This window comes from Ziziphus jujuba, chromosome 10, assembly GCF_031755915.1.
Source record: "Ziziphus jujuba cultivar Dongzao chromosome 10, ASM3175591v1".
NCBI lineage: Eukaryota > Viridiplantae > Streptophyta > Magnoliopsida > Rosales > Rhamnaceae > Ziziphus > Ziziphus jujuba.
The window spans coordinates 27512494-27567641 of NC_083388.1; the positions used below are offsets into that span (position 1 = coordinate 27512494).

Here is a 55148-nt window from a genome sequence, read left to right on the forward strand (position 1 = left end):
TATGGCCTTATAACACAGAAACATCAGGCTTTCCTTGAACTAATCAATGAAGTGAATATTTCTTCAAAAAGTAGACATCAAAATGAGTGAGGATTGGTGGCCCTGAGCAAGATAAAAAATGGTGCTATCCCCTATTGCCATATATGCTCCTACACATTGTTCATTCTAAATATCCTTTTGTATCATTATCCTTTTTTTTCATTGTCATTTCTTCACTATATCCCTCTCTAGAATCCATAAAAGTTAAAAAGTTTGTCTAAAAGTTTCAAGGAAGTATTTGAAAGTAAAAGAGCAATCAATGTGATAAAATATTTTGGTCCCCATAGGAACAAAATAAATAAATAAATCAATAAATAAAATAACCGAAACACTTTCAAAGAGCGGGGAAAAAAGCAAGAGAGAACCAAAGAGATCAAATTTCAATCATCAAATTAAGTACTTAATGGAACCCTTATGTCCGAAATATGTATTGTTTAGGTGTAGGTCCAGAAAACAACCCAAAAGAAAAATAACTTCAAACCAAAATCATACTGCTATATATATATATATATTCAATTCAGAATTATGCCGTTATCAACACGTCATATTATATTAAATTAAAAGTCAAAGCTTATAATTAATTACATATAGTAATTTTACCTCAGCCTGACCTGCCAAATTCATTGAAGAATGAGAAGAATGACCGATGTAGGCAGTTAAACAGATATTGATTTTGGAACAGAAATTTCTATAATTATTTCTATATTGTAGCTATTCAGAAACATTAATTACTCATTAATGTTAATTGCTTCTAGTTACATCCTCATGCAAACAGAAATTTGCTCTCTTTTTTTGTTTTTGGTTTTTTGTTTTTTGTTTTTTTGTTGGGTAAAAGAACATAAATTTTCCCAAAATCTAAGACATGTGAAGAATTTTTATATATATATATATATCTATATATATATATATATATATATATAAAGAACATGAGAAGGGGAAAAAGGTAATGGGGGGAAACATTGGAGGTACTCCAAAGACTCCAACTTTTCTATGCTTTTACTTTACTGTTTTTCTTGCGAAAGCTTTGGCCATGCCAACATTGATTACCACAACAGTAAGCAAAAATGGCTTTGGTTGATGAGAAAATGGCCCCAACTGTGGATATTTTAGAATCTAATAAAAATCTTGTTACTTTAAATCTATAACCACCACTAAATCAGCATCTGTGTCTTTCAAAATGAAAACCCACGTCATGAAAAAATAAAAACAAAAACTGTACTAGACTAAGTCATCCAGAATCACCTAGCCACAGAAAATCATGGAAGAATGGAAAATAATAATAATAATAATAATAATAATAATAAATAAGCATTTTGTCAAATCCTTTTAATATGGAAAAGATAAGTAAAGAAAACGGTGGTTAAGTAACTTTCTGAGAAATGGCCAGCATACCAGTGGAAGAAGTAACCTGCAGACAAAGATGGCACCCGTGGATTTGTTGATTATTCAGCTTCTTTTGGAGTTCTCATCTTTCAGGTACCCCGTTTGACCTCTCCATATCCACAATGCCCAAAGACGGCTTTTGTTTTTTTGTTTTTGTTTTTGTTTTTGTTTTTGTATTTTTTGTATTTTTTGTATTTTTTTTTTTTCCCCTTCATCTTTGGATTGTACTTCTTAACATATGAATATTATTCCTAACAAAGGAATATTGATATACAGAAAAATCATGGACTGCCCCCGAATTTGCTAATTTGGATGTATAAATAAAATTCACTTTATTAATATGCTCCCTAAAGTATCATGGTCTTACTCAGGAAATTTAGTAATATTTGAAAATTCCAATTTTTATGTCATTTCACATTTTTCAAAATTTTCACATTTTTCCAAACCAACTAAAAATATTATTTCCAGATTCTGCAAATTGTATGATATGGACAAGTCAATAGTGAAGACCATCGATTTATCTAAGAAGTCACCTGAAGCTAATATTAGGAAGATGATAAAAGCAGGACAGTGAACATGGTGCTTTTATAGAACGTGACTTCAATATGTAAGATATGAAGAATTACAGGAAAAAAGGCCCATTATTTCTGAAATTGGGCACTGAATTTTGAAGGAGGTTGCTGGGGATGTTGACCATCCAACTTGTAATAACTTTTTGTTCTCTACCATTTGAGTATGAGTTTATTACATATGTGTATATAAAAATATAGACATAAATATTAGAAGCTAATTTCAATAGTAATATATAAATTAAATTCAAATATTGCTGCTAAAGGTCCATAACCTCCACCTTTAATTAAGACTAAGCATATTTTGTAAAAAACTTTCATATATACTCTACAAGGACAAGTCTTTGAGGACAGCTAAAGCTGCTCTAGATTCAATCACTTTTGGGGCAAAGTCTCCAGAGAAATCTTTAATTTCTAATTCCAGGAATGACGTATATCAAAAGCACTGAAACAACTTGTTTTATGATGGACTAAATAAAACAATAAATAATTTGCAAATTCGTTAGCATAATATGTAACAAATTTCCCCCAAAAAAAATAAAAAAAAAAAGAAGAAGGAAAAAGGTGATAATGACAATTGTAATAATATGCAACAAAGTCGTGACACAAATGAAACACATGAACTAATCGAAAAATTTGAGCTTGACAGGCAATATTGATTACCAATTTTTGAAATTTTGCTACTGGTTCAGCTTATAGCAGTTCCTTAAAACGCAAGTTAATTTTATTTGATAAAGTCATTTTGCGTCATATCATCATAAATTGATATTACGTTTCATATTCAATCATAGAAAAGAACTTTTGCAACTTAAAAAAGAAAAGCGCTTCTGTTCCTCTGTTTCATACATACATACATACATACATACATACATGTATGTATATGTGTGTGTATATAGAGCATCGACTTGAAAAACCACTACCAAATTGCTAGACCCAGATTTGTTTTTGTCCCTATCAAACCATATTCAATTGTACTCACCAAATATTTGGTTGGTTTTTTTATTCTAAACACCAAAAATAGCATGCATGGCAGAGAAGCTCCATGCTGTATTCAACCTCACCTATAGGAAACTAAACCAAATCCATGCACAACTCATCAAGAATCCAAAACCCCACATCTTAAACCCCTTGCTCGGATCACTTTCAAACTCTCCAACTCCACAAAATGCGCTTCTTCTCTACAACCAAATGCTTCTCCACCCAACATCCCATAACCATTACACTTTCACTCATGCTCTCAAGGCATGTTTCTCACTGCCTGCACACCAAAAAGGCCTAGAAATCCATGCCCATGTACTGAAGTGTGGTCATTATTCTGACATCTTTATCCAAAACTCCTTGCTTCATTTTTATGTGATTGTAAACGATGTTGTCTCTGCTTGTCAAGTCTTCGATTCGATATCATACCCGGATGTCGTTTCCTGGACTTCAATCATTTCTGGGCTTTCTAAGTGTGGGTTTGAGGAGGAAGCCATTGTTAAGTTCTCGTCCATGGATGTAGAACCTAATTCCACCACCCTTGTTAGTGTTATCTCTGCTTGTTCCAGTCTAGGAGCTTTCAAGCTGGGTAAAGCTATTCATGGTTTTAGTATGAGAAAATTGTGTCAAACTAACATTGTATTAGACAATGCAATGCTGGATTTTTATGTGAGATGTGGGTCTTTGGTGAATGCAAGGTACATATTCGAGAATATGCCTAAGAGAGATGTGGTTTCTTGGACTACCATTGTGGGGGGTTATGCACATAGAGGGTTTTGTGAAGAGGCAGTGAGGCTTTTCAATGAAATGATCCGTGGAGGGGAAGCTGAACCTAATGAAGCAACCATTGTCAATGTATTGTCTGCATGTTCTTCCACTGGTGCTTTGAGTTTAGGCCAATGGGTGCACTCCTACATTGCTACACGCAATGATCTTACAACAAATGATAATGTGGGCAATGCTTTGATCAACATGTACGTCAAAGGTGGCAATATACGTATGGCCATCCAGGTTTTCAGCACCTTGGAGAGCAAGGATATTATTTCATGGAGTACCATTATAAGTGGCATGGCAATGAATGGGCATGGCATGCATGCATTGCAGCTCTTTTCACTCATGCTGGTTCATGGTGTTCCTCCTGATGATGTAACCTTCATTGGCTTGTTATCGGCATGCAGCCATGCCGGGATGGTTGAAAGAGGGTTGATGATCTTTAACGCCATGAAAGATGTTTACCAGATTGTGCCTGAAATGCAGCACTATGCATGTGTCGTTGACATGCATGGTAGAGCAGGGCTCTTGGACGAGGCAGAGGCTTTCATTAGAGAAATGCCAATGGAAGCAGAAGGGCCAATTTGGGGAGCTCTGCTCAATGCTTGCAAAATTCATGGGAACGAGAAGATGTTTGAGAGAATCAAGCATTGTCTTCTTAAGAGTAAAGGAGTAGGGACTGGAACTTTGGCTCTGTTGTCCAACACTTATGCTAGTTCTGATAGATGGGATGATGCTAATAAGGTTCGTGATGAAATGAGATGGATGGGACTGAAGAAAATGGCTGGATGTAGTTGGATTGAGACCGATCCACCTAGCAATATGACATAGCATTCTTTTAAACGTTTAGCATATCCTGGACGGTAACATACATTCTTTTAAACGTTTAGCATATCCTGGACGGTAACATACTGCTTTGCTTGTTAGTTTTCGCAACTGGAAACAGGATTATTTAAAGACATTTACATGTAGTTCCCAAGTAAAAAGATTTGGAAAGAATTTGCTTCCCTGATTGAGTTATCAATACATAAAGTTCAGTTGCAACTGCAAGATGGTTTTGGCATTTTGTAAAAAACCACAGTTTTATATCTCTTAACAAGAAAGGGATAAAGGATTGATCTGAGCTAAAAGACAAGAAATGGTATGTGATGGCAAATGAAGATGCATAGTGCTATTACTAAATGGAAAAGAATTTGCATCTGACAGCAAATGATACATGTACTCTCAGTGCTATTTGATAGAAATTGGTACTGCTGTATTTAGTAATTATCTCCTGGAAAACCCAGTTTGATGCTGTTCTTATTGGTTAGGTTATGATCTCTATGGTTATATAGATGGTACCACACCTTGTCCTTCATCAATCATAGCTATTGCATGTGATGATTCTCTCAATCCTAATTACCATTTATTGGGTTCGGTGAAATAAGCTGATTCTAAGTGCTATTCTAGCTTCTCTTTCCAAAGATGTTGGACATCTTGTAGCCGCTGCTAAAACTTCCAGTGCAGCATGGACCAACTTCAGGTTCCAGACTTCATCTACTGGAATGTCTCGTACAGTCTCAAGGGAATCGTAGTCACTGAATATCTATCTCATGTTAAGAGTGCTGTAGACAAGTATCCTCTCTTCGGTAAACCTACTGATGAGGATAAGATCACACTATATCATCAATGGTTTATTCTCTGAATTCAAGGATATTTCCGCTGCTGCGAGAACTCATGAAACCTCCATCTTCCTTCGCAACCTGTATGAAAAACTCACCAAACGTGCAGCCAACCTAGCAAATTGTTCTTCCTCATCTCAGTCGGGATCTCAGACAGGGACTTCTTCTCAGAAAAGGGTTCTCTAATAATTACATTGGTAAGTGTCGGTTGTGTGCCCGACAAGGACACTCTGCAAGTTTTTGTCCACCTTAACAACAGTTGATGCAGACACCTCCACCACATCAACATCAACAGAAAAATTTTCCATTGACGTAAAACCTGCAGAGCCTGAATTTTTCATAATTCAATGTCCAAGCCAAATTTTCCAGTTCTAATATAAACCTCAAAGTTTTATATATTTATTTACATATCTATTTCTATGTTTTGTTTGTTTTGATTTCGCTGGAATATGAATGTGAATGACCATATTAGAAGATATATGAGAATATTGACCATATTAGAAGATAAATGAGAATATATTTAGAATAATCATCACATGTACCACCGACATGAACAAATTCTCCCAAGTAACATTCTTTACTCTTGGGAAAAATATTCTTCATGAAGCATATTTCGACTTCCAAGAACCACTTAAATTTATAAGATCAAAACTACTTATGAATGGAATAATTTAAAAGAACTGAAAACTACTTATGAATGGAGTAAATAAAGAAACAAATAATTTGAAGATTAAATCAAACTCGCTTCCCATCATCTCAATATGCTAGCAAAATACAAAAATATAACGTAAAGTGGGTTCCAAAACATTAAAAGCGGTACACAGATCCAAAATTGCCTCAACAAATATGCTATAAAAAAGAAAAAAAAAAAACTGTGAATCTCTGTTGCCAAGGTCGCACATGCTTGCAATCTCCAGTCAATCCATGAAGGAAAAAACAAAGTACCATCTCCACAGCAAGCACAGTCCAAAGGTTTAGAATAACTGTCTCTAGAAAATATAAATGTACCTGCTGAAAGAGGGAAATGCATGTTAATATCTAGTTGAAATACCACAACCACAAATACCCAGAAAGATGGCAACAGATGATGCAACACAAAAACAAAGAAAAATTGAACACATGCATATGTATATACTGTTTATTTCAAATTTCACTTCTTAAAAATATTAAATTAACACCTCTTCCAAAAGACAAACAAAGCATTCAAAATAACAAAGGAAAGCTCAGTTAAAGCTTAATTAAAAGTAATGCCAGTAAAATACCTCAAAACATTTCAGCGCCTATCAGTTTTTCCAGTTGAGCGTTTTCCAGAGAACAAGTGCTTTGGTTTCAAAGTTGGAATTACCCTATCTGCCTCTCCACGACGAGCATCTTTGTTCCTCTTCTTGACGGATTTCTTTGCAAGTTTCAGTGCCTTGCCCTTTTGTGCAACATCCTTGAAGCCCTCACCAGGAACAACTTCAGTTGGTGGCCTTGACCTTGACCTTGACCTTGATCTGGACAAAGACCTCAGGCGCTGCTTCTTGTTGGGTGTGTCCACATCCATATCCATAACATCACCATCAGTATCTCCCCTGTCAAGCGACCTCTCCCTCTTCCGGCCTCTGGACTTGCTCCGGGCTCGGTTAATCGCCAAACTTGGATCGAGCCCCAAAGCTGATAGCTGTCTCCCCATTCTCTTTGTTGTGAATTCCTTGTCCTTGTCAAATTTCCTTGGTACAGTTGGCCTACTTTCTGCTGTGCTTTTCTTGATCCTATGCTGTTGAATGAGCAAGGTTTTCTTTTTCCTGATCTCAGCCAATGCCCTTAGCTCTTCTGGAGTCAGTTCCTTCCCATCCATCTCAAAATCATCATCATCTTCCTCTGCCTGTCGTAGTCCTTCTTCTTGTTCCAGCTCTTCAAGCCTTTGTAATATATCAACATCAACAAAATCATATACGTTGTGTCCATCAAGAATTTCCGGCATTATATCTTCCTTCCATTCATCATTGGCTAAGATGTAGTTCTTCTTCAAACTGGCAGAATACACACCTGCGCCTCCATTTTCCTCTTCCAAATCCTTTTCCGTTTTCCTATTTACCTTCTCTGCTGCTTGCTTTGCCTTGGCTTCCAAAACAGCCTGAGGTATACAAGGTGGCCTTTCCTTCTGGTCACGTGTCTTTGGTATTGCTACATGAAACCTGTTCAGGCAGTCATTAATTTTTTTGGATTTCATCTTCAATTCCACCCTCTGATTCAATAACCTCTCACAAGCTGCATTTTTTACGGCAATCACCCCATCCTCAGTCAAAGTGCTCATACTCAACAGAACATCTTCGTCATTTGTAGGCTCACCTCCTTGACCAATCACAGTCTTCATGGCTTCAGCTTTCATCTCCATGACCAACTTCATGTCTTCCTCAGGAATGCTCTCCAGAGGCTGCAAATCAATTTTATTGCAGACTATAGTCAAGGGTTTGTTCATGAACAATGACTTGATACTGTGAAAAAGTGCTGCCTGTTGGGCAATGCTATAGCCACAAGACCCCGAGACGTCCAAGAAGAACAATACAGCAGCTCTCAAATGTGCCAGAGCTGTGATACTGCACATCTCAATTATGTTGCGGTCTTCAAAAGGACGATCCAAAATACCTGGTGTATCAATAACTTGATACCTCAGGTATTTATAGTCTGTATGACCCACAAAGAGTGACTTTGTGGTAAAAGCATAAGGTTGGACATCCACATCTGCTCTAGTAATCTTGTTAATGAATGAGCTCTTGCCAACATTAGGATACCCACAAATCAAAATGGTTCGGGTGTTGGGGTCAATTGAAGGTAGCCTTGCCATATGTTGTCTAATTTGCTCTAAGTAAGCCAAACTAGGGCCAATCCTTTTTATCACAGTACACATGCGGCCAAGAGCGGCAACCTTCAGGCATTTGCATCTGTAAAGCGAATCCCCATACTTCAACAATTTGACATAATCTTTAGAAATCTTACTAATAAGGTTCCTTGCGGTGTTGATTTGCCCAAGTGCAAGCTTGTAATGGTCTTTGTTGTAGAGAACATGAAGAAGATCACTATAAAATGGATGGATATCATCCAGTCTAGGGAACTCATCAATGATTGTGGAAAGCTTTTCATGAAAGTTCTGTTGGGTATACTTCACTTTCCGCATATAAAACTGACGAAGACGGGAAATGGCATACCCCTTATGAACAACAGTCGGAGTCTGCCTTTGAGTGCGAGAAAGGATGATGTCAATGAAGTCCTTCCCATTTGGAACCACAGTAATCTTCTTAAAATTATACTGCACCATATTTCCTTCCTATTCTGTGACAATTAAAGCAGAAAAAAAATAAATAAACAAATAAATGACAATATTTAACATATCTTCAACATAGCAAACACAAATTCTTATACCGGTTCCTGCTAATCCAAACTCATATACATAACATACTTTCATAATACCAAAACAGATCTCTTTGGGAAATTTCTCAAATCAAAATCAATCGATAGTTAGTGGCAACAGCATATACCATTCCAATAAAATTTACAAATTAAAGCTTAAAATCTTTTTTTTCTTTTTTTTTTTCATCTTTCCAACCAAACAAAACAAATTGGTATTAAAAACCCAACAACGATTTCAAACTGTTTAACTTCAAAACTTAATTTTGACCAAAAAAAAAAAAAAAAAGAGAAAGAAAAGAAAACAACAAGTCTTAGGATCCAAAAAAGCTTTTTTAAGAAAAAATAATAGAAAAGAAAAACAGACAATCAAGGGGTTGAAGCCATTACAGCATTAAGAAGGAGAAAACAAAGAAATAAAAAAGAAAATGGAGAATTTGCGAGGCTTACCTTGCGACGGCGATGTTGGAACAGAGAGGAGCGGCTTAAACCCTCGTCTAAAGAGAGTGAGGGTCGGCGGCTGTATATTATCAATAGGGTGAATAACACTTTGTTTTTTTAAAAAAATTATATAAATGCTTTTGAGAAAAAATAAATTAATAACACCGTGGCATTTTTTATTATATATTATTATTATATAATGAGGGGGGGAAAAAAAAAAAAAAAGGCTAGTTATATAGCATACAAAAAAAATAATTTAGTTATATAGTGTTATGTTTCTATTTTTTTCTTTAAACTTTTTGCATAGTCAATCAGGAAGAAGAAATAGATTTTTTTTTAAAAATAACAAATATTGAGATGTTGTTTTATCATTTTTGTGATAACTGGTAAATACTAATAATCAGTTTCGCTTAGCATGATGTTTCATAATTTTTCCTTTTATTTTTTTTTTCTTTTAGGTCAGCATGTAAAATGTAAAAATTCAATCCAAAAGTTTCATTGAAAAACAAAAAAAAAATAAAAAATTCTTCCTTTATCCAGAGTTTGGAGCTTTGAAGAGGCCAACAATGGCGAGAGCAGTGGGAGTGCTGAGAGTTGTGGGAGTGATGGCGATGCCTTCTTCTATCCCTCTTAAACCCCATATTTCTTTCTTCCACAACCGAACTTCTTTGTTCCTCAGACCCCTCTCTGCTGTCTCTGCCTCTGTCGCCTCTTCCACTGAGCTTCTAACGCCGAATTCAATAGAGAGCTTCAATATCAGCCTTCAACCTTACTTGTCCTGTTGCATGCCCCATAAACGCTTCAGGGTCGCTGTGTTGGTCAGTGGTGGAGTCGATAGTAGCGTTGCTCTTCGCCTTCTTCGCGCAGCTGGACACTCCTGCACCGCTTTCTATCTCAAAATTTGGTTCCAAGTAAGTTCCTTTTCATTTTTTCCGGGGATAAGAGTATTGGGTTTTGCTTCGTTTTGATGTTTTTGGCTCAGGGAGAATTGGAAGTAATAATGTGGGACAGATTGAGTTTTTGAATATTATGGCTGAAAAAGTAGAAAACTTTGAAAACTTTTCAATGGTTTTAAACATGGACTGGTGATGCTAAGCATTGCATATTCATTTCTTCTAGTGATTTTGACTTTTTGCGAGTATGTTGGGTTTTTCCAGAAGAGAAACCTGGCTCTAATATGTGTTCCTTTGTAGGAAGATTTTGAGAATTTTTGGTCAGAATGCCCCTGGGAAGAAGATTTGAAGTATGCCAAAGCTGTTTGTAGTCAGGTAAGTGTGTGGCATTTGTAAATTGTATTGAAGTTGTTACAATGCATTTTGGAGTGAAAAGAATTTGTTAGGAAATAGGACATTTTTCAATCCTTTGGTGCTCCATATAAAGTTTGCATCTTAGCATTTACATGTTCCAGAAATTCATTAGTTCCAGCTATGCACACATGTATTCACCTGCCTTTTGATGTTTACTATATGTCTTGCATTCATTGGTTCTAAAGCTGCTAATCTATCTGTGCACATTTTCAATGAAAGCCAATTTCTTATGTTTGTAACAGAGCTTTGTATTGATTTCCTTGGTACGGGTTTATGTAAGAGAGAGACTTAATTATTAAAACTGACATTTGTTTTCAGGTTGATGTTCCATTAGAAGTTGTGCATTTGACGGATGAATACTGGGAGAATGTGGTATGAAGTGCCGCTTTGATTGCTTCTTTTTCTTTGTCCAGAACATGTATTATAGATAGTTATTTTCCTTATGTATGGTCCATTTGTGTTTTGCTTCACAATCATATTTTGCATCTTCAACTGTTACTTTTTCTATGTAAGCCTAATCCTGCATCCTTCTTCACTATTCCCAGCTACTTATCAGGCAAAGATTCTGTATTGAAGTAGATGCACCAGATTCAAATAATTTATAAACTTTAGGCTAGGCATGATATGTAGAACTTACATTCTCTATTCTTCTGTCCGAAAGTACTTTCATAGTTTTCAACCTGAGGTGAAAGCTTAAAATTTCCAATGTGGATTACAAGGAAATTGGACGTTTCATTGTTTTTCTGAATTCAATATTATAGTGTTGATGTTGTCTGTTTTCTTCTTTAGTCATCTTCTTGTTGGGTAAGTAGATGAAGACATTGAAGTTTTATTCCCTGCAAGTAAGTATTGAAAATTATTGGTCCATGTTTCAGGTGTCTTACATTATTGATGAATATCGATGTGGCCGTACTCCTAACCCTGATGTTCTTTGCAATACAAGAATAAAATTTGGTATATGGTCAACATAATTTAAGTTGCAACTCTGTCGTTAGATCCATTTCTGGTTTATTATCTTTTTAAGCTTGTCAATTGTTGTTCAGGTGCATTCATGGATGCAATCAGCAAGATGGACTTCGACTATGTGGCTTCTGGACATTATGCAAATGTTATCCATTCAAGTAGAAGTCAGACAGACAATATTACTGTTTTAGAACTATCAAATGATATGGTACTTAATATCTTTCTGTTTATTGTTTGACACAATAACTTTATGAGTTTCTAATGCTAGTCTTTCCATGTGCAAAATATTTCATACGAATCAAGAGGCTTGGTTTTTATTTGGTCAGTATCATTCATTTAGGTAAATTGTTCTGTGCTAGATGCAGCGAAGGACTTACCTTAATCTAAAAGTGCGATAATATACATAGTATGTGGTGTTATGTGTCTGTGGAGTTTTTACATCGTGTTTTTGCTTGTCAATTTCATTCTGATAATATTCTGACAAAGCTTTAGTTACTTTGGACAATTTGTATCTGAATACTGCTGGTTTTTTATATCTTTTACTTGGCTTTTTAGGTGAAGGATCAGACATACTTCCTTTCACATCTTTCTCAGGCCCAGCTTAAGCGACTAATCTTCCCACTTGGCTGTGTCTCAAAGGTTAGTGAGGGCTAGTTCTATTGCATTGCATAAAGTTTCATGGTTTTTGACTTGGTTGTATCTCAAAGGTTTTTGACTTAAAGTTTCATGGTTTTACTTCTTATCACAGAAGCTCTTTCAGGCATGTTTCAGTTCTAATTCCTATGTTTTTTCTTATGTGAGTTTTACAGGAAGAAGTTCGCAAACTTGCCACCAAGTTCGATTTGCCTAACAAAGATAGAAAGGATTCGCAAGGAATATGTTTTCTTGGGAAGGTATGTCATTTGCTGGTGATCCTGGTTCAATTTCTACACATTTTTTCCCATATATGTTATAAGTTCTTCCAATCCAGTTTTCTGTTTCCCATTGCAAATTATGTGTTTTTACTTGTTAGAATGGATCATAATATTTGTCGTTTCTCTAAATGACTTTGCAATGTCTGTTTCGAACATTCTTCTATCCAATTCATTTAAGTGGCCATGATTCTCAACAAGTGACTTTATTCAAGTTTAATCTGTTCTGTCTCTTTTTTTTCGCATGTAGATAAAGTTCAGTGAATTTGTTGCAAGACAGATAGGGGAGAAGGAAGGTATCATTTTAGAAGCTGAAACGGGAGATTTACTTGGAAAGCATAGGGGGTTTTGGTTCTATACAATAGGTCAACGTCAAGGTCTACGCCTCCCAGGAGGACCCTGGTATGCTTTCTCAATTTTCAGTTGCCATATCACTTTTAAATTTTGCTTGCGACTTTTGTCTATCCATTTCTTTTATATCACTTTTAAATTTTTCTTGCGACTTTTGTCTATCCATTTCTTTTATGTTATATATAAGTTCTCCAAAGCAAAAGTGGCACTAGCATGTTGTTGTAACTCTTAACAAATATATAATTAGTATAAAAGATATTAGTGTATAAAATTTGATTTAGTACTTAAAACTGTACTATTGGTTGAGTACTGGATACCCAGGAACATTAGGATATGCCAAGACTTCCAAATAGCTGTGTATTGACTCAGTCTTATCGTTGCTTTGTATCTTAGATCTTTCAAACTATTCACTTTCAGTCTTCATAAAAAGTTCAACTGCTTATTTTATTCTTATCTGTCTTGTCCAGGTATGTTGTTGAGAAAGATGTTAGAAACAATGTAGTTTTTGTCTCAAGAAATTACTTTTCATTTGACAAAAGAAGGCGGCTTTTTCGTGTTGGTTCCTTGAAATGGCTTAGTGGGTTGCCCCCAAATCACATCTCTCAGCTACGGTGCAAGGTAAAGTAGTGCGCTACTGATACCCATTATCGATTTTAGAGCGCCATAGAGTCTAGTATTTTAAGTAAAATATGGTTTCAAGCAAAATTATGCTTCATTCCTCATGGAACATTATCTGTCTAGCACTGGAACAGTTAAATCTCTGAAAACTTGTATTCTTCTAAGCATTTCTTACCTGACGATTTCAGGTGAGACATGGCCCTGGTTTTTATAATTGTAGCTTAACAATGGAATCTGGTAAAGATAGCCATGAAGATGTTGCAGTTGTCCACTTATCTGAAGATGACCAGGGCCTGGCAGCTGGTCAGTTTGCTGCCTTCTACCAGGGAAAAACTTGCTTGGGCTCAGGCATTATTTTGGAATCTTGGGATGATCAAGGGTTTCCTGTATGTGCAAAAGCTCTTGAAATTGCAAGAATGGAAGATAAATCACTACTTGGAAAACCAGTTAAGATAAAAGTGAAACCAGAGAAGACTCATTTTATGGAAGCCAATCAGAAAGGTGTTATTGAACTTAATAGAGGACAGAGTTCCCGAAGCGCCTCTGCTGCCATCAAACAACGCAGCCAAGCATCTCAAGGAGAAGTAATTTCCAGATTTCCCATGAAGTTGCTGCAAAAGTTTCGACAGAAGTGGTTATGGTTTTTCTAATTTTTTTTATGCAAGCAATTAGGAGTTATACAGTCATGGAAAATTCTTAAACGGCAATACAGCAGAGATTTTGATACTTGGAAGTGTTGGCTTTGGTGATGTATAGAAGAAATTGGACAATTCATAATGTATAATGCAGTTTGTAATTGTAATGGGGTACATTATTTTCAAGCATTCTAATAATAAACTGCTTAGTCTGTGCCAATTTTGTGCATTTTATTCTTTATAATTAGCTTCAAAATCTTTTCTCGTTTTTTAAAACGTCTTCAATGAGACAAGTGTGAGACCTCAACTGCGAAAAATTAGAGAAGAAATTGGCATTCGAGGCCTAGTTTATTATTATTTCTTTTGGATTTCAAAACGACTAAAAAAATGAAATATAATATATATATATATATATATTTGAATCATTCATAAATAATTTCTTAAGAAATAAGTTTTGAATTCCAATTTTTTATTATTATACATCATATATACTTGTACACACACAAATAACAAAGAAATAACGTTATTTTCAACCAAAAAGGAAAAAGAAAAATAATTCATAAATTGAAAAAGAAAATAGAAAATGGAAAATCTAAAACCCCAAAATGTTCGAACGGATAAGCCTCTCTTCCCACTGTGTTCCATTTCAGTCTCCACATAACCGCCATACCTTCCCAAAAAGTGTTGAGAAGCAGAGAGCTCTCTCTCTCACTGACAATGGCTGCTGCTCTACAGTTGTTGTGCTACGGCTCAACAAAAATTGCAACTCCACCACCCACTACTTCTTCATCTCCTTCTTCCACTCTCTTTCCTCCATTTCTTACAACTTCTTCCTTCTCTTTCTCCAGACCCTCCCTTCTTCTACCGCTTCGTACATCTCTCCCGGTTCTTCTTCCCCGCGTTTCTCGTTCAATGGCCAATGAATTCAGCGACGATGGATGCCAAGAAGAAGAAGAAGAGGATGAGGAATTGGAAGAGGGAGAAGATGTTGATGTTTCTAATGATGAGAGTTACTCGATGTTCGATGTGGATGCTCTGGAAGAAGAAGCTCAGGACGCTGTTCGAGAATTCTCTTCCTCCTTGTCACACCAACTCAGACTCGGTGAGTTTGTAAAGCTTTATTTATTTATTTATTTTTTAAATTATTTATGTTTGCCGAATATTTGGAAATCAATGTGGTTTTGAATGAGATGGAAATGGACATTCAATTTTCTATTTGGGGAAGAATTGGCAATTTTGATGGTCTGGTATCGACCCACTTCGTTATTATTCTAAAATTTGTTGAAAGTTTGCAACTTTTTTTCTTTTCTTTTTTTAAATTAAAACAAAAATAAAATGTTCATTTTTTATTTTTTTTATTTATTTTTTATTTTTTATTTTTTTTGAGGTGGATGTAGAAACTTTTTTGGAATGATGGTTTTTGATGATCATATCGCAGAATTTATTTTTGAGCTTTACAAGGGGAGCCTTAATGTTAATCATAAATTGAGTGGTATTTAAGTGATCTAGGCATCTTGTATCTGTAAGAATTGTTTATCTATTATTACTGTCTGATTTCAGAAGATGAGAAAATTAACCAAAAGGAAATTGGTCGAAAGCAGAAGAGGCAGAAAAATACAACTAAAAATGTAAGCAAGAATCCAATTTTTGGGTTTTGTTTTAATAATAAGAATTAAAGGTTGAGAATCAGAAAAAAACTATAAAAAAATTTGAACTTTCTAGGATACAATGAAACTATTCTTTCTTCGTTTTAAGTTGGTAATTCTGTTTTAAGTTGGTAATTCTTTCTCTTACAGAAAGAAAAAGAGTAGGAAAAAAAAAAAGAAGAACGAGGAGAAGAAGCAATCAGTGAAGAATTTATAGTTTCTAAACCTTTTAAATTTCAACTGCAGGTCCCTGACTATCTTCTTCCGAAAGTTGCCATAGTTGGAAGGCCTAATGTTGGAAAATCAGCACTATTTAATCGTCTTGTGGGGGTATTTTATCATGAAGTCTAGCCTTGCATTTAGCATTTACTTTGGAGAACTTGACTCCTAATTTGAGTTTTTAACAGTCTGTAACTTGAATTCATTTCTGTTTACATACATCATAGGGAAACAAGGCAATTGTTGTTGATGAACCTGGGGTAACAAGGGATCGCTTGTATGGTAGATCCTTTTGGGGCGACTATGAATTCATGGTTGTAGACACTGGTGGAGTTCTTACACTTTCAAAATCACAAGCTAATGTTATGGAAGAATTGGCTATTACAACAACCATTGGTATGGATGGAATTCCACTCGCCTCCAGGGAGGCAGCTATTGCCAGGATGCCCTCGATGATTGAAAGACAAGCTGCTGCTGCTATAGAAGAATCATCTGTCATTGTATTGGTAGTTGATGGCCAGGTGAGGATTTTTTAATCAAAAAAGGAAAAATATTTTGAGACAAAGAAAATAAAAAATAAAAAAGGACAAAAGTTCTATGTTGAGAATCATTGGTCCTGCTTGAAGTCCACATTTTCACATGTTAAGAGAAGCTTCTAGGGCATCATCTATCAGCTATCATTTAACTTTGCTTGTGCTTCATTGTAGCTTCTAGGGTATGTTGGGGACATGGGAGATATAGTGGCAAATACTGGAATATATTTGCGTATATGATAATGAAGCTTCATATCTTAGTTCTCATTTAAGTGACTTATTAAAAGCCACCATGAACAGAGAAGCTTTTGGGTATTGGTCTAGTTAGAGGATTCTATTGAGTTCCTTGGTTGACATAAGGAGTGGTTTGAAATTAATTAATCCAGAATCTTTAGATTCTTAGTATGTTGGAAATTTTATTTCTGCTTAGTTTTTACAATAAATATAAAGATACTAATATTGACAATGTTATCAGGCAGGACTAACAGCAGCTGATGAGGAGATTGCAGACTGGCTACGTAAGAACTACTCCAACAAGTGTATCGTCCTTGCAGTTAATAAATGTGAATCTCCACGTAAAGGAATACTACAAGCGACAGAATTTTGGGCCTTAGGGTGATCTGAACTCTTTAACACTTTATGCTTATAAATACTTTGTGACCTTGATGAAGGATTTTGGTCTTCATTCGGATAGCAAACATTTTTCGGTTGATCTTTGAGTTTTTTTATTAATATTACACATTCATTATTTCATTATATCTAGATCTTATTTGATAGGTATTGCTTTGCTTTTGCTTGGCATTTTGTCCTCTAGACACATTAATGCACAATTGATTGTTATAAGATTTTAAGCTTGCAATATGGTGGACATAATGTTAATGCAAAACAAAATATATATAATTTTTTTTTTTGCTGATTAAATAGGTTTTCACCACTTCCTATATCTGCTTTATCTGGGACTGGTACTGGAGAACTCCTTGATCTTGTTTGTTCAGGACTGAAAAAGATTGAGGTTTGTCATTCCTAATTTTTTTTTTTACTGGGTATTTCTATATTAAGATATGGCTTATTTTTGTTCAGTTCTATTATTAAGTAGAAATCAAGTTAAATTATACCATCCATTAATAATTGTTAAATAAGTTCTGAAAAATTTAAATATAAAGCTCCTCTATAATCTTTTCATCAATCACTGAATCTCTCTATCTAGAATATTTTATGCTTGTCATTGATGGGGATACAAAAAAAAAATCCTTATGTACTATTACTATTATTGTTTTCTTGACTATATATATATATATATATTTTTATGTAGAGCCATGAGAATTTTGATGAAGAAGATTATGTTCCTGCAATATCAATTGTTGGGCGACCAAATGTTGGTAAAAGTAGCATTTTGAATGCATTGGTTGGAGAAGACAGGACAATTGTTAGCCCGGTCAGTGGTACTACCCGTGATGCTATCGATACTGACTTTACTGGACCAGATGGCCAGGTTTGTTTGAATTATAGTTTGTTCTATTGTTCTCATATTTTTAGCTATTACTAAAGCTGCCTTTCTACTATTGCTAAAATTTAATAGATAGACATAGTTTGGGGTTATCTGAACTAAATACTTCACATAGAAGACTTTAGGGATCTTTGAGTATCCTAGACAATTTTAATTTTATAATCTACTTTTTTCCTGGAGGTTTTAGATATATTTTCTGTATGTGGAATCAGAAATTAAAAAAAATAAAAAATAAAAAATAAAAAGAAGAAGAAATTATCAGGTGAAAGGATAATGTAGAGTCTGCTAATCAACTTTTGTTTTGTGGTTGTAACCCCCCAGTCTTGCTGGGGCATCCTGTCTATTCAAGTTTCTCTTGTTTAATTATTTGGGTTCTTTAGGTTGTAAAACAAGATTTCAAGAACAAATGTTGCTATTTGATTGATGGAATTCTACATCCTTTATTAGTTCAACAAATGTTGCTATTTGATTGATGGAATTCTACATCCTTTATTAGTTCATGCACTTTGAGTGATGGATCACTGCCATATCAGCACTCTGTTTTTATTTTATATCTTTTAATTAATTTTTTGAAAGGAAGTTAATTTCCTCAGATCTTACGTCAATAAACCTTGTCTATAAAATGCATTGGATTTTTTTTTTTTTCTCAAACATATTAATCATTTGTTTTGTAGAAGTTCCGGCTTATTGATACTGCTGGAATTAGGAGAAGAGCAGCTGTTGCTTCTTCAGGTAGTATGACAGAGGCTTTGTCAGTAAATCGAGCATTTCGTGCTATACGTCGTTCTGATGTTGTAGCTCTTGTTATTGAGGCCATGGCTTGTATCACAGAACAGGTACTTTGCCCTTCTTGTTCTCTCGTCAATGGTTTCAAAAATGTATGAAGAACATATGTATGCCATATCTTGCAGTGTGCAGAAAGAAAGGTAATCAAATATCATTATGCATGCCTTAAGAAATAATAAGCAAGTTCTTCTTTGCTTTAATATATTGGTACTGCAAGTCATGATTATTGCTATACTGCAGCATCTCATACCTTTCTTTTGGCCTGAATTTATTGTCCCGGCTAAATTTTCTAGGATTTCAAGATTGCTGAAAGGATAGAAAGAGAAGGGAAAGGTTGCCTGATAGTTGTAAATAAATGGGATACAATACCAAACAAAAACCAGCAGACTGCAACATACTACGAGCAAGATGTTAGAGAGAAGCTTCGTATACTTGATTGGGCCCCTATTGTATATTCAACTGCAATAGCTGGTCATAGCGTTGAGAAGTATGTTCTGACCTAAAGCTATCTTTCATTTTATAGGTCAACATGCAGTTCAGTTACATTAAAAACCTGCTTCATATGTACGAAAATGCTCTATTATCATTGGTCTTGATAAATGGACACACTTCCAACTGGAAAATCTGCTCTTTTACCGACAAGGTGGATGTAAATTGGAATGTGACTATTGGTTTAATTTTACTACATCTTCTAGGTTTTTGTTTGGCATCAGCTTTTAAGTGGTCGCTCTGAATGAACTTGTTTATTCTTGAAGAGATATACTGTTAACATTTCTCAATCAAGACATCTGTTCATCACTGTCATCAATTTCGTTACGTAACTTTTTGATGAAAAAATTCAGATGGTATTTTGTCATATTGTGGAAACTTTCAGCCATTAGGTGTCCAGGGTTCCTGTTTATTAATAATCATACTGGTGACTGGTGAGATTAACAAATGAGAAAAGGAATTATGGGTTTTTCTTTTATAGATAAATTACTACTGATAAAATTAACACTCTGATAAGTTTGTTGCCTACATTGGCCGATAGGAAATCTGTGAGGCTATCCTACTAAAATTTTAAAGTGCTGAAATATTGCATTTACATGCATGAGAGTGAAGCAATAGTTGCCATCTCTAAGAATATTGAGCATGGCAACTGCTGGTGTACTTTTGTATCTCTAAATGTTTTTGTTCAGCATTGCAGAGTGGCCCTGGGCTATGCATTATTTCTTTTGTTTCTTTCCTTAGAATAATTGTTGCTGCTAGTGAGGTTGAAAAGGAGAGATCAAGAAGGCTAGGTACGTCCATATTAAATCAAGTGGTGCGAGAAGCAGTGGCTTTTAAATCACCTCCAAGGACCCGTGGTGGAAAACGGGGCCGTGTTTATTACTGCACTCAGGTACTAAAAATCTTGCAATAGCAGAATTGTTCTTCTTCAACAATTCATGTCATATATTCCGGTTGTGATATCATATTCTTCTTAAGGGATCAGGTTCATTCCAATATTTTTTTTGCTAAAAATTATTTATTTTAGGAAAAGGCATGGTCAATAAAGTTTTGCACAATACTGCTTATATTAGAGCAGTGGTTGGTTGCTAGAAACCCGCTTTAATTGCTCTTTTGTTGAACATTGGTCGTTAAACTCAAATGAAACAAATTTGTTATCCAGTATTGTATCACGTAATTGGGCAATCCATTTAGTTTTACTGAATGTTTATTTCGCAGGCTGCTATAAGGCCACCTACATTTGTGTTCTTTGTTAATGATGCAAAACTCTTTCCTGAGACTTATCGGCGTTATATGGAGAAGCAACTGCGAAAAGATGCAGGGTTTTCAGGTACTCCAATCCGGCTTCTGTGGCGCAGCAGGAGAAAAATGGAAAAAGAAGAAGGTTAAGTCTTCCCATCTTTGCTGTAAATATTAGTACATCCATATACACATTAAACAAACATGCACATACATACATCTAATACCATATACACTGTAAATTTGTGTTTCAGTTGACAAGTATGATTAAAAGTGAACATTTCATTTTCTTTAAAATTTTTCAATTCCTAAAACAAAGAAATAGACATTTTATGTGGCTTTTATTCATCTGTTTACAGGTAAATCTGTACCAAGGACACAAGCAAATCTCGTGCTACGTAGCAAGGAACTGGCATCAAGTAAATGAGAATATGAAATATACAAAACCTGTTCATGATATGAAACCAACCTGGGTCTAATTCCTTTCGTCAACTGAAGAGCGTTGTTTAATGTTGGATCATCTTTCTTAATACTGACTTTTTGTGTCCCTGATGTAACAGTCTGAGCATATTTTTATCATAATGCTAGGTGATCATCTTATTGTTAATACAAATTTCCAGTTGTTACCAGCCTCATCATTTTCTTTTTCTTGGTAAACTTTCTTACCTATATATATATATATATATGACAATCATTTTCTCTTCGAATGTTGATATCGTGTCTTTTATGATCTGAGCCACTGGTGCGTGTCATATAATGGTAATGAAATAAGCAACCATGATGTTTCAAAAACCGTACGGATACAGACTGGGTGACAAAGCCAAGACAAAGACAGCTGAAAACAGTGAAGGTAGGTCTAGGTCCCCATCTTGGAGAAGGTAAAATCATAGATCTAATACGATATATCCTCACATCAAATGCAGTTGGTCTTGTTCTTATCACAAATTAATTGCACACTGAATGCTTCGCGCTTAATTACACACAACCAACTCTCATCTTTCTGTCAATGATATAAATTTCCTGACAGTTATTTGTTCTTTCTCAATGCTTCTTCCTTTTGGTGGTTATAGAATATGCTGGAAAGGTGTTTGTTTTTATCTGAATAGGATTGGAAAGTTTTCCTTTTCGGTTTGTTTTGTTAAGACTGTTGTGTAATATTCTCTATTTGTGACTAATTTTACTTCTAAATGCATGGAGTTCACATATAAAATATTTACATACACGTATTTTTATTTGTGGATGATAATCTTCTAGCTTCCTGAATCTCACAACCACTGTATCGTCGCTTTAAAAACCACTTATTTTCTATTCTTTCAAACTATCAAATCCAAATGGTGAATTGCGTTGATGTTAATAAATAAGCCGCTAGTTATATTGATTTATGCTCTTGGAGCGAGTCCATTGATTAGAAGTCTAGATTAATAATAGATGGAATGGTAGAATTTTCAAACTAGTTTATTAAAGGATATAATTTATTTAACTAGTTATTAAGATACAGTTAGTTCATTAATTGAGTTCAAAGTATTATAAAAATATTAGATTTAGATGTTAATAAAAATACTGCCGTGAATTTTCTATCATATAATATTTTACATATTATTTTTTTTAGTGATTGAGAAAGAAAAATTTTGAAAAAAAATACATAAACGTGTCAGTGTGTTCTAGATTAATCTTCTTATGATTTATCATATTAATGATCTACCTTGTGATCTGTTATGTAAAGAATTGTTTGAAAGATGATGTGGATTCAAAAAAATAATTTTTGCACTACTAAATGTTAATAATGGATAATAAATATATTACATATAGATGATGTTGAGAGTGATTGCCTACCTACGCACCGTTGTCTGAATAATACTATAGAGTCAATAAAACACAGAGAAAAATAAAATTTCTAAACACAAAGAACAATAAAATGCCTAAACACAAAGAACCAGTAAAACACGGTCAACAATAAAATGCCTAAACGAAGATAAAATGAAAATATATTAAAATTCACTGGGTCTCCAAGGTAAAAAGAATCAATCATAACTCAACAATAATAAACTATTTAATTATCAAATTTTTTTACTGCATTTTATATACAAAATGTGATGTGATATTATTTTTGTTGAATTCATTTATTCATGTAATTAGATTAAATTAATTTATCACCCATTATATCCTTGCTATTTAAAATTTTATAGTGATAGTAATACTCTTCGATTAAATTCAAAACCGATACACGTACGTAAGGGTGTCTAGCAAGCGACAATAAAGTAAATTCTGAGCCTTTTCAACCTATTTCGAATTTTACCATTTATTGTATTCTTGTTTTGTTTGTCCCATTGCAGAAACATGGCAATCTAGGCATTTTGGAGACTGTGACAGCCTTTTACCATACTAAGGGTAAGAAGAAGAAGGGAAAAAAAAAAAAAAAAAAAAGGCATGCATATATAGTTTCTGCTTTTTCATAAGTGATTTCTAAAACAAAGTTGTTTTTTTCATTGGCTTTAGTTAGAAATATTTTTAAAGATCAGAAATAATTTTTAAAAATAAATTTTTAAATTCAAAAATTGTTTCTAGCTTCCCAAAAACCTTATCAAATAAGGTTGTAGTATCAGATGTAAAATAATAATAATAATAAATAAATTTAAAAGATGAAGCTAAGTAATTTTAATAATAAAAATTTTATTTGTTGCTGTTGATGAATGATCATCAATAAAATTTTTAAAATGATCACTTTTATAGTTTTAAAATAAATTTATATAATTAAATGCTCTAATTAAAATTTATCATATAAAATAATGGTTCTTATTAGAAATAACAAATTTTTTTCAAATGTTGGAATACAAAATAAGTACATATAGGAAAATATATACCTTATTATATAAAAACCAGGGGAAAGGGAATTATTTTGTCATTCTAGTACACATTTACTTCTAAATTTTAATCCTCCCAAAAAAACAAAAAACACCAAAATAATTTCAGTTTCATCTGCTCCAGAAAAACAAGAAAGGAAAAAAAGAAAAAAAAATTCTAAAGAAAGGATTTTTCTATGTCAAAAGTACTTACTTTTTTGTTTTTCAGAAATAAGTACATGTTATATTTGGACAGTCTAGTTAATAATGTGATAACCTGAGATCAATAGCTCGTGATGAGATTCCTCCTGGCATTAATATAAAATATATATATATATATATATATATATATATATATATATATATATATATATTTACATATATGTTATTTATGGACTTTTGATGGTAGATTAAATCATTAATGAAAATACAAAACGGTTGTATTTTTTTTTATTTTACTTGAAAAAAAAAATATTTTTCGGTAGTATTATAGATATCAGGCTGTAGCATTGCGCCATGCGGCATTGTAATATGGAATTATCCGAAACAATAACGAAGCTTATCAAAATTCGAATCTTAACTTCCAAATTCACAAATATGAAGGCCAAATAATTTTTTTTGGCTAAGCTACCATCCTCGATAATACAAAACGGTTGTACTTGTGTATTCCCTATTAATTGGATTAAATATTTCTCCTTATTGCAACTTATGGAAGTTCCAAAATACCATCATTTGGTTTCAAAATGCCGCTTGTAGGAGAAGTGGAGATGTAAATTAGTCTTCCATATATATATATATATATTTTCTCTCACCAGGGATAATAAATTCAAAATTTATCATATCTTTAAAAGTGAAGGTGAGAGAGAGCAAGCAGGAGTTTTGTACAGGTGAAGAAAGGAGCTTTTTATTTTCAATTTTTATTTTTATTTATTATTTTGTTTTAGCAAGGCTGAGTCATCAATTTTTTTAAATGACCAGGTTGATTTTCTTTCTTTCTTTTTTTAATAAAATGACCTTTATCTCTCTGCAAGTCTAGTTTTTTATGGACCCTTAACCATGTCAAAGCACGAAATTATATAATATATGCTAAATTGAAAAGGAGGGCGATTTCACTTATAGGGTGTTTGAGTAATGGTAAAGTTAATGGAAATCTAAAATTTTCTAGGAAAATAAAATTTTCTTATGTTTAGATAATTTTTAAAAGGGAGAATTTGTAGGTTCCAGCAGAAAATAAATTTCACAATTTAGGAAACTAAGATGGAAAGTGAATCGTCTAAAAAATATGTCATTTTAAAATTCTCTAAGAAATTAGTTTTATGTATTTTTTAAATACAATTTTATTATTTTGTTTCAATACACAAACTTGTTTAATTACTTGTAAATCTTATTTTCTTTTATAATCAATCAAACACTATAAAAAAAATTTTAAGAAAAATAATTTTCAGAAGACTGAATCTTAGAAAACTATTTCTTGCAAATCAGTTCCCTTTAATACTTCTTCTTTTATCAAACAGGCCATTAGATTTGGTGGAATTTAGTGTAAATTTTATTTTGTTCTACTATTAGATCGAGTTTACTAATAATTATAAATTTCGTTAATATAGACAATGTTGCCCACCATTTGATAAGGGATGACCATTCAATCATGCCGTGATTCTATATAATCCCGGTCTGATCACATGTAATAATCTAGATCAAAGAGTGATAAATGCTTGTCATCCAAAATAGCATTTATGTTTATATGTATATATATATATATCTATATACACATAATAATTTTCGAATCTAAGATCTTAAATTTTAATTTAAATATTCATTTTATCTTATCATTAAGCATTTATCTCATAATTAAATTAGATATTTGTTGATAAGAAACTTATTATATATATATATATATATATATAATTTCTAGTTGCACTACCAAACAAGTTTAAAGCAGTCTCTATTTTTCAAATTTGCAAAATTACCTTTCTATTTTTTTTCCCCCTCTAAAATCTAAATATCTTTTACAAAATATATTGTGTACAACCTAGGGGCTTGCAAGCCATAAGGTATGATTTGAAAAGCTTGCATTGCGTGAGGTACGAACTAAGGGGCCCGTACAATCTATTATTCTAGACCATTTGTGACGTTTTGGCCTTGATTCTCATTTGGCCCTCCAATAAGATTGGAACTATCGTTATGGCACGACCATCCTTCTTTCATTTTCATTTGTCTTAGTTGAAAAAGTAGTTGCATCAGTCTTCAATGTGTTTGTAAAGTCCCACATCAGCTGGAAAAGGGAACGAAACACTCCATATAAGTGGGTATGAATACATTTTCCTTGCAAGGCATTTTAAAACCTTGAGGATTGGGTTGTAAGAGAATTTTCCAGGCCCAAAGAGGACAATATCACATGCGGGTGATCTGGGCTGTCACAGATGGTATCAGAGCTAGATCCAGATCGGTGTACCAGCGAGGATGCTTCCCAGGGGGGGAGGATTGTGAAGTCCCACATCAATTGGAAAGGGGAACAAAACACTCCATATAAGTGGGTGTGGATACATTTCCCTTGCGAGGCCTTTTAAAATCTTGAGGGCTGAGTTGTAAGAGGATTCCACAGGTCCAAAGAAGGTCCAAAGAGGATAATATCGCATGTGGGTGGTCTGAGCTGTCACATGTTGCCCTCAAGTATGGTCGAAAGTGTCTACACCACTTCTTCCTGGATAGTGATTGGTTTTGCACCACTCAAGAAGGCTTGGGTAACCTGCAATTATTGTCACAAAAAATCCATAATGCCTTCCATTATTTATTGCTGGGTTTCTTAGAATGCTTTTGTCTTCCTTTAACCATGATTCAAGTCCTAAAATAGCTTACGAATTGATTATTGGGTGGTCATCTCCATTGAGTACTCAATTTTGCTGGCTCTTTCCTCATTGTTGTTATAGGTTTTAGATTCCTAAGATATTAGTTAAATTTTGTACCATTGTCCTCTATTGAAATCTTTCTATTGCATTGGGTATCCCAAAAATCTATATTGGAATATGTTAAAAAATTTCTAACAATATGTTGTCTCCAAAAATATATAGACATGTCATTTCAAAGCTGTAACAATTTAAAAAAAAAAAATGCCAAAACAAATAAAAAATATTTAAGCAACTGTTATTAATTATGGAGAACATAATAATTAATAAATAGCTCTTGCCTTTAATATCAAAGGACTTTAAGATAAATTTCTATCTAAGAACAACTAAAAATACTTGACTAATACTATAGATTTTAAAATAAGAATTAACTAAGTAATCTATCTTATTGTAGTTGTGTAGAGTTGTGTGTCTCTCAAAACTAATAAAGCTTTAATTTATACAGAAAGAGATGGCATAGATACTTTATGGGCTTCTTATGTGTGATTGTTGCAAATTCTAATTTCAAAGTTTCAATTTATACATGTGTCAATCACGTGCCTTTGTCATCTTCCATCAATGTAGAATTAAATAATCTCCAAAAAATAATATTTCAATAATAAAATATTAATTTAGAAAGTTAATATTATGGGCCAAACTTCTACATTTTGTTAAAATATGTATAGGGTGTAATTTTGTAGAATTACGCGAAGTGAGAATTTTTTACACATGTTATTTGATGACAAAGATACGAAATTCACATTTTAACAAAATGTGAACATGGCGTGATAGAATTTTCCCAATATGTATTTCATGATGTATGGATACATACATTTAATAATATATATGGACCATTAAAGTTTAGCACATGAATAAAAGAGAAACAACAAATTAAAGGATATATAGTAATATAAGTGATAGTAGAAAAAGTGAGAGCCTATGTATCATTATTCGTATGTGTACGTATGCGTGCATTATTAATGAAGCCAACTAGGAAGCCGAGAGGGTTCGTTGAAGAACTAAACCATTGAAACCATAAATACTGGATGTTGACCAAGGCTGTTTCCACTGTATCTTTCACCGGTACTTCAGAACCAAATTAATCCCACATGGACTTCCAATTTCCTAAAGATCATGAGTCCTCGTCGTCGTCGACGGCGTCTTCGTTGATACAGAGAGATGTTGAGTGTATGAGAGACTATTACAGGTCTGGAATTACCAAAGAAGCTTCCTGGAGGAAGTCTCAGCTTAAAGCTTTGCTTTCTCTCCTCCATGACAACCAGGAACATATTTTCAACGCTCTTAAACAAGATCTAGGAAAACACCATGTCGAGGCTTTCAGAGATGAGGTAAACATATATATAGCATTATTTTATGTATATTCTACTCTATATCTAAATATATATATATATATATAAGTTGAATTGCCATATATAGCTTTTATATATATATATATATATAATATATTCTATTGTATATAACCTTTCTAAAAATTTAAATTGATGATAGATGAATTTTTATTTTTTTATGTTTTTCTCTAACACTCTCGTTCATGTATAGGTTTGTTTTCTTTAAGGATTTTTTAGGGTCCTTAGGTGGATCTTCATTTTTTTTTTTTTGTATTTTTTTTGCTAATACTCCCACTTATATATAAGTATATTTTTGGTTTTTATATGTATTTTTAATTCTGAGTTTTGAATCTTAAATCTTTTAGATTTTTGGCTCTAATACTAATTTAAATTATCATTTTTTTTAAAGTTTAAATTGAAAGAAAGTGAATTTTTATTTTTATTTTTTATATTTTTTTCTACCACAACATATATAGAATATATATATATATATGAAATGTATAAATATATCCATGGATTATTATTTAAACTCTTGTTTTCTTTCAGATAGGAACGCTTATAAAATCTTTGAATTACGCATTGAAGAATCTGAAACAGTGGATGTCAACAAAAGAGGTGTTATATATAACCATCAACTCATTTAATTAGGTTTTATTAGCTTACTAAAGAGACCATATTATAAATGATTGCCTATATAATTTTTCTATGCTACGTGTCGATGCCGACATTATGGTGGGGTGTGATATCCCATCAGAGCGTTGTTATTTATATGTTTGGGTTTAATTAGTGGTGCTTAACTTATAAAAAAAAAACTGCTTTTTGGGTTATTTGGGTTATAGGTAAAGCTGCCAAAAATTGCCTTGCTAAGCACTGCACAAGTGGTTCATGAGCCACTGGGCCTTGTTCTCATTTTCTCCTCGTGGAATTTTCCAATTGGTGAGTCAAAAAAGTGTATGCATAGATACTTGTGCAATTTATTATATTATTCCATATATAGAAAAAAATTTTACAAAAAAAGAAACCGAAAATTATTAATTAATTCCCATTAAAAATAGTAGCTGCGCATGGACTATATAAACTATATAATATTCTATATATTTTGGTATGTACGTGCGGTGTACGAAGGGTTGTCATTGGAGCCACTGATAGGAGCAGTGGCAGCTGGAAACGCAGTGGTCTTAAAACCGTCAGAGTTGGCTCCCATGTCTTCGTCACTGCTAGCAAGCACCATTCCCACTTACTTAGACGACAAAGCTGTTAAGGTTGTCCAAGGAGGCTCTGATATTGGCCAGCTACTTCTGCAGCACAGATGGGATAAGATTTTCTTTACGGGTATTGTTTTTTGGTATAATTACTGTTATAATTAAATATGCAATTTTTAATTCTCTACATACTAATATATTGTGGATTTGATTAGTCTTATATTATAATGTGGGTTTTTATTTTGGTTAACAAAATTAATGATATATAAATAGGGAGTGCAAGAGTGGGGAAGATTGTGATGTCTGAAGCAGCGAAGTATTTAACACCAGTTACATTGGAGTTGGGAGGAAAATGCCCTGCTATTGTTGATTCCCTTTCAAGTTCTTGGGATAGACAAGTAAGTCAATATTATAACTTAAAAACCATATTAAGTTAAATGAATTTCCTTAACTTCACCTTATATAATCAATGTTAATATATGTTAATATTCATATCTACCATGGTTGATTTTTAATTTCTTGTCATTTTTTTATTCATATAGGAGGCTGTAAAAAGAATTGTTGTTGGGAAATTTGGGACATGTGCTGGTCAGGCATGCATATCGGTGGATTACATCCTAGTAGAGAGAAAGTTTTTATCCACATTGGTAACAAAACTTTGCTTAGTTATTAATTATTGATTGTTTAGAGTATAAAATATGTATATTATTGAAATAAAATGCTGCTTAATTAATTAGTAGTGTTTGATGTGGATTAGGTAGAGTTAATGAAGGTGACAATCAGCAAAATGTTTGGGGAAAATCCAAGAAAGTCAAACAGTATTGCAAAGATAGTTAACGAACAACATTTGATGAGGTTGAAAGGTCTTATAGATGATCCTCTGGTTAAACCTTCTATTGTTTATGGCGGATCAATCGACGAAGACCACTTGTAAATCGATTTCCACTCTATCTTTCACCCTCTTCTCTCCATCATCACATTTTGTTGAGCAATATTATTGATTCATATGAAATAATATTAATACCAAAATCTAATATATATATATATGAAACTCAATACAATGAAGGTTTATGGAGCCAACGATCTTGGTAGATCCCCCTCTTGAAGCACAAGTTATGGCAGACGAAATCTTTGGCCCAGTACTTCCAATCATTGCTGTAAGACATATATAAACACATATTTAATTAATACTTGTGTATGTGTATACATTAATTATACGTATATATTTTTGGTGAATGCTATATATAGTTGCATTTGCCCATGTTGGGTGTTTAATTTTTATTCCTATGTTTTTATTAATTTCAATCTGCGACAGTTAGAGAAGATTGAAGACAGCATAGAGTTTATAAATTCAAGACCTAAAGCACTTGCTCTTTATGTCTTCACAAAAAGTAAAACACTTCAGAGAAGATTGATATCGGAAACCTCATCTGGAAGTGTAAACATTAATGATGCAATTGTTCAGGTGTATAAATTAATTTCTCTCTCACTAACTCTATGGTCTATATATTACGGTATATAAATATTTTTATTTTAATTATCCTGATTATATAATTATATATTGTAGTATGCTGCTGACACTCTGCCGTTTGGAGGAGTTGGAGAAAGTGGGTTTGGAAAATACCATGGAAAGTTTTCGTTTGAAACTTTCAGTCATGAGAAAGCAATAACAAAAAGAAGCTTCCTAACAGATTTTTGGTTTAGATATCCTCCATGGAGCTACCATAAACTTCAGCTCTTTCAAAATGCATATAACTTTGATTATCCCGGAATGCTTCTTGTCATCCTTGGATTGAAGAGCCATCAACAAGCCTCGTTGTTTAATAATTAACTTCAATTTTATTTTTAATTCTTTTCTATTTTTAAATTTCTAATTGCTTAGTACCATATTATATATAGAAATGTTATGATGGGAAAGTGCTATATATATATATATAATAATTTTATGGTGCAGACAGTCCGTATATAGACTGTATCAAAAATTAATATTTAAAAAAAAAAACGTCGATTTTGCTATGTACGTTGTGTACATATATACAACAAAGCTGACGTGTTTTTTTCAAAAAATATCCGTTTTTTGTTCGGTCCGCATACGGATTGTCCGTACTATAAAATATTCCTATATAATATATGTATATGTGTATATATTTATTGATCTCCTGTACAATGTGGGTGAGTGGGGGTGTGTACTTGGCTTTTTCTTTCTTATATCCAATATTAGAAGAGAAAGAGAATGAACCATGGATGGTACGTGCATCCCGGTGGATGATATGTATCGTATGTGCGGCTTGATTTTCATGTAAAACCTGTACTTCTGCAATAGTCATGCAATGGATTACTTTAATTTCGATGACATTAATATTAAGAATATGGAGATTAAATATATTTTTATCTCTCATTCTCTTTTATATATCTTTCATCAATAAGCTTTAATATCCGGTATCAATAATGCTTTGTATATTAATCTCTCTTTCAAATATTTTTATTCTCGTAATTTCTTTCACATATATATATATAAATATATACAACGAATCTGTCACATGCTATGCAGTATGTGTTTGTTATTTTTATACATCCATATATTATATAACTAAAAGTCTTAGCAATATATATATATATATTATTAATATGGATGTTACTGTTTATGACATTGTGTAATTCCACTTTATTATCATTAAGCAAGAAATTGTAACCTATATAAGGAATCAATAGTATTAATTTTTATGTATATGGGTCATTATATTTTTGTAGCCTATGACCATATATTAGCCTACATACAGTGGCTTTATCATGGATAAATGGATATATATAATAAGATAAAAATATCTCCTCGTTTTCTCTATTTATTTATTTATTTTTATTTTTTTACGTTCCATCTTTATTGTGTTCTTTATATTTTTATTACTTTATATCACGTTATACTACGATTCTTCTACCATTGTATCTTTTCGGTTGCAAGGTTTTGATGATGTCCTGATGGCAGTGATTGTACTTATCAATATTTTGTTCTCTTGGACTTTCTCTATAAGATTTTGATATAATTTAGCATTCACATACATTGAAAGTACTACAATTAGGAAAAAAAATTTAATGACTGTTTTTCTCTTTTTTCTAATTTTTATTCCATAGGATTTTTCTTATAAGGTTTTTAATGTGACAGAATAGTATATATACTATCATACACATAAATATTGTACTCTTCTTCCTTTGTTATGATTTTGTTCCATTAGATTTTCCTAACAAGATTTTAACGAGGAATATTTAATATAATAGTGAACATCCAAAGGCGAATATTATGAAAATTAATGTCACCATTTATGATGTTATGTAACTTAATTTTATTATCATAAATTGAATAACCTATATAACATTTCTATATTATTAACTTTTATGGTTATGGGTCATTATATTTTTGTAACCTATGGCCATATATTAACATATATATAAAGATTTTGCCATGAAGAAATGGATATATATAATAAGATAAGAATATCTCTTTATTTTTTCTAATTTCTTTATGTTCTATCTTTACTGTGTTCTTTATATTTGTGTTAAGTTAATTAGTATATAACAAATATACACACACGTACACCCCCCTAAACGGAAACTCAACAAAAATAAAAATAAAGAAAACCATTTAATTCATTCGGAAAAACCCAATGAAGTTTGGGTCAGATTTGAGAAAAATGTCTTCATAACCCATCTTGAAACTCAGTCTATGCAGCGCTCAAACCTAAGCCTTGTTAATTTCATTAGCCCCAAAAAAATTATGAAATTTTTTTTTTCCTATGAAATGAAGAAACTATGAATTTAACTTAAATAAAATACCAAATTGTCACCTAAATAAATAAAATAGAAGTTTTTCTTTTATTATATTTTATTTCCTTCCCCGATTTTTATCCCTCAAAAGTAAATTATTTATTGGATAAAATTAACAATTGTATAACACAAGAAATTGTTTTTATATATATATTTCGTTAATATATCATCCATTATTTTTATTATAAATGTAACACTTTATTTCCAAGATTACGAGAAAGAAAAGAACATAATGAGGCAGACTAATAAATTAAGGAAAGATCAAATAAATAAATAATGGAATATAATAGTTTTCAAAAGGACTTTTTTTTTTTTTTAACTCAAACAATAGTTTTCAAAAGGACTAATCAAATTATAAAGAAGAGTTTTAATTTTTAAAAAAAATATTGGTTGCTTTTTTTGGGAAAAAAAACTAAAAGGGCACCTTTTTCTTTTAAAGGAAAAAAAAAAGTACTTAAAATATTATACAAGTTGAGTTTTATTTCTAGTACTGTTAAATATTTCTCTTTGTTCCAACTATAGAAGTTCTAAATTAAAGATTTGTCAGTGTCAAAATTTGAAAATGTTATTTGGCAAAATAATATTTGTTATTGGAAACGCTTTAAATATGGATGTATCTACTCCTATCATTAATTAAGCCAAGAGGGTTGGTTGAGACTGAACCGAGCCATGGAAACAATAAATACTAGATGATGTTAACCAAGGGTGTTTCCATTGTATCGTTCACTCGAAACCACTGAACCAAATTAATTCCAAATGGATTTCCAAATTCCTAAAGATCACGAGTCATCGTCTTTGTCGACGATGTTTTCGTTGTTGCAGAGAGATGTTGAGTGTATGAGAGACTATTACAGGTCCGGAATTACCAAAGAAGCTTCCTGGAGGAAGTCTCAGCTTAAAGCTTTGCTTTCTCTCCTCCATGACAACCAGGAACATATTTTCAACGCTCTTAAACAAGATCTAGGAAAACACCATGTCGAGGCTTTCAGAGATGAGGTAAACATATATATAGCATCATTTATATATATATATATATATATATATTTTACTAAACGAATTATATACGAAATGTATGAATATATTTATGGATTATTATTGACACTCTTGTTTTCTTGCAGATAGGAACGTTGAAAAAGTCTTTGAATTACGCATTGAAGAATCTGAAACAGTGGATGTCAATAAAAGAGGTGTTATATGTCACCATCAACTTAATTAATGACGTTTTCTTAGAGTACTAAAGAGACCATATTATAAATATGTTTGCGTATGTCTATAATTTTTCTACGCTACTTGTCGACGCCGACATTATGGTGGGGTGTGATCTACCCATCAGAGCGTTGTTACTTATATGTTTGGGTTTAATTAATAGTGCTCAACTGCTTTTTGGATTATAGGCAAAGCTGCCAAAAATTGCTTTGCTAAGCACTGCACAAGTGGTTCATGAGCCACTGGGCCTTGTTCTTGTTTTCTCCTCGTGGAATTTTCCATTTGGTGAGTCAGAAAAGTGTTTGTACATATATATTTGTGCAATTTATCATATTATTCCATATATAGAAAAACATTTAACAAAAAAAAAAAAAAAAAAGAAGAAGAAGAAATCTCAAAGTTATTAATTAAATCCAATTAAAAAAATAGTAGTTGTGCATGGATTATATAAACTATATAATATTCTATATATTTTGGTATGTACGTGCGGTGTACGAAGGGTTGTCATTGGAGCCACTGATAGGAGCAGTGGCAGCTGGAAACGCAGTGGTCTTAAAACCTTCAGAGTTGGCTCCCATGTCTTCTTCACTGCTAGCAAACACCATTCCCACTTACTTAGACAACAAAGCTGTTAAGGTTGTTCAAGGAGGCTCTGATATTGGCCAGCTACTTCTGCAGCATAGATGGGACAAGATTTTCTTTACGGGTATTGTTTTTTGGTATAATTACTGTTATAATTAAATATACAATTCTTTAATTCTTTACAAACTAATGTATTATGGATTTGATTAGTCTTATATTATAATGTGGGTTTTTATTTTGGTTAACAAAATTAATGATATGTAAATAGGGAGTGCAAGAGTGGGCAAGATTGTGATGTCTGAAGCAGCGAAGTATTTAACACCAGTTACATTGGAGTTGGGAGGAAAATGCTGTGCTATTGTTGATTCCCTTTCAAGTTCTTGGGACAGACAAGTAAGTAAATATTATAACTTAAAAACGCGCGATATTATGCTTAATTGAATTTCCTTAGCTTCGTCTTATATAATCAATGTTAATATTCGTATCTACATTAGTTGATTTTTAATTTCTTGTTATTTTTCTTTAAATTCATATAGGAGGCTGTAAAAAGAATTGTTGTTGGGAAATTTGGGACATGTGCTGGTCAGGCATGCATATCGGTGGATTACATCCTAGTAGAGAGAAAGTTTTTACCCACGGTGGTAACAAAACTTTGCTCAAATCTTGATTATTAATTGTTTAGTGTATAAATTATCCATATTATATATGTTAGAATTTTTATTTTTATGTGTGAATTGTTTATAATTGTGTAACTCACTTAATTAATTTTTATATTTCAATAATATTAAATTGAATACTTTGTTTAACTGATATTTTTATAGTACGGTTTGTTTTTTTATAATGCTTTAATTGATCTATTAAACTAAATAATCCAGCTGCGTTGAAACATGGTTTTGCCAATTGGTTTTAGATGGAAGGAGATTTGCAATTGCAATAAGTCAAGTGATAGACACATTTTGAGCGCAAGCCGCTCAACCTTAAACTAACTAATCACCGTTTGTCAACTTTTCCTAATACCATCCAACGTGTTGTTGCTGTACCATGACTGGCAACCCATTGCATAGTTAATGATGCTTAATTATTAATTGTTTAGTGTAATAATTATGCATTATTGAAATTGAATGATGCTTAATTAATTAGTAGTGTTTGATATGGATTAGGTGGAGTTAATGAAGGTGACAATCAGCAAAATGTTTGGGGAAAATCCAAAAAAGTCAAACAGTATTGCAAGGATAGTCAACAAACAACATTTGATGAGGTTGAAAGGTCTTATAGATGATCCTCTGGTTAAACCTTCTATTGTTTATGGCGGATCAATCGACGAAGACAACTTGTAAGTCGATTTCCACTCTCTCTCTCTCTCTCTCTCTCTTCCCTCCATCATCACATTTGGTTGAGCAATATTATTTATTTATATGAAATAATATTAATACCAAAATTTAACATATATATATATATATATATTTATAAATGTATGAAACTCAATGCAATGTAGGTTTATGGAGCCAACAATCCTGGTAGATCCCCCTCTTGAAGCACCAGTTATGGCAGAAGAAATTTTTGGCCCAGTACTTCCAATCATTACTGTGAGACATATATATACACAAATTTAATTAATACTTGTGTAGATGTATACATTAATGATATTTATATTCTTGGTGAAGGCTATATATAGTTGCATTTTCCAATTTTGGGTTTGATTTTTTTTTTTTTTTTTTTTTGGTCCCTTTGTCTTTATTAATTTCAATCTGGGACAGTTGGAGAAGATTGAAGACAGCATAGAGTTTATAACTTCAAGACCCAAAGCACTAGCTCTTTATGTCTTCACAAAAAGTAAAAGACTTCAGAAAAGATTGATATCAGAAACCTCATCTGGAAGTGTAAATATTAATGATGCAATTATTCAGGTGTTAATTAATTTCACTAACTCTTTAGTTTATATAATCTAGTATATAAATAATTTTATTTTAATTTTCCTGATTATATAATTTTATATTGTAGTATCTTGTTGATACGCTGCCGTTTGGAGGAGTTGGAGAAAGTGGATTTGGAAGGTACCATGGAAAGTTTTCGTTTGAGACATTCAGTCATGAGAAAGCAATAACAAAAAGAAGCTTCCTAGTTGATTTCTGGTTTAGATATCCTCCATGGAACTACAACAAGCTTCAGCTCTTTCAAACTGCATATAACCTTGATTATCTCGGTATGCTTCTTGTCATCCTTGGATTGAAGAGCCATCAACAAGCCTAGCACAGTGGGCATTTTCTTTCTTAATTTCTAATATTCAGAAAGGAAAGAAAATTGGCCATGTATGATATGTGTATCGTGTTGGATGATATGTATGTGTGTGTGTGGCTTGAATTTATGTAAAACCTGTACTTCAGCAATGATCATGCAAGAGACTACTTTAATTCAATGACATTAATAAAAATAATATGGAGATTAAATATATTCTTATCTCTTATTCTCTTTTATCTTTCATGATTAAGCTTTAATCCTGTATCAATAATTCAGTGACATTAATAAAAACAATATAAAGGTTAAATATATTCTTCTCTCATATTCTCTTTTATCTTTCATAATTAAGCTTTAATCCTGTATCAATAATGCTTTGTATATTAATCTCCCTCTCAAATATTTTTATAATCGTAATTTCAGTTATATATATATATATATATATAACGAATCTGTGACATGCTATGTAGTAAGTGTTTTTTATTTTTATATATACATATATTATCTACCTAAAAGAAAACTCAATAATAATAATAATAATAAGAAGAAGAAGAAGAAGAAGAAGAAGAAGAAAAGTATTTAATTCATTCGGAAAACCCCAATCAAGTTTGGGTCAGGTTAGAGAAAAATGTCTTCATGACCCATCTTGAAACTCAGTCCAGTGGGCTTTGTGCAGCACTCAAAACTAAGCCCAGTTTCATAAACACACAATAGTTATGAATTTTGTTTTGTGCATTTGCCTTTTTAACTTAAAAATTAAATACCGAATTGTCACCTATATAAATAAAATAGATGTTTTTCTTTTATTATATTTTATTTCCTTAACAGATTTTTGTCCCTCAAAAGTAAATTATATATAGGAGAAAATGAACCATTACATAACACAAAAATTTTATTTTTATGTATATAATTCTTTAATATATCATCCGTTATTGTTATTATAAATGTAACATTTTTATTTACAAGATTATGAGAAAGAAAATGACATAATGAGATGGAGTGTTAAATGAAGGAAAGATCAAATAAATAATGGAATATAATAGTTTTGGAAAGGACGGATCAAATTAAAGAGAATAATGGAATATTTGTTGCCCTTTTGGGGGAAAAAAATAATAAATAAATAAAACGGTACGTTTTTCTTTTAAAGAAAAAAGGTACTTAAGATATTGTAGAAATTAAATTTTGTTCTGACTACGAATATTTTTCTGCCAATTTGGACCGTCAAATAAAAAATAATAATAATATAAGAATAATAGTAAAGAAAACAACGCTAACGGCTAGCACACTTAAAATGAGAGGGAATGTTTCCCGCCAGTTCTCTCTATCTCTCTCTCTCGCACTCTTAAACCCTCTCACTCTCTCTCTAACACACTTTCTCTCTCTTGAAACTCTAACCCTAGGATAGGATAGCAGCAACTCCGCTGCACCGATCCGGTACATCAATGGCGGAGACCCCACAGAGAGCCGTACATCCCACAAGAAGATCCAATCAACCACCTCTCCATTTCAATCCCAAGCTTTCTCCCTCTCTCACCCCATCAACCCCTCCAACCACATCTCCTCGCCGATCGACCCGCCGAGTCTCTCTAGCATTCAACGCCGGCACTCCCCGGAAGCCCACTGATCCAATCGAGAAGCCCGTTGACGATTCAGTGAGGGAAACTCCGGGAAGGACTCGAAAAGCATCGAATAGGAAATCGCCTCGGAGATCCATCAATTACGCTGAAGAAACCCGAAATGATTCGGCGGAGAAGACACCGAAAGTTGGAAAAATTTGTGAACTTCCAAAAACCCCTAGATCTACTAGAAAGGGCTCGAATTCGACTAGAAAAGATGAGGAGAGCGGTTGGACTGAAGTTGAAGTTTCGTTCTCTCCGGTGTCGCCGGACCAACCGGAGATAAAGAAGAGGAAAATGGCCAAAGAAAGAACCGTAATTACGAGATCTAGGACTTCAAAAGATGAGGATTTTGAGAAGAAGAAGAAGAAGAAGAAGAATGGGGGGGCGGTACCGAAGAAGCGAATCTATTACAAGAAGGTTGTGTATGATGGGGGCGAGTTTGGGACTGGGGACGATGTGTACGTGAAGAGAAGAGAGGATGCAAGCTCGGAAGATGAAGACCCAGAAGTGGAGGACTGCATGCTTTGCTTCAAGTCTGGGAGGGCTGTGATGATCGAGTGTGATGATTGTTTGGGTGGGTTTCATTTGAAATGTTTGAAACCGCCATTGAAGGAGGTCCCAGAAGGAGATTGGATATGTGGGTTTTGTGAGGCTCGGAAAATGGGTAAAAGCGTCCAGCTTCCGAAGCCACCAGAAGGGACAAAACGGGTCAGAACAATGAGGGAGAAACTTCTATCTAGTGATTTATGGGCTGCTCGTATTGAGAGGTTTTTCTTCTTCTTCTTCTTTATTAATATATTTCTTTTATCTGTTTGATATTAACAATGATTGAATGTTGATATAAATTTAGATACTTTGTTTCTTGGAGGTATGCAGTTTATGGAAAGAAGTAGATGGTAGCTACTGGTCTCGTGTGCGTTGGTATATAATACCTGAAGAGACTGTTTCGGGAAGACAACCTCATAATCTCCGGAGGGAGCTTTATAGGACGAATGATTTTGCTGACATTGAGGTGATAGCTTTTACTGGACTAAATACCAATGAAATTCAGATATTATAGGTGAATTTTACGTGATTTGGATGCAAATTGTGTAGATGGAATCCATCCTTCGTCATTGTTCCGTAATGAACCCCAAAGAATATGCTAAGGCCAGCAATGAAGGGGATGATGTATTTTTATGTGAATATGAATATGACATTCATTGGCACAGTTTCAAGCGTCTTGCTGACATTGATGCTGGTGAAGAGGTATGCACTTGAGAAAATTTGAAGCATTTTGGGATCCAACATCTGGTTAAATAGAACTTTCATTTGATTTAACCTACCTGTTTATTCTCATTTGATAGGATGGTGAAGATAGTGATGAAGATTACAAAGTCTGCAAGGATTTGGACTCTGACACAGATGAAGACATGGACTATGAAAAGGAAAGCATCGAAAAAATGTTAGCTAAACAACATCCAGCTCATGAGATGGCTGCGGTATGGCTGCTATTTTGTATCACATATGGCTTTAGCTTGTAGGTTGCCAAATTAAACCAGTCGGGTTGTGTATTATGAACAGAATTCACGGAAGGGGCGGTTCTTTGGGCTTCAAAAGGTAGGGATGAAGAAAATTCCAGAGCACATAAGATGCCACAAGCAGACTGAACTTGAAAGAGCAAAAGCAACACTGTTGTTGGCATCATTGCCAAAGAGTCTTCCTTGTAGGAATAAGTATGTGATTTAGAGCATTTAGGTATGTTTAATATGTATAAATTTTTGTTTTCTATTGATTAAATTTCCTTTTATATAGAGAAACAGAGGAGATAACAACCTTTATCAAAGGTGCCATCTGTGATGATCAATGTTTGGGTCGTTGCCTTTACATTCATGGTGTTCCTGGAACTGGGAAGGTAGAATTTGTTGGCTTTTGTTAGTGAATATGACTTTGTTATATTTTTTGGTTACTTTGATGCATGGTACTGGCTATAGTTATTAAATCTTTTCTCTGTGTGGAACTGCAGACAATGACTGTACTTTCAGTAATGAGGAATCTAAGGTCTGAAGTTGATGCAGGAAGTATAAGACCCTACTGTTTCGTGGAGATTAATGGTCTAAAACTGGCATCACCTGAGACTATTTATAGGGTAAGATGAGAACATATTTGGTCTTCTATAGTTATGACTGCACCATTTCATTCTAATACAAACGATCTAACATGTATTAGTCTTTCGACAGGTAATATATGAAGCATTAACTGGGCACAGGGTTAGTTGGAAAAAGGCTTTGCAATTGCTGAATGAACGTTTTTCTGAAGGGAACAAATTTCGAGAAGAAGACAATCGGCCTTGCATTCTTCTCATTGATGAACTTGATCTTCTTGTGACTAGAAATCAGTCGGTAGTAATTTTGTCTTTTCCTTCTTCATATTTGTTTGTCTTTTGATGAGATCAGTTGGAAACAGATTCTTCATTCTGTCAAGTTCTTTCGGCAATTATATGTTGTTTGTTTTAAGATCCACACAAAAGGACAAACTTATCTAACCCTAACCTTTTTCCCCCCACAGGTTCTGTACAACATTCTTGACTGGCCTACTAAACCACACTCAAAGTTAGTCATTATAGGTATGCATTTACCTATGATAGCTTCCTCTTGGCTACTTGTTGTGGGATTGATGCAATTTCAATGAGAAAAGAAAGAGTAAGTAATGGCGAGATGATTAGACTGTTGATGACTAATATGCTTTCTTTTCTGATGAATGTAAATTCAGGCATAGCAAACACGATGGATCTTCCAGAGAAGTTGCTTCCTCGTATTTCAAGTCGTATGGGAATCCAAAGACTTTGTTTTGGCCCCTATAATTATCAGCAACTTGAAGAAATCATTTCAAGTCGCCTTAAAGGAATTGATGCATTTGAAAAACAAGCTATAGAATTTGCTTCAAGAAAGGTAAGTTATATGCGATTTGTTTCAGCATGAAATTCAATTTGACCTTCTTACTCTTGTATCTACTAAAGTGGGTGACAAATTATAAGATTCCTTGATTTTGTCCAACATTTTTCTCTTACATGCATTCAGGTAGCAGCTATTTCAGGAGATGCTCGTCGTGCCCTAGAGATTTGCAGACGTGCAGCAGAAATTACAGATTATCGTCTAAAGAAACTAACTTCAACTTCCAATGACATTTCTGAAGGTGCCAAATTAAATTATAATTCACTATACTTTCTGCTTCAAAAATTGAATTTAAAAAAAAAAAAAAGAAAAAAAAAAAAGATGTAATGGATGCTTTGTTAAGAGCGTTGCGACTCAGCTAATTTACTGGATGTATCAATCTGTCTTCCAGGGAAAACACTTGTTGGTATGGCAGAAGTTGATGCAGCAATTCAAGAGATGTTCCAGGCACCTCATATGCAAGTGAGTCTAATAGTAACTTTACCTTACTTTTGATAATGGAATATAATTCATAACCTGTTATGACTTTCTCTCTCCTTCATTTGCAGGTGATGAAAAATTGTTCTAGACTGAGTAAAATTTTCTTGACTGCTATGGTTCATGAACTCTATAGAACAGGAATGGGTGAAACCAGTTTTGAAAAGGTGAATTTTTCAATCTCTTGTCAAAATATTTGGTATTCTTAATCCGCTGACATTTATTAGTCTTTGAAATTAAAATTTTGTTATCCAAATTAGGGAACTTCCTGATTAATTGACATGCAGTGGAATATTTGGAAAGGCTCTCTCTCTCTCTCTCTCTCTCTCTCTCTCTCTCTCTCCAATCTCCACACAATCATGAATTGGAAATTTTGAATACTGAAGCATCCCAAGTTGTAGCCAAAGTTCCCAGTTTTCTGATTACTACTTTCCCCTCATTGGTGCCTGATCTCTTATGGATAGTTACAGCTTCTCCCAGCACTGCCAATTTATTAGTGTTTTCATTGAAGTCCTTTGTTATATTGCAGTTGGCAACAACGGTCTCATGTCTCTGTACAAACAACGGAGAAACATTTCCCGGATATGACACACTCTTGAAAGTTGGGTAAGTTCTTTTACTCATCTGTGGAAATGCCTCTCATAAACAGATGCTGAGAACAAACTGATCTTGTTTAGTTGAAGATGATAACAATGCATTTTGTTTTAAGGTGAAATACAAGTTTGATTCCATCTTTTTTGCAGTTGTAAGCTTGGTGAGTGCAGAATTATTCTATGTGAACCTGGATCTAGGCACAGGCTGCAAAAATTGCAGCTCAACTTTCCAAGGTTAGTCCTGTCTTGTCAAGCCTTTGCCAACTTATGGGATATTGTTATTAGAAGGATTTACTGAAGATCTCTAATATTATTGGATTAGTTAATACTTGATGCATGAAAAATATTACAAAACAGTAAGCATGAGTCAGTTGTTAGCAGTATAAAATAACTGATGTATGAATTCCTAACTGTTAATCACAATCGTGTAATTTAAAGTTTACAAAAGAAAGAAACTTGTAAAGCTTTATAGCTTTAGCTATAATAAACAACACTGGAGCTGCCAACTTAATTTTCTGGACTTATAATTTCCTGGACCGAATTATGCAACATCCACAACCACCTGAGAAGAATTTTGTTTTCAGCATTGCCAGCTGACACAGAATTTTCTATTTTGCAGTGATGATGTAGCATTTGCACTCAAGGACAGCAAGGAGCTTCCATGGTTGGCCAAATATCTTTGATTCAGGACACCAACAGACTCTTTCTAAACATCCAATTTCAGTAACATTTTTGTTGTTGTACTCATTATTTTAATTGTATATAATTATTGTTTTCCCTATTTTCGCCATTAAATTGTTGATTATGGGCAAAATTGTTAAACAATATAATCCAATTGTACTGTTGTTGAGTTGATAATAGAAACCCAAAAATATTTTTTAGTTGATTCAGAAATTCCTTTCCTTTTGTGGGTCATCGCCTTAATTGCCTCGACAATCTCCAATTCTTTTTCTTTTTTTGGAAAGCATTAAATCTCCATATTTTAAAAGTTTACGGTTAGGATATAAATATTATTTTATTAATAATATAGAAACAATTATATATATATATATATATATATATAAAGCTCTCTGTTATTAATAGCAAAGCTGTAGCTGAACAGATGTGTTTGGAATATCAGCCTAGCGTGAAGATTAATTTATATGCATTTTTCTGATTTACTCGAGCATTCCCAAATTTCATTCTTTTAATTAACCGGATTTTAATTTATAATTTATTTATTTATTTATTTTTAATATCTATTCACCAATTATGGATATATGCTGGCTAAAACAAAATCTATGCATTTTGTGTCATTATGTGTGTTTCGTCTATTCACCATTTTTCTTCTATTACCCTAGGTAGGATGTCATTTTCGATCACCCAAAAAAAAAATTAAAAAAAAAAAAAAAAGCCACAGGCTGACCATTCAAATCTCTTCCTGATTACGATTACTTTTAGATAATCAAATTCATGACAAAAAGAAAGTCACTTCTTTTGTTGCCATCAAATTAGTTGTAAATATTAGTTTCAGCGTGGAGTTTGCAAGATGCGCATCCCTCCATTTTATTGTCCATCTGATGGAAATTCATTTTTCCTTTTTATCTGTTTATTTTAATTTTATGGTTTTGATCCTTACAGAGGATATTTCTATGGTGCTACGACTATAAACCATTTTACATCATACTAATCCTTCTCTTCCTTCTTGCTCTCTGCAAAGATGACAACACCTCTCATTGTATTAATCAGGAAAATACGTGATTTTTTTTAATATAATATTTAACTTGGTAACACTATTCCCTTTATCAAGTTTATAATGTCATTCTCAATTTTTATTTATTTATTTATTTTTCGAAGAAAAAAAAAAATGCAAACTTCAGCTTTCCAGTTTTACTATCATAAACAAACACCATGAAAAATTAAAAGAGAACAATTATAACTAAATCACACAAACAAAAGTACGAATATGTAAAGCTCTATTGAGTGAATTTACGAACAAGCCAAAATAATGTTCACAACATTATCTTCGTCATACAAGGATGATTAAAAAATAAAAATAAAAACAATTAATCTCAAAATCAGACGCATGAATAAAGTGGAAGGAATTAAAAAATTAAAAAGTAATAATTAACGCATTCAGTGGCCACACTTTTCAATTTTAATTTTTATTATTTTCTTACTTAACTTGCTTTTTTCTTTTTACCAATTTTATTGCCCCTCTTTTTTCCTTCGCCATTTTCTTCTTCCAGCTACAAAACCATTTCTCTCATATATATATATATATATATGTATATATATATATAATTTTTTTTTCTCATTTTTTATTTCTTCTGCAGCTTTTTTATTTTATTTTATTTTTTATTTTAATTCCTTTTATAAAATTGATTTTTACGATTCTCTTACAATTGGATTTTGAGGGAACCCGCGTGAAAAAAAGATGTATTTTCTTCTTGGCCTAATGTCTTTTTAATTATTATTTAAGAAAAGGCAGTAAGTAAAAATAATTAAGAATCCATAATTAAGCAAACTTCATTTTTTTTTTCTTTGGATAAAATATATTTAAATGTTTCCTGAAATTTGAAAGTTGCGGGTCGAAGGAAAAAGACAAGTCAATCTTAGTGCATAAAAGAAGTGTTGCCAATATTTATGTTGCTTCTGGGGAATAAAGCAATTTTTTTTTATTTTTTTTTTCCTTTGAAAGAGAGAATACAGCAACTTGAAGCAATAAAATAATTCACCTTTTTTTTCTTTTCTTTTTTTTTTTTTCCTCTGCACTTTTCCGTTTTGCTTTTTTCTTTTTCTGGCTTTTTCTCCTGTAATTTTTAGCCTTTTACCACTATTTCCCAACTTTTGTTTTTTCATTTTGGCTTCTTCCTCTCTTTACTGAGGTTGAGACTCCAAATAAAACATGACCGTTTTGAATTTCAATTTGTTTCTTTTTTAATTCAATTTTTAAATATAAATTTCATATATATCTTATCTTTCCATACAAAAGATTTAATTTGATTAGATAAAAAAATTTAATTTAGATAGGATAATTATATTTCCATAAATTTCTTTCATTATCAATCATTTTTTTCTTTAAATTTTCTTTTCTTTTTTTTTTTCTTTTTATTTTTTATTTTTTCACCATTCAACATATATAGAATTTATATTGTTGTTAATTATCTTTGTTATCTTTGAGTAGTTATTAGTTGGGTGATTATAGATACCAAAAAGCATTTGACTTGATTAAGAATAATTAATTATTATCTTTAGTCAAACTGCCTCGGTTTTGATCCTCCATAGTTCTCTAACAACTTTATTATGGCAGCATCCTCAAAAATATTTTATATATATATATATATATATATATATCGCACGAAAAAGAACAAAGCACATTAATTTAAGATGGGAGACTGTACTTTTATAATATATATAAAATATATGTTTATACTTTTATACATATCATATACATACACCTTATATATACACCAACAAAAAAAAAAAAAAGGAAAAAAAATCGTGGAAGGACAAATTTTATAGTATAGAGTAAATATGTAAATTTAAATTTGTCCACGTGGCGTACATTAAAACAGAGTTTTATTCGGGAAGTATCTGAAACTTTCTCACAAGATGGAATATATTGATTAAATGACGAAAGCTAAAGAGGTCTACCCAAAAGTGAGAGAGAAGTGGAACAACAACAGCACCCAAAATATACACTAACATGCATGTATATGCATGCAATATTGCACCTTATTACGAGAATGCCATTCATGCCGTGGAGCTACCAAATCCAAAACTCACATCCAACAATCACTCTACATACGCCATTACTTGTTCTTTAGCTAGCTAGCTAGCTTTTGACTAATCCAATAGGCCTTTGTGATTGCAAATTCATGTTGTTGGCAAAAGAGTTGGTGATCCAGATCTTGATTAGTCTAGTGGTGAGAGATATTCTTCGATGCAAGTGCATGTGAAAATATTCATGGTATTATCTCATTACGAGTCCTTCCTTCATTGATGAACACCCCAAATTATGCAACAACAAGGATCCTTATCTTCTCGTCGATTACAGGAGTACTCATCAACAATCAAGAAAGGGTCGTTATATGGACAATTTTTTCCTCCTAGCATCGTTTTAGTTTCTCATGAAAACCTAGAAGAAGTTGTTAGGAAGATCATGTTATCCTATACAAGTCTAGCCAATATGGATTTGGCCATAGCAAATTCCATCTTAGTTTGCTGTAATGGCATTTTGTGTATTTTTTATTTTTTATTTTTTATTTTTTTTAATGTGGAATTAAAATAAGAGAGTGGTTCTATGATTTGTGTAACCATATATGTGATGGATTAGACAGGAAATTTTAGGGTCAAGCATGAAGCAATGACAGAAGTACCACTTAAAAGACATCTCAGATAGACAAATATTGTCACCATCAAATAATGCTGTCTCTTCAAACTCCATGTAAGAACGATGGAGCATCACATGGGCAATGACACGTAGGCCGTAAGCGTCTAGCTGGTTACAATTGACAGAAAATGCCTAATTTAGAGTTAGTCCATTGAACAAAATTGATAGCAGTTGAAACTGTGAGTGTAATGCTATTAAACTCTAAAACTGGACTCAAATTTCCATGGCTTATTCTGTTGCGTTTCAGTACAACGTAAGCAAGAAGTCTGGCAATCTCCCTTGAATTCTGCTTTGTAAGGAAAGAGATGCAAATTTATCCCCCATCCCCAGTCAACAAGTTAAAAACACATAGCAAAGTTAGAACTTTGATTAATCATAAAAGCATGAACAAAAAATTAGTTGTTGTCTTATATGCAACCAAGTAGACTTGATCATGCCAAGGTCCACTTCGATCACAAAATCCATCTTCTACCACGTCATCCCTGCCAAAAGATCAGGTAATTGACGTCATTAAATGATCTGTATACCTTTGACTTCTTCAACATAAATAGGAATAGGTTAGGCCTGCAAACAAATGCAGATTTATAGTTCAAGACACAGCAGAAGCCGAAGTTGCACTTTAATCATTAATGACATCTTTCTTACAGTGCAAGGCATATTTATGCAATCAAATTTCTTCCAAGTTTCTGAAAATCTTAACCAGCGCATTAAAACCTATAATGAGCAACAGAACATGAATATTATTAAGGGTTGACCACAATTAGTACTTGAAATTATCATCACACATAACACATAGTGCCATATTATAAAATGGCTTATCATATTATACTAAGGAAAAAAAAAAAAAAGAAAAACAGAAAAAAGAAAAAAAAAAGGAGACTATAAAACAACTAGCTTGATCAATCCTTGTCTCCAAAATGGACCCTGTAACTAGTCTAAATTGAGTGAAGTTTAGCCAGGCAATATGTTTAATTAAACTGCAAACTATTAGACAACATTCAAAATATGGCGATGTAATTTAAAAACACAACTAAAAACAAATCGCAGTTCCAAAACAAATTACGCATTTTTCAAAACAAATGGAAAATCATGCCGGAGACTGACTAGGCTTTAGGAGACAACTAGAATCATAGTTATCAAGTAGACAAAAGAGTACTCGATTAACCTATTGCATAATTCAAAGGTTTAAAATAACTAATTATAAGTCAAATGAACCAAAAACTCCAAAAGAACAATAAAATTAGAGAAGCAGACGAAATACTATGCATACCTCAGACACTCTGTTTGATTTCCAGTAAAAGCAAGAACACTAAACAAAGTAAATATACTTTATAATAACGCTACATATATGTATATAAAGAAACACATTGACGAATAAAAGATGAAGAAATATTTTTTGCTCTGATCAGAATAATTATCTTTATATGTTAGATTAACTGCCATGGGGTTTTGGTCCTGTGTCATATCTAGGCACTAGGACAACTTTATTGTTGTGCCAAACAAATTATTCGACTGCTTGGCGGCATGCCTCATACATCTATATCACACTTAAGAAAACAAAACACATTAATTTAAGATGAGAGACTGTATTTTTATAAAATGTATAATGTATGTTTATCATTTTTTTTTTTGGGTAATCATATGTCTATACATATATATCATATACATGCAGTAACTCATATGTATCTAATTCGAGGAAGGACAAATTTTATAATATAGAGTAAATATATATTTAAATTCAAATTTGTCCAGGTGGCTTTAAAACAAAGGTGGAGTGCTGAGTTTTATTCGGCGAATATCTGAAATTTTCTCACGAGATGATATATGTTTGACTAAGTAGAGGCCAAACCGAAAGAGAGAGAAGCGGAACAGCCACAACAACCAAAAATATATACACTCTCTTGTTTACGCATGTATGCCATATGGCACCATATATATGACGAGAGAAGAGAATGCCATTCATTTGGTGGAGCTACAAATTCTGAAACCCCCACATCCAACCATCTCTCTACATACGCCAATATATACTTCTTCTCTCTAGCTAGCCTTTGATCGATCCAATATGCCTTGTGATTGCAAATTCATGTTGTTGGCAGAAGAATTGGTGATCCAAATCCTGTTAAATCTAGTGGTGAAAGATATTCTTCGATGCAAGTGCGTTTGCAAATCATGGTATTATCTCATTACAAGTCCTTCCTTCATTGATGAACACCTCAAATTAAGCAACCGCAAGGATCCTTATCTCCTTGTCGATTACAGGAGTACTAGTCAAGGAGCAATGAAGGATCGTGTGGACGTTTTATACCCTCCTACAATCATCTTAGTTTCTCATGAAACCCTAGAAGAAGTTGATAGGCAGGTAATGTTATCCAGTACAAGTCTAGTCAATATGGATTTGGCAATGGAAAGTTATACCTTAGGCTGCTGTTATGGCATTTTATGTATTTTATTGGGTTATTTTGTGATGAGAGTGGTTCTATGGAACCCTGCAACTAGAGAAGCAAAAGTTGTACCACCTACCTTGTATAGCTGCCATCCGGAGAATAGTATTTTGTATTATACTGTTATGTTTGGCTTTGGATTTGATGCGAAAAACAATGATTATAAGGTGGTTGCAATCCAGGAATTGAGATGGAAGAGACATTGGAAAAATGGTTTGCCACTGTACGCGGTTGAAGTTTACAGTGTTCGAACAAATTCCTGGAGATTGCTACCTGCTGGTGTTCTAGTTAGAAGCTTTACGCCTACGGGTAGAATTGGTCGCGATGTATGCATTGGTGGAATGTACTCGTGGTTGCTTGAGGGTGAAGAAGTTATTCTTTCGTTCGATATGGAAAACAATGTTTTTATATCAACACCTCTTCCTTCTGGTATAAATAGTATCCCTGTTATCATGGTTTATAATGAATCCGTTGCAGTTGCTTATATTGATAATTATGAATGTCAACCTTGTAATTATGAATTATGGATGTTGGGGGAATATGGAGTGCAGGAGTCATGGACGAAGCAATTTAATTTTAGATCCATGTGTAAAGTAAATAGGTCAACACTAATATTTGGAATATGGAACAACTCAGATATCTATCTCCATGCAACCGGACCACGAGAGCTGAAATTGTTCGAGTCTACTACTCTATGGCCTGCTACCAGAAGATGTAAGATTTTCGAACCTTATGGTTATTTGGGTGGTTTCATAAGAAATGTCATTAGCTTCAAAGAAAGTTTAGTTCCAATCAATAAATTAGACTACGAACAAAGCTTTCAGGCCACCCAAAAAAGTTCATTTGGTTTTGGACGTTTTATTACTTAACAGCATCTTAATTTATGTAAATTTTTGAATGGCAATCTATGTTATTTTTCTTTATACGTGTATATATATATATATATATATATTAGCATTTAAATGATTTTCTACTGTAAGATAGATGTGTATCGACCAAAAATAAAAACCACATCGGGAATGGGATATATATGATGTGTTGAAGATATAAAGACCAGAAAAAGCGAAAGCAAGATGAAGTTGTTGGACAGCAGAATGGGGCCACGGCTCTACCTTTAGAGAGCCATGGCCCTCTTAGATGGAGTCGTGATCCTGCAGTGCTGCGGCGCTGTACAAGTGATGCTGCAACACGACCATGAAGAGCTCTCCAAATCCAAGAGTTAGCATCACGGCGTCGACCAAGGAGGGCTGCAATGCTGCGGCAATAGCCATTTTTGGCCAAGAGGAGAGCGTCGGGGTGCCTAGTGCACAAGGCTGCACAAGGCTGCGGTTTAGACTGGTTTTTTGTTTTTTGTCGATTTTATCCTTGTTTAATGGGTTTTATTGTGGCCTAATATTCTGAGTTTGACAAATTTAGAGAGAGATTGAGAGAGTTGACAAGAGAGTGTTATTCACTATCTATGTAAAATTTCCAAAATTGATAGTGGATTTTGAGCCAGTGCACTCCATGGAAGTATAGCTCATGTTGATCTCCAAACCACGTTAAAACTTCCTTATCTTCTCTTTTATTTTTCAATTGTTTTGTGTGTGCTTTGATAATGGTTTCATTGTTTTCTCTTTGCCATCAATCCCAAGATCCTGAAGAAATTGGTAGGAGACCCTAATTTTTTCCAAAACATGATGTATTTGAAAATAAGCAGGATTGATCTTTGCTAGATTTTCAATTTCTATATGCATTCATACTCTATGGATTTTCTACATAAATTTCTCTTTCTCAGCTGAATTGTTCACAAACTAAGGCCATGCCATGTTTGATTTACACAATAATTATTCTCTATTTTAATGAGAATAACTATTCATAAGAATAAAAAAATAGAATAATGATTAGTATTTATATATTTGACAACAATAAAGAATTAGATTCAAAGCTCAGCTTTTAAAAATTAAATTTGATTAAAATTAATAAAAAATCAACTTTTATATTTCTATATGTATTTTTAAATGTGATAAATCATCTAGATTTGAGTATATTACAAATGTGTTAAAAAATATACTTAAAGTTTATCAAATAAAAATATAAAAATTATAATTCTGAGTTTTTAAAAAGAAATAGTCATTCTTTCAAATGAAAAATTGTTTATTCTTTTAGAATAACTATTTTGTTATTTGAAAATTAAGTAAACATAGAAAGAAAATTAATATTGTAGAATAATTATTCTGTTCCTATATTGAATCTATATATTATCTAAAGCACGCCTGTGTAACATCATTTTACAAAGTAAAATTTAATATAGAATGTAGAGGATTTGAACAGGATGACATTCCTAGCCTCAACTTTTTTTTTGTTTTTTTCTCGATTTTTCAATTTGGGAAGCAGAAAGCATAGTATTTTTGAATTTAATTTTGCATCGTTAGAAACATTATTGGACGTTGAATTTAGTTTCTGTCAACAACAACATGTAATTTCCGCTGCATGTCTGCAAATCTCTGGAGCACGATGAGCATCTCCCAAAATTGCTGCTACCTGAATGCATGAAAAAGAAAAGTGTTGAACAAAATCAAGGAAGGATAACCAGTTGTCATCCACTGTAGTAGAAACAAATGGCTTAGAGCTTAACTTTCTTGAAGCAAATTCTATTGGGTGTTTTTCAAATGCATCATTTCTTTTAACCGACTTGAAATGATTTTTTCAAGTTGCTGATAATTATAGGGACACAAACAAGGTCTTTTGATTCTCATACGATTTGAAATATGAGGAAGTAATTTCTATGGAAAAGCCATTGTGTTTGCTATGCCTTAATTTACATTCATCAGAAAGAAAGTGGAAGGAATTAAAAAAATAAAAAAAATAACAATTAACGCATTCAGTGGCCACACTTTTCAATTTTAATTTTTATTATTTTCTTACTTAAACTTGCTTTTTTATTTTTTTATTTTTACCAATTTTATTGTCCCTTTTTTTTCCTTCGACATTTTGTTCTTCCAGCTACAAAACCATTTCTCTCGTATATATATATATATATATATATGTTATTTTAATTCCTTTTATAAAATTGATTTTTACCATTCTCTTACAATTGGATTTTGAGGAAACCCGCGGGAAAAAAGATGTATTTTTTTTCTTGGCCTAATGTCTTTTTAATTTATTATTTAAGAAAAGGCGGTAAGTAAAAATAATTAGGAATCCATAATTAAGCAAACTTCATATTTTTTTTTTTTTTGTTTTCTTTGGATAAAATATATTTAAATGTTTCCTCAAATTTGAAAGTTGCGGGTCGAAGGAAAAAGACCATTTTTTTTTTTTTATAAAAGTCAATCTTAGTGCATAAAGAAGTGTTACCAATATTTATGTTGCTTCTGGGGAGTAAAGCAAAATTTTTTTTTTTTTTTCTCTTTTTTCTTTGAAAGAGAGAATACAGCAACTTGAAGCAATAAAATAATTCACCTTTTTTTTTTCTTCCTTTTTTTTTTTTTTTCCTCTGCACTTTTCCGTTTTTCTTTTTTATTTTTCTGGCTTTTTCTCCTGTAATTTTTAGCCTTTTACCACTATTTCCCAACCTTTTTTCTTTTTTCCTTTTGGCTTCTTCCTCTGTTTATTGAGGTTGAGACTCCAAATTAAACATGACCGTTTTGAATTTCAATTCAATTTTTTTTAATTCAAATTTTAAATATAGATTTCATATATATCTTATCTTTCTATACAAAAGATTTAATTTGATTAGATAAAAAAATTTAATTTAGATAGGATAACTATATTTCCATAAATTTCTTTCATTATCTAATCTATTTTTTTCTTTTAATTTTCTTTTCTTTTCTTTTTTTCTCTTTTTATTTTTTTTTACCATTCAACATATATAGAATTTATATTGTTGTTAATTATCTTTGTTATCTTTGAGTAGTTGTTGGTTGGGTGATTATAGATACCAAAAAGCATTTGACTTGATTCAGAATAATTAATTATTATTTTTATTTTGTTAGTCTAACTGCCTTGGTTTTGGTCCTCCATAGTTCTCTTGATAATAAAACTATGGCAGCATCCTCAAACATATTATATATATATATATATACGGAAATTCTATGGTGAGAATGGTCCGCATGAGGACCGCAGTATTAGTGTGGTTTTTCATAGTATTAATGACGGTTTTTTAGAAAATCGTCACCAATATTATGAAAAACTGTCACCATTACTGTGGTCCGCATGAGGACCGTCCGCATCATAGACGGACTGTATATATATATATATATATGTATATACACTGCTCCTCTGAGTGCGTAGAGGATGGTACTTTATATACTAAAAATGTTAAAAGTATGCTTTTCTTATCAATTTTCTCTGGTCTTGTATTCAAGCACATGTACAATGAGCTCTCGCTTTATGAGATTTGGCTACCCTTAACCAGTCTACACCCTTGTGGTGCTTACCCATATATCCGTATACCTCCCTAAATCAATCTATTGATGGAGGAACTGATCTAGAATAATGCTCTTCATCCCATCATACAGCTAGACTTAGAGGCTGACGAAGATAATGCTCAACGCCTCTCTCAGCTACGCCTGGTAGGAAAGATTTTATCGGAAAAAATAGCCAAGAAGAATATTGCCCAATCAATAATCCGGCGTGTCTGGTTCATTGACGAACCGGTTCGAGTGGATCAACTTCACCCCAATGTTTTTCTGTTTTGTTTCAAGTCTGCGGAGGACAGAAATAAAATCTGGCGGAAGAGGCCTTGGTCTCTCAACGGAGCACATGTAGTCCTACGCGAATGGAAACCTGATTCCTCTTTTGACGCGATTGATTTCCATCTCTCTACCTTTTGGGTCCAAATTCATGGGCTCCCCTTGAATCCCATGACAAGAGCCAATGCTACCAAGATTGGCGGTCTCTTTCCAGATCTCCTACAGTGCGAATTTAATTCCACAGTAACCATTATCAGAATGAAATACATGCGCATTCAAGTCAAGGTAGACACCTCTTAACCTCTCCTAACGGGTTTCTTTCAAAAGATTGGGAACAGTGATTTGTGGATACAGTTCATTTATGAACGTTTGGCTTATTTCTGTTATAACTGCGGCAAACTGGAACATGTCAAAGATACCTACAAAGTAACCCATCCTGATGTTCCATCCTCAGGAAGATCCAACTACGGGCCATGGCTACGAGCGGAAGCAGAGGCCTTTATGATGATTAAAGAGGGGAAGTGTCTGCGACAGGACGAGTTACCCAAGGGAGAATACCTTATCCCTGTTACCTCCAAAGTGCACTAGAAGGATAGGAACGTAGAGTTTGAACACTCTACCGGAGACCACTCCCATCCGGCAACAGTAACAGAAGAATGGGTTGAAAGCGAGCCAACTCAAACGATTCAAGAAGAGATTGTGGTCCACGAGGAGGAACTGCCAGATCTGACTACTACCAAAAATGAACCTATTCGAGGGCAACACGTAGCTCAGCCATGTGATCCCTCCAACAACCCCTTGTCACATCTCCATAGCCATTTGTCAGGAAGTGCTGTGCAAAATTTTGAATTTCAAACTGAGAAGACAGTACTCCCCCTCGTTTTAACCTCTGGATCGGAAGAGATTGGGCCATTCCTTGCTTCCATGGGCCGATTTGCTTCTTCTTGGCCTCACCCTTTAACCCTATATGATCCTGGTGCGAAACCTTTAGGGAAAAGGAAGAGAGAAGGCCTAACCTCCCAGTCTAAGTTTCGTGAGGTGAAGAAAAGACCCACCACCAAGCTAAACTCTTCGCTGACTTTCAAAGCTTTGCCACCCTCGACTTGTCCCCCCAATACCACTCTTGATCCCCATCACTCAGAGCCTACTGCTGACCATTCCAATCCCTTGCTAGTAACCTCTGAAAGTGGTATACCACCAGGTTTGTCTCGACTTAAGATGAAAGCTCTAGCTCGAAGGTCACCAAGATTAGAACTTTGTCATAGGAAGTTAGAACATGAAGAGGAGATTGTCACTCTGTTCAGTCCACAGGCCAAGGAGGCGGGCCTAACCAAGCCCCCACTGTCGCCATGAACATCATCTCATGGAACTGTCGTGGTCTTGGAAGAGCCATGGCAGTGCGAGGCCAAGCCTCGTTCGAAAATCTTCCCCGGAGGGCTTGTTCCTCATTGAAACCAAAGTCAACCATACCAGGATGAATAAA

The 55148-nt window shown here is 33.2% G+C and overlaps 8 protein-coding genes and 1 non-coding gene across 19 annotated transcripts; 8 read left to right on the forward strand and 1 right to left on the reverse strand.

Moving 5' to 3' along the window:
* Positions 1-2786: 2786 nt before the first annotated feature.
* On the forward strand, positions 2787-5830 carry LOC107412594 (pentatricopeptide repeat-containing protein At1g08070, chloroplastic). The gene has a single exon (XM_016020397.4). The coding sequence runs from the start codon at positions 3018-3020 to the stop codon at positions 4569-4571; it is 1554 nt and encodes a 517-aa protein (XP_015875883.3). The 5' UTR covers positions 2787-3017; the 3' UTR covers positions 4572-5830.
* A 278-nt stretch (positions 5831-6108) lies between these two features.
* LOC107412616 (nucleolar GTP-binding protein 1) lies at positions 6109-9400 on the reverse strand. 3 transcript variants are annotated; one of them, XM_016020425.4, is made up of 3 exons: positions 9242-9400; positions 6664-8716; positions 6109-6409 (listed from the first exon to the last, which is right to left on the reverse strand). In XM_016020425.4, exon 2 carries the CDS (start codon positions 8700-8702, stop codon positions 6675-6677), a length of 2028 nt encoding a protein of 675 aa, XP_015875911.1. In that variant the 5' UTR covers positions 8703-8716; positions 9242-9400; the 3' UTR covers positions 6109-6409; positions 6664-6674. The 3 variants fall into 3 exon arrangements, with proteins under 3 accessions (XP_015875911.1, XP_015875910.1, XP_015875912.1); XM_016020424.4 differs by having other exon boundaries at positions 6109-6412; XM_016020426.4 differs by having other exon boundaries at positions 6109-6412; positions 6664-8711; positions 9242-9370.
* A 136-nt stretch (positions 9401-9536) lies between these two features.
* On the forward strand, positions 9537-14246 carry LOC107412608 (uncharacterized). Of its 2 annotated transcripts, none has more exons than XM_016020409.4 (10): positions 9537-10143; positions 10426-10500; positions 10858-10911; positions 11415-11493; positions 11583-11710; positions 12058-12141; positions 12312-12395; positions 12694-12815; positions 13232-13382; positions 13571-14246. In XM_016020409.4, the coding sequence occupies exons 1-10, from the start codon at positions 9799-9801 to the stop codon at positions 14030-14032; spliced, it is 1584 nt and encodes a 527-aa protein (XP_015875895.2). In that variant the 5' UTR covers positions 9537-9798; the 3' UTR covers positions 14033-14246. The 2 variants fall into 2 exon arrangements, with proteins under 2 accessions (XP_015875895.2, XP_015875893.2); XM_016020407.4 differs by having other exon boundaries at positions 9540-10143; positions 12664-12815.
* Positions 14247-14593: 347 nt separating this feature from the next.
* LOC107412607 (uncharacterized) lies at positions 14594-21092 on the forward strand. 5 transcript variants are annotated; one of them, XM_060812293.1, is made up of 12 exons: positions 14598-15119; positions 15578-15645; positions 15907-15993; positions 16110-16403; positions 16891-17030; positions 17340-17427; positions 17728-17907; positions 18597-18758; positions 19002-19195; positions 19957-20089; positions 20416-20581; positions 20796-21092. In XM_060812293.1, exons 1-12 carry the CDS (start codon positions 14735-14737, stop codon positions 20861-20863), a joined length of 1965 nt encoding a protein of 654 aa, XP_060668276.1. In that variant the 5' UTR covers positions 14598-14734; the 3' UTR covers positions 20864-21092. The 5 variants fall into 5 exon arrangements, with proteins under 5 accessions (XP_048324958.2, XP_048324957.2, XP_060668276.1 ...); XM_048468999.2 differs by having other exon boundaries at positions 14601-15119; positions 19939-20089; XM_016020406.4 differs by having other exon boundaries at positions 14603-15119; positions 15910-15993; positions 19939-20089.
* A 6048-nt stretch (positions 21093-27140) lies between these two features.
* On the forward strand, positions 27141-31092 carry LOC107412581 (aldehyde dehydrogenase family 3 member F1-like). Of its 2 annotated transcripts, XM_048468832.2 has the most exons (10): positions 27142-27507; positions 28054-28122; positions 28347-28443; positions 28633-28839; positions 28983-29107; positions 29252-29356; positions 29467-29639; positions 29776-29866; positions 30025-30174; positions 30277-31092. In XM_048468832.2, the coding sequence occupies exons 1-10, from the start codon at positions 27268-27270 to the stop codon at positions 30538-30540; spliced, it is 1521 nt and encodes a 506-aa protein (XP_048324789.1). In that variant the 5' UTR covers positions 27142-27267; the 3' UTR covers positions 30541-31092. The 2 variants fall into 2 exon arrangements, with proteins under 2 accessions (XP_048324790.1, XP_048324789.1); XM_048468833.2 differs by lacking the exon at positions 28054-28122 and having other exon boundaries at positions 27141-27507.
* A 2098-nt stretch (positions 31093-33190) lies between these two features.
* LOC125421093 (aldehyde dehydrogenase family 3 member F1-like) lies at positions 33191-36784 on the forward strand. 2 transcript variants are annotated; one of them, XM_060812233.1, is made up of 10 exons: positions 33191-33524; positions 33647-33715; positions 33923-34019; positions 34234-34440; positions 34585-34709; positions 34853-34954; positions 35477-35649; positions 35812-35902; positions 36074-36223; positions 36318-36784. In XM_060812233.1, exons 1-10 carry the CDS (start codon positions 33285-33287, stop codon positions 36564-36566), a joined length of 1503 nt encoding a protein of 500 aa, XP_060668216.1. In that variant the 5' UTR covers positions 33191-33284; the 3' UTR covers positions 36567-36784. The 2 variants fall into 2 exon arrangements, with proteins under 2 accessions (XP_060668216.1, XP_048324828.2); XM_048468871.2 differs by having other exon boundaries at positions 33192-33524; positions 34853-34957.
* A 1064-nt stretch (positions 36785-37848) lies between these two features.
* Positions 37849-43059, forward strand: LOC107412606 (origin of replication complex subunit 1B-like). 2 transcript variants are annotated; one of them, XM_016020404.4, is made up of 16 exons: positions 37850-38937; positions 39047-39182; positions 39266-39418; positions 39517-39651; positions 39734-39885; positions 39965-40064; positions 40176-40298; positions 40390-40551; positions 40718-40775; positions 40922-41100; positions 41230-41344; positions 41495-41565; positions 41652-41747; positions 42110-42186; positions 42324-42407; positions 42793-43059. In XM_016020404.4, the coding sequence occupies exons 1-16, from the start codon at positions 37994-37996 to the stop codon at positions 42854-42856; spliced, it is 2649 nt and encodes an 882-aa protein (XP_015875890.1). In that variant the 5' UTR covers positions 37850-37993; the 3' UTR covers positions 42857-43059. The 2 variants fall into 2 exon arrangements, with proteins under 2 accessions (XP_024926245.1, XP_015875890.1); XM_025070477.3 differs by lacking the exons at positions 42110-42186; positions 42324-42407; positions 42793-43059 and adding an exon at positions 41841-42089 and having other exon boundaries at positions 37849-38937.
* On the forward strand, positions 39326-39403 carry LOC112490798 (small nucleolar RNA snoR28). Its single transcript, XR_003054994.1, has one exon. It is a non-coding gene; the product is annotated as a small nucleolar RNA snoR28 (small nucleolar RNA).
* Positions 43060-48107: 5048 nt separating the features above from the next.
* On the forward strand, positions 48108-50494 carry LOC112490763 (F-box/kelch-repeat protein At3g23880). Its single transcript, XM_060812325.1, has one exon. It carries the CDS (start codon positions 48611-48613, stop codon positions 49856-49858), a length of 1248 nt encoding a protein of 415 aa, XP_060668308.1. The 5' UTR covers positions 48108-48610; the 3' UTR covers positions 49859-50494.
* The last annotated feature ends 4654 nt before the right edge of the window (positions 50495-55148 follow it).

Excerpts from the sequence above, each read along its gene's own strand:
- LOC112490763 (XM_060812325.1), top strand. The coding sequence starts at position 48,611 with ATGCCTTGTGATTGCAAATTCATGTTGTTGGCAGAAGAATTGGTGATC.
- LOC107412606 (XM_016020404.4), top strand. The coding sequence starts at position 37,994 with ATGGCGGAGACCCCACAGAGAGCCGTACATCCCACAAGAAGATCCAAT. Across the intron at positions 39,419-39,516 it reads ACATTGATGCTGGTGAAGAG|GATGGTGAAGATAGTGATGA; the intron begins GTATGCACTTGA and ends CTCATTTGATAG. Across the intron at positions 40,776-40,921 it reads CTCAAAGTTAGTCATTATAG|GCATAGCAAACACGATGGAT; the intron begins GTATGCATTTAC and ends ATGTAAATTCAG.
- LOC107412608 (XM_016020407.4), top strand. The coding sequence starts at position 9,799 with ATGGCGAGAGCAGTGGGAGTGCTGAGAGTTGTGGGAGTGATGGCGATG. Across the intron at positions 11,711-12,057 it reads TAGAACTATCAAATGATATG|GTGAAGGATCAGACATACTT; the intron begins GTACTTAATATC and ends TTGGCTTTTTAG. Across the intron at positions 13,383-13,570 it reads TCTCTCAGCTACGGTGCAAG|GTGAGACATGGCCCTGGTTT; the intron begins GTAAAGTAGTGC and ends TGACGATTTCAG.
- LOC107412594 (XM_016020397.4), top strand. The coding sequence starts at position 3,018 with ATGGCAGAGAAGCTCCATGCTGTATTCAACCTCACCTATAGGAAACTA.
- LOC107412581 (XM_048468832.2), top strand. The coding sequence starts at position 27,268 with ATGGACTTCCAATTTCCTAAAGATCATGAGTCCTCGTCGTCGTCGACG. Across the intron at positions 28,444-28,632 it reads CTCGTGGAATTTTCCAATTG|GGTTGTCATTGGAGCCACTG; the intron begins GTGAGTCAAAAA and ends CGGTGTACGAAG. Across the intron at positions 29,867-30,024 it reads CAGTACTTCCAATCATTGCT|TTAGAGAAGATTGAAGACAG; the intron begins GTAAGACATATA and ends AATCTGCGACAG.
- LOC107412616 (XM_016020425.4), bottom strand. The coding sequence starts at position 8,702 with ATGGTGCAGTATAATTTTAAGAAGATTACTGTGGTTCCAAATGGGAAG.
- LOC107412607 (XM_048468999.2), top strand. The coding sequence starts at position 14,735 with ATGGCTGCTGCTCTACAGTTGTTGTGCTACGGCTCAACAAAAATTGCA. Across the intron at positions 15,994-16,109 it reads TATTTAATCGTCTTGTGGGG|GGAAACAAGGCAATTGTTGT; the intron begins GTATTTTATCAT and ends CATACATCATAG. Across the intron at positions 19,196-19,938 it reads GCTGGTCATAGCGTTGAGAA|AATAATTGTTGCTGCTAGTG; the intron begins GTATGTTCTGAC and ends TTCTTTCCTTAG.
- LOC125421093 (XM_048468871.2), top strand. The coding sequence starts at position 33,285 with ATGGATTTCCAAATTCCTAAAGATCACGAGTCATCGTCTTTGTCGACG. Across the intron at positions 34,441-34,584 it reads GGACAAGATTTTCTTTACGG|GGAGTGCAAGAGTGGGCAAG; the intron begins GTATTGTTTTTT and ends ATATGTAAATAG. Across the intron at positions 36,224-36,317 it reads TTAATGATGCAATTATTCAG|TATCTTGTTGATACGCTGCC; the intron begins GTGTTAATTAAT and ends TTTATATTGTAG.